Source organism: Vigna umbellata, chromosome 11, assembly GCF_029865625.1.
Source record: "Vigna umbellata cultivar VRB3 chromosome 11, Vumbellata_1.0, whole genome shotgun sequence".
Classification (NCBI taxonomy): Eukaryota; Viridiplantae; Streptophyta; class Magnoliopsida; order Fabales; family Fabaceae; genus Vigna; species Vigna umbellata.
Genome location: NC_142175.1, coordinates 11,950,835 through 12,022,923, shown reverse-complemented (window position 1 = coordinate 12,022,923; position 72,089 = coordinate 11,950,835). Strand labels below are relative to the sequence as shown.

Below are 72,089 nucleotides of genomic sequence, written 5' to 3'. Positions count from 1 at the left end.
AAACGTCCGTTAGAGGGGCCCCGACGTCTATAATATTATAGACGTCCGACCTCCTCCAGAACGGACGTCTAAAAGGCTGACAGGGTAGTTGAAGAGTTCATTGCGTTCAGCAACTAGACATTCGTTCTGAAGGGGGCCGGACGTCTATAATATTATAGACGTCGGGGCCCCTCTAACGGACATTTAAAAGGCTGAACGCATTAACTCTTCAACTACCCTGTCAGCATTATAGACGTCCGTTCTAGAGGGGGCCGAACGTCTATAATATTATAGACGTTGGGGCCCCTCTAACGGACGTTTAAGAGGCTGACAGGGAAGTTGAAGAGTTCATTGCTTCAGCCTTTTAAACGTCCGTTAGAGGGGGCCGGACGTCTATAATATTATAGACGTCCGGCCCCCTCCAGAACGGACGTCCAAAAGGTTGAAAGGGAAGTTGAAGAGTTCATTGCTTCAGCCTCTTAAATTATTTACGTTGGGGTTTTTGTGGACGGACGTCTATTGGGTGACGTTAAAGGCCAATTCTGCACTAGTGATTCAAAGAAACAGGTCTGTGTGGCACTATCCACCAGAGAGGCCGAGTATATTATTGCAGGAAGTTGTTGTGCTCAGTCTCTCTATATCAAGAGTCAACTAGAGACGATGACATACTTTTAAATCATATACCTTTGAAATGTGACAATACAAGTGCCATAAATTTAATAAAAAATACTTTACTTCATTCCAAACCCAAGCACATTGAAATAAGGCACCAGTTTATAAGAGATCACATTTTGAAAGGAGAAATCAAAATTGAATATGTGGACACCTTACATCAATGGGCTGATATTTTTACAAAGCCTTTGAATAAAGAGAGATTTTATACTATAAGGAATGAACTGGGAACACTTGATAAAAACTGCATAAAATAACATTGAGTATATATGTATCTGTTGTATGAGTGCAAACTATTTTATTCATTGTCATACATACTCTTTGCATATCATACTCAATTTAATAACTCTAATAATTTCAAATTTATACTCTATGTTTGTACTAACACTTAACAAAGTTGAGAAGAATGTGAAAGAATGAAAGAGAAAGGAAATAAAATCAAGAATAAATTCAATACATGAGAGTTTCAAAGGATTACATCGGTTCCCCAACAACAGTAGAGGTTTAGTTCACCATAGACATGGTGAAACTAGATGAAAAACAATGAAAGAATGAAAGATAGAACCCTAGAATTTGAAGAAAGGAGCTTCCGCATCCAAAATCCTCCTCCAAGGGGTGAAGAAAGTGTGATTTCGCCTCTTTCTGTCCAAAGATACCAACCCTAGGTCGACTAAACCCTTATATAAATTATAAACAAATTCCAGAAAATAGGCCCAAGCCCAATTAAATGGCGCTCAGCGGCACTTTTGGTGCTCAACGGTAAGTGCGGTTCTTCTAAATGGCGCTCAGCTGCAGTTTTAGCCCTCAGCGATGACTGCGGTGCTTCAGAATGTCGTTCAACGGTAAAAGTTCCGTTGAGCGGTGACTGCGGCTCTTCTTTTGTGCACTTTATTTCCTTTCCTGAGTCCAGCTCCTTACTACTTCAACTTCTTTCATCTAATTCATCTTAATTCCTGCCAAAACAAGGAAAACCAAGCATAAAACCCATCTAACTCTCTTATTTCCAAAACTTAAGCAAAAGCATGATTTCAAGCTAGTTTCTAAGTCATAAAGGTTTTTTTAATATCAAAATTAAGTATAAAAATAACGGTTTTTCAACCATTATCAAATAGAAAATGCAAAGTATTTCAGTTGTGGAAAAGTTTCCAGACATTTTTCAAAGCAGGTACTAGGATTACAACCTATAAGAGAGGTGAAGTTGACTATTGACTTGGTGTTGGAAGTAGGACCATTGCTAGTAGCTCTTTAGATGATGGATCCCAGTGTGATGATGAAGTTGAAGAAGTAGGAGGAGGAGTTGCTATAGAAGTAGTGGTTTAAGATCAATATGTCAAGCGAAAGTTTTTCCTAAGGAAATTGTAACTCTTAGGGTAGCTGGTCCTGTTAAGTGGAAATATTGTAGAGGAGAGGGAAAGTTATAAAGGTGTCACTAAAGTAAGGCCCTTCAAGCGTCTTATTGGTTTGACAAAATATGTGGGAGATTTCTCATGGGTGATCGTTTCCATGTCACACTTGACACAAAAGGATAATCCTTTTGAAGGCAACAAAGAAGTGTAAAGAGGGTTTTCTTCAAGATGTTGAAGAAGAGGGTGACTAACACTTCAGTGTTGATCATCCTTGAAATTGGAAAGTCTTTAAAGGTTTATTGTGACTCAACACACTAGATGTGGGAATGTATGTTGATCAGAGTGTTAGATCGAAATGGTGGTAGGTTATGTTTCTCAATAGTGGGAGTCACATGAGAAGAGTTATCTTACTCATGACCTGATGGTTGATGTTATACGAATTTCTTTAAAACATTATAAGTGTTATCTATAAGAAGTTCAGTTAAAGTATTCAGTAATCACCAAGACCCAAAGTATTGGGTTGAAAAAAAGAAGTTGGACAAGTAGGTGAATCAATTTATGGTTTTAAGTTGTGGTGTCACCCTTGAAGTTAAAAATGATAGTAGATGTTATAAGAAGAAAAAGAGTTCAAGTCATTGGTTTGATGATGATGGACTTAAAGTTGGTGAAAAAGTTCAAGAATCCAAGCTTAGTGTGGTTGTATAAATTTCATATTTGTATAGTTTTATCTCTTGGAATTAATATACTTTATGCATTGGATTATTTCTTTCGAATGTGATTCTAAAAGTTTTGGTTTTATTAGTTTTATTCTACTAATATGATATGTTACACTTTATACAATATATAAGCGGACAAACATTATCTTACGATTTAATTTTGTAAGGTTGAGTTAGGCGTTCACTTCTTAATACAACGTTCTTGTAAGAACAATAATGTTTAAAATATTAAGTTTTGAATCACATTAACTTATGGTTGGACATAAGAACTAATACGAATACAAAAATGATGATATTGAGTACATATTTGTGATCGAGACCCATGTTTCAATTTGTACCAAAGAAAACATTTCCTCAACATTTATTATTGCATCCCTAAAAATGATAGTGTTCCCCTGGTTCCAAATATTCAAAACTATTATATCACCCATATACATCTCTAAGGACTGTAATATCCAGGAAAATAAGAGTTTTAAAAATAAAGTAGTTTTGAGACTTCGGTTTTTGTTTAGAAATTAGTGTTCTTGAGTGTATATTTTTGTTAGATTATAATTGTTATGTTATTTCTTTATTTTTATATTTTTGCCTAGGGGCAAAAAGGTGTTTTACCTTTATTTAATTGGAGTAAAAATTAATTAAGGGGTGGTTTGGTGTTAAGAAACCCTAGAAACTCTAAATGAAAAAGAGAAAATAGAGGAAGAGAGGAGATTGGGGTTTTGGGAGAAGAAGAGAGAGAGCGATGGGAAACTCTTAGTGTAGAGGAAGATTGATGTTGGTTTAAGGATGTAGATAAATCCTTATGATTGGCCAAGGTATGGGTAAGCTTACCATTGTTTGTTTATTGTTGTATGTTATATGTGTTATTGATTATCTTGATTGGTAATCCTTGTTTTGATACATGTGTATATGATTATGATTATTTATGGTTATTGTTCGGTAAGAGTTTGTGTATGAATGGATATAGGGTTTATGTAATATTTGTGATGAATTCTCTCTATGAATGTATTATGTATGTTTTGTTGGGTTATCCCAACAAAGATTTTGAGTCTAAGGGAAAACAAAGTTATGATGCTTGGGGGTTTCCATGCAAATATATGTTGTAAGTGTTGGATTATTGAACTCCCTTCCTATGTGGAGAATAGGCCAAATAATGTGGAAGATGATGTCTAACTTTAAGTTTGTGGAGATGGGTAATATTAGTAGGGCATATTAGAGTCATTTGAAGAGAGGGAAAAGCCAAGTGAGAGATAAACGAAGAGAAGAAGTCATTCCCGCATAACATAAAACCTACACTGGTGTTTTCGTTGTTGTCAAGTCGTTCATCGTTCGATTGAGCAGATTTTTGGAGAGTGTGTTCCAAACATAGAGTTCTTTATTCTGACCATTCGGATCGTCAATCGCAGTTCTAGTTTGGCAGAATACAACCTTGCATCAGCAACTCTATTTTGGAGAATTTCATAAAATAGGCACTGGTGTTTTTGTAGGTGTGAAGTCTTTCACCGTTGGATCGGGCTGAGTTTTGGACAGTGGGTTGCAGACGTATGGTTCTTCATTCTTATCGTTTTGATCGTTAATCGAAGGTGTAGTTTGGGAGAAACCAGTCTCACATCAGCAGCTCTATTTTGGAGAATTTTCATCTTCTTGGTTCTCATTTGTTTGCATTATGCTTAGTTAGTTTTGTTGATTCAAAACCCTATTTGGTATTTTTATCAGAGACTCTTTTGCACCCTATTATTGGGGATATAACGTGTTAATGATTGAATTTGGATGATTCAAGTGATGTATTATATGTGTTTGAGTATGTTTACATGGGTATGTGATGCTTGATGCATGTATGATGTGTTAACTATGTTTCCACATGATCTAGAGTTTATGTATGTATGTTTGAATGTTTGTATGTTTGAATGCTTGAATCATGTCCAGGATGTGTTTCGATTCGGCAATACTCAATTATCATTAGTTATAATCGATTATCTACTAGTTGGTTTTGAGTATGGTTTCAGAAATAATTGATTATCTGGGATGATAATCGATTATCCCTTCATGCATGATGTTTCAGGATAAATTTCTCTAAGATAATCAATTATCTTAAGTGATAATTGATTATCGCAGTGCATTTTGGTGAAAAATGGTGAATTTGATGAAGAATGGGTGTGAACCAAGCTTGAGGAGTTGTGGAACATGATGATAATCAAAGATTGAGGTTAGTGGTTATGTTTAGGGTCAGTTTGACTTGTGGTTGAGAGTGGAGCATGAGTGAGTGTTGGGATGTACCTGAGTATGTGATTGATGAGCATGAGAGTGGAGGATAAGTATACTTGTTATACCTCGTAAATCCTGGTTCTATCTGTAGATAGCTGCTTCCTTTTGCCTTGTGTACATTGGAAGAAAATGATTTGTAGAGGAGATTATAAATGTCCTATAGGGGAGGGTACAAGTGGGCTATAGAAGTGGCTATAGTCGATGAGGTAGGGTACAAGAGTGATATGGACTATTTCCACTATGATATTATGGTACAATGATGCTCATGGTGTTGTTCATGACTGGGATAGTCATGATGGTGGTGTATCTATGATGATGATCATGGTACTTCAGATACTGTAGATTATGTTATGTTGATAGTGGTGTTACTATTATGGTTATAGAAAGTAGTTAGCATGGGTACTAATATGTGGATAGACCTATTGTTAGTGATGCTACTATTATGATATGTTAGTGATGATATCAGGGATAGAAATCAAGGATCGATGATCCAAGTTCAAGGATCTGGGATCAAGGATTGAGTAATTCAATATGATTGAATTGTTTATGTGAGATGATTTGGAGTCCTATTGTTATTACTATTATGTATGGAGTGTTTGATTATGGTTAATATAATCAATATGTTTGTGAGCCAAGACCTCTAAGGAAAAAGAATGACTATTGTTGCTTCATCAAAACCATGAGTAGGCGTCTTTCTCAACAAGCTCTTGTATCTATCCCATGCTTGCCCTAATGTCTCCGCCATGCCTTGCCTGAAATAAGAGATTTCCTGCTTCCCTTTGTTGATCTTTGACTGTGGGAAGTATTTGTTCAAGAATTTTGCAACCACATCTTCCCACTTAGTCAAGCTATTTTCAGGAAAAGAGTTCAACCACAATTTAGCATTGCCTCCCAATGAGAAAGGAAACAAGCTCAGTCTAATAGCATCATCTGGCACTCCATTCAGCTTCACATTATTGCAGATCTCATTAAAAGTGGCCAGATGCTCATATGGACTTTCATGAGATAGTCCATTGAATTGGTTGCAATTTACTAGATGGATCAATGCAGGCTTCATCTCCATACTTGTGGCATTGACCCTTGGCTTTGCAATGCTGTTAAAATGGTGAGGGCCAATAACTATTGCATAATCTGCCAAAGTACGCCTACCACCATTTTTGTCCATGCTTTCCTGATCAGATTGTGAGGCGTATGAAATATCCTTTAAAGAAGGTTCTTTAGATAATTTATTTCTTCTTGGCCTTCTACTAGTCTCAAGTCCTTCAAGAAGAGGTTCAACACTTTTGTTACTCCTAGTCCTAATTGTATCCTGCATAAACTAGACACAAAACCCTAGAAAACACTATTAGCACAAAAACAAAAACAAGCTACACAAAACACAAATTAAAAATAGGATAAACAATAAAAATAAAAATAAAGTCAAAGTTAATCAAGAATCACACAAATAGAATAGTTTAAACTGTGAGTCCCCGGCAACGGTGCCAAAAACTTGTTAACAACATTTTTGATCCCCGGCAATGGTGCCAAAAACTTGTTGATGGATCGACAAGTGTACCGAATCGCACATGTAATATAAAATGGTAAGACCAAGTATTGTGTCCCAAGAGACTCTCCGCATTAGACAGTCGTGTGATAACTTGATTAATTAAGACTTAAATAAAACAAGATCATTGGTTTCAATGCAAAAACAAAAAATTAAATATGAATCCAGTTTGATCAATAGTAGAATAGCAGAGTGATGAACGGATTTTGTTTTTAATATGAGATGAGTATGTTGTTGGGGTTAGATTACACCAAGTTCCCTCTCATGTATGTAAGAATTCTTCTTTATGCATTAATGTTAACGTCAGTCACTAAATCAATTAAGCCTGATCCCTCGGCAAAATAAGTTTGTCCTTAATCACTAGTTCATGCAATTCCTATCATTCCTAGCAATTAGATGTGAAGATCAAGAGCTTTAAGACGACCAAGACTCATACCCTCATCCTTGAGAAATATTACTCTTGGGAGTAATTCAACAAGAACCTGAATTGTAAGGAACCTCCCAACACTCATGCAATTCATAAATCATGCTATGAATGAGTTAAAAAAAGCATGTAAGAATCACAGATGAATTACTCTAACAATTAATGAAAAAGCATATGTTATTAAGAATCAATTCAAATACATGAGAGTTCACAAGGTTACATCATCCCCCAACAACAAATACAGTTTAGTTCACCATAAACATGGTGAAACTAGATGAACAATGGAGAAGAATGACATAGAAAAACCCTAAAAGTAGAAGGTGGAAGCTCCCGCATCAAAATCCACCTCCAGAGCATGAAAGATTGGGCTGTGGTGCTCCTCAAGCCAAAGATACAAAACCTAGGACGTTTGGGTCCTTTAAATACAGCGAAAACAGAACAGAAACAAGGTCCGGCCCATGTCGTTGGCGCTCAAGCGCCCTAAATGGGGCGCCCGGGCGTTGAACGGTACTTTTTGGCGCTTAAGCGCCCAAAAGTGGCGCCTAAGAGGTGTGCTTTGCAATTCTGGCACTCAAGCACCCCTAAGGGGCGCCCGGGCGCGGTGTAGGAAGAAAACTGGCACTCTAGTTGACTTTTCTGCACTCTGGTTAACTTTTCTGCACTCTAGTTGACTTTTATGCACTTTGGTTGATTTTTATGCACTCTAGTTGACTTTTCTGCATTCTGACTCCTTCATACTTTGACTCCTCTTCCAAATCACTTCATTAACCTACTAAAACAAGGGAATTTTGTCATAAAATCATTAAGTTCAACCTCACCTCTCTTATTCACACAACTTAACAGAAAATCATGATTTCAAGCAAGTTTCTAAGCAGAAAATGGTGCATTTAGTATCAAAATTACATCACAGATAACGATATTTTCAACCGTTATCAGACATCTAGAGAACTTTTCCCTTCTCCTAAGTCTATGTTACAACCTTCACCTCAAAGGTCTGACCAGGAAACTGAAAATATGGCTGAAGAGCAGAATGGTAGACGTACCCTGGTAGATTATGCAACAGTCATTAGCCCTCACCATTTTAATATCATTGCAAGGCCGAGGGTTGATGCTGCTAACATGGAGATGAAGGCTTGTTGAGAAAGACGCCTACTCATGGTTTTGATGAACCTACAATATTCATTCTATTCCTTGGAGGTCTAACCTCACAAACTAAATTGATTGTAGATGCCTCAGCTAGAGGTAATATCAAGTGAAAGACTCTAGATGAAGCCTATGATTTGATTGAAAATATGGCTACAAATGATAATGAGATGCATAATGAAAGAACTCAACTTCAACAAAAAGGAGTTCTACAACTACAATCTCAAGATGCTCTATTGGCACATAATAAGATTATGACTCAACAACTGGAGGCTCTGATGAAGAAAATCTCTCAGTTGCCAAAGGAGTTGTAGAATGTTTCTCAAGTTCAACAATAACTTTGTGAGTTGTGTGGTGGAGATCATATCAATGGTCAATGTGTTATGCAAGCTATTACCCAAGAAGAAGTCAATTTTATGGGTAATGAAGGCCGCCAAGGGAACTACAACCAAGGGTGGAAACCTCACCCAAGCATGGGTCAAGGACAAGCTGGGCAATTCAATAGACCACAACAGCAACAGTGGCAACCACAACCCTCCTTATTTGCAGGACTACAAAGCTAGAGGAGAACTCCAATAGTTCATGCAAGTATCAATCTCTAATCACAAAAGCACTGAAACTACCATTAGAAATTTGGAGATACAGGTTCGACAATTAGCTAAGAAGTTGGAGGAGATGCCTAACAAGAGTTTTGGGGCTAATACTAAAGTTAACCCTAAGGAGGAGTTCAATGCTATTATGACTAGAAGTGGCACGATGTTAGATGAGAGAAAAGTTGAGAGAAAAGAAAAAGTTGAGTTGAGTGAAAAAGAATAGATGAATAAAGAGAGAAAAGAAGAGACTGCGAGAAAAGAAGTTGAGAAAGATGAGAGGAAAACGAAAGGAGAAAAGGATGAGAGAAAAAAAAGAGAAAATAATTGAGAAGCCCCTTCCTTATCCAAAAAGCTTTTCAAAGACTGTAAAAGAGAAACAATTTGGACGTTTCATGGAGATCTTCAAGCAATTGGAGATTATTATGCCCTTAACTGAAGCACTGCAGCAAATTCCTACTTATGCTAAGCCCATGAAGCAACTCCGCAATAAGAAGAAGAAATATCTAGATGAGGAAACAATTGAAGTGTAGGAAAATTGCAGTGTTATTATGCAGAAACTCTCCCTCCAAAATTTAAAGATCTGGGGAGTTTCACCATTCCTTGTACCATTGGAAACCATGATATAGGGAAGGCTCTTATTGATTTAGGGGCTAGCATCAACCTGATGCCCTTATCTATGCTTAAAAATATTGGTGGTCTTGAAGTCAAGCCAACAAGAATGATGCTTCAGTTGGCAGATAGGTCCGTCAAATACCCTTATGGTGTGGTAGAAGACGTGTTGGTGAAGATTGATAAATTCCAATTCCCAGTGGACTTTGTAGTGATGGAGATTGAGGGAAATGCAGAGGTTGATTTTGGACAACCATTCATGAAGACAACTAAGGTTGTCATTCATGTAGATGATGGATTATTAACACTGAAGGACCAAGAAAGAGAGGGAACTTTCAATGTTTTTGAAGTTGGGCAGCCAATTCAAGAAAACCATACTAGTCTTAAAACAACAGTTGAAGTTCTCTCTATGACTAGTTTACCTAATAAAGCTGCCAAGTTGTCCAAAAAGGGCTTTAGTTGTTTCTCTATAAAAATGGAAGGAGGGGACGAAGAGAACAAAGAAAGACTGGTTCACCAACACCTTGATGTGAAAAGTGATGAACCTAAACCTAGCACACTAGTGAAATTCAAGAACAGGTTATGGGTTATTAAGGATATTAAAGCAAAGGGAGTTTTTGAAATTAAGGCTCCTTATTCTAGGAGAGTAAAGTTGGTGATTAGGAATCTGCTTAGATTTTGTTGGTGTCATGAAAGAAAGAAAAATGCCAACATCAAAGATCCAAATTGAGCTTAATGATGTCAGGCTCGTGACGTTAAACAAGCGCTTATTGGGAGGAAACCCAATTTCTGAATTTTTCTTTTTAATTTGTGAGGTTTGGATTTGATTTTGCATTACAGGAATAACAACATCTACTACACCAGCTACTGAGGGATGCTAGGAGGACTAAGATGATAGCATCTACTGATAGATGCTAGGATGAGTCAGACGAGAGCACCTACTGATGGGTGCTACTAGAATGATGGCATCTACTCATGGATGTATGTGATTAAGCATCTACTGATGGATCTGATGAGAAGGATTTGCATCTACTGATGGATGCTGAAAGATTCAGATGAAAGCATTTACTGATGGATGCTGCTGGATCAGGATTTTTATGTTTATTTTGTTGCTTATGTACTTGGTTTAATGAATTGTGCTACAATGGTTTGGTATGATGTGATAAATTGTTGTTTGTGATGAGTAATATTCTTGTGTTTGCTCTATTGTTCTATGATGCATGTTGAGTTAATGATTGGTGAGGCTTTTAAGCAAAGATGGTGGTTGCTCATAGTTTTGTTAAAAACAGATGCATGATTTCAATTGTGATTAATGTGTTGGGCAGGATGTTATTAAATTGTGGAACTTGATTTAGCCTATGAGAGATTGGGCTCCAGATTTTTTGATTGATTGAATGTTATTGCTTTGGAATAATGATTGATTTTGCCTAATTTTATATGATTGAACCACTTGCTTGCTTGTTACACATGATCAAGGTCTTGTTTTCTTCTCCCTTAGAGCCAATGTCAATAGGTGAACCCAACAAAGAACAATGTTTTTCTCTAACTTTTGAACCTTGAGCCTAAATTTGAATTTTGAATGAAACCCTTTTTGAAATCCTTACCTTGAGTTAAGTAGAGTATGTTTATATGGTAATGGAGAATGGTTCAAGTTTGGGGTTGTGAGAAACCGAAAAGAACTTTGTGGAACTCATTAAAGAGCATTGAGCAAAAGCAAAAAGCAAAAGAAAAGAAAAGAAAAGGTTAAGCTCAGTGCAAGTAAAGTTGGGAATAAGTTAAAAATTGGTTTCTCACATAAAAGAAGAAAGAGAGTTGATTGTTAATGAGAATAAATGAATTGTGCACTCTTTTAACTTAAGGATTTTGTTGTCTAGAAAAACCAATTTTCTTCTTAGCCTGGCCATGTTACAAGCCTTGAAAAGTCCTTGTGATGATAACTTGCTTGTGAGTGTGTTTGATATGTGGTTAAATGAAATGCAAAGTTGATTCATGTGACATTGTGATGGTAGAGTGTAAGAGTATCACCTCACTATATACCTTTGAGTTTGAGTGAAACACTTTTGAGTGCTTGAGTGAAACACTATCTTTGGTGAGGAATTGTTCCATGCATTATAGGATAACATTCTTGCTTGGTTGTTGGTCTTTCATGAGTTTGCATCTATTATATATATTATGAATATGTAAGCACCATAGTTGAGCTTGATTGACTAAAGCATCAATGCATCTTGATTGAGATTTTTCTATGATGAGTAGACATGAGTGATTTACTTGTCCTAGAGGAAAATGCTTTTTGGTGTGCTAGACCATTGTAGTATGATTATTTTGTTTAAGCCAAGTTACATTTTGCTTGAGGACAAGCAAAGTTTCAAGTTTGGAGTTGTGATAACGGTTGAAAATACCGTTATCTGTGAAATAATTTTGATACAAAACACACTCTTTTTTTGACTTAGAAACTTGCTTGAACTCATGTTTGTGCTTTAGTTTTGCGAATAAGTGTGTAGAGGTTATACTTTATGATTTTATCACTAAATTCCCTTTATTTTGTAGATAATAATGTGCTTGGAAGAATCTCCAACAATATATAGAGCTATACAGAGCTTAATCAGCCATAAAAGCAAGCAAAACAACAAAAAAAAGTGAGTTTTGGAATGCTACCACTAGGGCTAAGCGCCCCTGAGCGGGGCTGAGCGCCAACTTTGTTGTCGTACACCGCTTGGGCACACTCTGAGGGGCGTTGAGCGCCAGTTTTCTCGTAGTTTCGCCCGGTTGCCCTAAGTAGGGTCGCTGAGCAGTGGCAACGTTGACCCATGGCCGATTTCTACCCTATTTAAGGATTTGCTCAACCTAGAGAGAGTATCTCTTGACAGAATTGACACAAATTCAGATTTTCTCCAACTCTCTAAAGGCAGAAATGGATGCGAAAGCTCTCCTCTTCAGTTTTTAGGGTTTTACTATCTTTTTCATTCCATTGTTCGTCTAGTTTCTGCATGATGATGGGGAACTAAACAGTCTTTGTTGTTGGGGGATGATGTAACATTGTGAACTCTCATGTATTTGAATTGATTCCAATATTTTTATGCTTCTTTCATTAATTGTTAGGGTTATTCTTCTTTGCTCAATGCTTGTTATGTTTAACTCATTCATGGCATGATTATTGGTTTTCGTGATATGGACACATACGGGGAAACCTAGATCTGAAGAATTGCTCAGTATTTCCTAGACATAGGGATATGAGTTTTGGTTATCTTAAGCTGTTGTGCATTTGTAATGCAGAATTAATTACTAGGGAGACAAGACATTGTAAACTAGTAATTAAGGATAGGCTTTCTTCACTGAGACATCGGGATTTAAGTAATTTAGAAAGTGATATTAACATTAATGAAGAAGATGAATTCATATATGCATGTGAGGAAACTTCGTGAAATCTAAACCCCAACAACATATTCATCTCATATTTTCAATATCATTGATTCACCTTTGTGTTTTTCTTTCAATTGGTCAAAATTGTATTCATGTTTATTTTTATAGCATTTTCACTCAAAACCACTAAATTGTTCTTCAAAAGTCTTAATTAGTTGGGTAATCACACGACTGTCTAGTGTCGTGAGTCTCTTGGGAAACGATACTTGGTCTTACCATTTATTATTACTTGATACGATTCGGTACACTTGTCGATATCTTAACAATGGAGCATAGACAGAAACATAGTACAAAGAGAATGAAATAGTTAGTTGTCAAAGAGCAATGTTCACATTTGAAAAGATCAAGCTAAATTATATATGTTTAAAAATACATGGAAAGGAAATGGACTGATAAAAGTTGAATATCATGAAGATGATAATAACTAGCACATGATGTTAACAAGTCAAACATAAAAATAATGTGTAGTTTAAGTAATAACCTGGATTGAACATGGTATCATAAGGAGGAAAGGATCTTGTGGCTACAACTGCAGGTTCCAACCTAGTTATTTGTAGAGCTAGCAGAAGAAAACAACATAATGTTACTTTATTTTTTCTATTTTCAAAATAGCAAATGATGAATATGATGATGATGATGATGTGAATCTTGCTTCTCCCTTCACAAAAAGAGGCAAGGCATGATTATTGATTTGGTGTGAATTATGAAATATAAGAAGGGGAGAAAGGGTAGCTAACAATTGTAATTCCCAAAAATATCAGAATAAATTCCAAAGTTTATCAGATGAGTCTTGTAGAGGGCTGAGAGATTTTTCTTGAGAACCAAGTGATTTTGCTTAACTAGAACAAGTTTCACCTTCTTTTGACACCTCACTAGGTGCTCTAAGAGTAGTCTGTTTTCCACTCCCTTTCACCCATAATCCAAGCCAAGCTCACAAAAATGAGTGTTCTCTCTATTGTTTAATGCACTCAGATTAGGCAAAATGGATTTTTCAGCACTTGAAATATAGTGCAGAATTCTCTCGGCCAAAGTTATTTTGACTTCATGTGCATCCACTCAAATCCATTTGTCTGAACTGTTTTAGGGCATCTTCACTCCACTAACAAATTTCTTTTGGATGATATACACTCAATCTCACCATCACTCAACTATTTGGCTTCTATCTCAAAATTTGGCTATAGGAGTTACCAATTTTCACACTTTTGCATTTTGGATAGCACACTTGAATTCTAAAATTCAGGTTCCTCTCCATTTCCTAAGATGCTACATTGGTAGGGAAGGGTTCTGCAACTTGAGTGCTCCAATTGGACTTCACAACACCCTTGAAATCAGCCAAAACAATCACCAAACAGATTAGTTAACTGCACCAGATTTTTCACCAGAAATTGGTTTTAAAATTGACACTTAGGAAATCAAAGATCTTTAAAGCAATGAAAAAGGGTGTAGAAATGAAGGAGGCACACAATTAGATCCTAGGAATGGTTCTAGAACAGATTAGGAAAGCAAGAAAATTGAAATGAAGATTAAAACCAAGTCCTTTTGAAACTGTTTGATGAAATGCCTCAATGAAAATCTATTTTGGTGTTTTTGATTTTTGACTGCTCTAAATTGGATTGCACGGTTCTAAAACCTTTCTAACACCTTGCATTAATTCTTTTGATAATTTATTTTCACTTTAAAGCACTGAACCAGGTCTTGGTACAATCCAAATTGTATTTGCACGACAAAATAACAAATTAGTTTCTGTTTTTCAGCTCTGCACCAAAAGAATTGACCCAAGATTGGTGGTTTTAAAAGTGAATTCGTGCACAAGTGATTCTAACACTCTGGTAATACATTCAGCAACTTTAATTCATCAATTTAAACTTGTTTGAACTCTAATTGGGCTTAAAACCAAACTATTTAGCATATTCACCCTTGTACTTCCCAATTTCACTAAAAAATGAGGTTTGAATATCCTATTTTGCACATAGATGAATCTGGCTTCAATTTCAATGTTCTAACAAGTTTAAAACATCTTTTAGGACTTGTTTAAACTGCCAAACAGCATAAAGTCTTTTTCGAGTTTAGTTTGTTGTCCTAGATTCATTTTAGTTGATTACAGATTAGTTTGATTCCTTTGCTAAAAATTGGTGTTAAGAGCAACTGAATTAGTGAAATTCTGTTTTGGAAGCATTTAGCCTCTGCTGGCAGTTTGCACAAGTCATATTTGGTAAAACAAAGTTACTCAAATCATCAAATTCAAAGTCTAAACTTGTTTATGCAAATTGGCCATTTAAACCACCATTTTTCAGCACTTTTTGGGTTTAAGATGCCGATTTTTGGTATTGAAAGTTTGTTGTGATTAATGCATCAATTTTTGTCTCAATTTGGTAGCAAAAGCTTGGTTCAATTGATTAAAAAGACGTGCATTATTCAAGAATATAGAATAATCAAGTGACAGAAAGCATATAGAACCTTGAAATCCATATTAGAGGCCATGAAAATCAAAAGCTCAAAATCTGGAATTCTTTGGGGCATTTCATCAAACACCTTTAAAAATATCAAACAGTTTGCATCTAGAATGAATTTTGAGCTGTGATTTCAGTTTTTCTTGCTTTCTTAATCTGTTCTAGAGCCTTTATTAAGTTCCTTTTGAGTGGTTGTTGTTATTCCGTCTCTGTTCCATTTGAATTCCTCATTCTTGGCTTCTAAGTTATCAACATTCAAAGAAATTGGTTTGCTGAATTCTGGTGCAATATGATAAATCTGTTTGGTGATGTTTGATTTGTTTTTTGGAGGTTTATGAAATTTGGTGCACTATGTAGGTTTGCTATTCCAACCTTTATTTCTTTGAAACTTGATTTTGGTGGTATGATGGTGTGTTTTACTACATATTTGGCAATAGCAAAGGTTTATTTTCGGTTTATGTTTTTTCTATGCTATTGGAAAACTTGAATAAGTTTAAATTGGTGTTTGAAAGTTGGTAGTATTGTTCATTTGGTCATAATTTGTCTTATATGAAGACTTTCTTTCTAAACCATCACTTTTTGAGTTAAAATGGAAGTGGGGTAGTGATTTTGAGTTGCAAGCTATTTATAATTCATTTTAGAGTTTAAACACAATTAAATCATCAAACAAAGTTTCTTGAACATTCAGTTGTGTGTTTAAATCACTTCCATACGTTTTTTAGTATCAAACCATCAAACTATAGGGACTTTCTCTAGTACAGAATTTATTTTCCAGCTATTGTTTGATTATTTTGTTTGCCCAAATTCAATTCTGGATTATGAAATTAATGGAATGAAATGTAATGCATAAACCTAAATACACTTTTATTTGATGTGTTAGGGTGAGTTTTTAAAGGACTTATAATTGTGGCCAGAAGGGTAGAAAGAGAGTGTACGGAGAAGACTTGAGCAGGAAAGGAAAGCAAAGGCGAAGGTATGGTGACCTAAACTGAAATTGCATGATTGTATGTGCTATGTTCTATTATTTTCATTCTTGTCTCATGAATTTTATCTTGTTCTAAAATGTTGTGAATGTTGAGTTTCAATGTTAAGTTATGCTGATTGGAGTTTTATGATATTGTATACATTGAGTTTTGTCAAACTTGTGAATGGTTTGAAACTAATTGACAAATATGTAAGAGGTTTTAGACTTAGAACCTAGTATGCAAACATGAAAACCTGAAAAGGTAAACTAGAAATGCACTACAATGGTCAAAATGTGCAAATAATACTAAACTAGCCTAAGAAACAACAGATAAATTGTCCTAACAAGTTTAGAATGGTAAAACCTATCTAATTAGAAACTCATACTACAAAAACAACCTAAAACTCAATTTGGCTATAGGAGTTGCCAATTTTCACATTTTTCCTTGTTGGACAACCCCTTTGAATTCACAAATTGTGCTCCTTCTCCACTTCCTAAGATGCCACCTTAGTTGGAAAAGGTTTCTAAAACTGGACTGCACCACAAAGTCTTCACAACACTACAATTTCACACAAAAATTAGCACCAAAGCAGATAAAAAACTACACCAGAAATTGTCACTGGACAACACCAAAACATGACTTGAATTGGACAATTTTAAGATGCCAAAAAGCTTAAAAGCAATACAAATAATTGCCAATTTACCTAAACTAGAATACTTTTAAGTAATGTAAACATCCTAACAAGTCTAAAGTATTGAAATCAAGTTAGGAAAGTAGTGAAATGCAAAGAATACCCTAAAACTCAAAGTTTTAGTATTTAGGTTCTAAAAAGTGTACTTAAAAAGTGAGAATTTGCCAATTTACCTAAAGTAGACTAATTTTACTTAATGTAAACATCCTAACAAGTATAAAGTATTGAAATCAAGGTAGAAAAGTAGTGAAATGCAAAGAATAACCTAAAACTCAAAGTTTGAGTATTTAGGTTCTAAAAAGTGTACTTAAAAGGTGAGAAATTGCCAATTTACCTAAACTAGCATACTTTTAAGTAATGTAAACATCCTAACAAGTCTAAAGTATTGAAATCAAGTTAGGAAAGTAGTGAAATGCAAAGAATAACCTAAAACTCAAAGTTTGAGTATTTAGGTTCTAAAAGTATACTTAAAAGGTGAGAATTTACCAATTTACTTAAAGTAGACTAATTTTACTTAATGTAAACATCCTAACAAGTATAAAGTATTGAAATCAAGGTAGGAAAGTAGTGAAATGCAAAGAATAACCTAAAACTCAAAGTTTGAGTATGTAGGTTGTAAAAAGTGTACTAAAAGGTGATAAATTCCCAATTTACCTAAACTAGACTACTTTTAAGTAATGTAAACATCCTAACAAGTCTAAAGTATGTACTTAGGGTGCCTGCTATACTACCTACCACTGCTGTCCCGAATCCATCATCCGTGGGGCCTTTTCCTACCCCTACAGTACACCCTCCTCCTACCCCTGTAGTACACCCTCCTCCTACCCCTGTAGTACACCCTCCTCCTACACATGCAGTAGACATTCTTCCTCCTCCTGTGATTATTACCCCTACTCCTCCCACTGTGATTATTACCCCCACTGCTCCCCCTCACACTACTTCTATACCTTCCTCATCTTGTATACCGCCTTCTGAGACTGCCACACCATCTGCTGATCCAGATTCAGCTGGTGATGATGATGATTGAGCCATATGGTAAAGGGTAAGACTTTAATCTCTTTTTTAACCATTTTGATGTTTAAAGTTTGTCTTACTTCAAATGACTTTTATTTCTTTATATGCAGGTTTATTCCATCGAGGGTTGTTTTCCAGGCCATCACACGATCAATTAAGCAACAATATTTGAGTCCATGGCCTACTTGGGGAGTAATACCTATAGATGACAAAAAGCCATTCTAGGAGCGTTTTAAGGTGAACAACCAATTAAACTAATTGTCATTCTTATTTTAATATGTTCATTAATCAATTTTTGTTTTGTTTATTGTTACAGATGAAGGTGTAGTGGAAACCTGAACATGAAACTCAAATTCAAAGAAATTTCCACATGAAAGCATATCATCGGTTGTGAGAGATGTTTAGGGATGCCCGCAATGTAGGGGAGTGCCCTTACTGGCTGGGCGAGCACATTTGGAACTCTTTACTCGCTCATTAGAATTCAGCAAAGTTTCGCAATAAGTGTGCTACAACCCATAGGAATAAAGCTTTTGAAAATGGTGGCACCCTACATACTGGTGGGTCAATAACGGTTCATGAGCATGTCATTCGTATGGTAAACTTTCAATACTTTTCTATTTCTTTCATATATAACTTATGTATTTTCTATTTCATGTACACTTCTAACTCTAAATTATGTTATAGGAACAAGCTCTGGGACAGGCGGTCCATGTTGATGAGGTCTTTGCACATACTCATGTTTTGAAGGGCACTAATCAATTCGTTGATGAAAGATCTTGGAAGACTCATGTAAGCAAATAATAATGCTACTAATATTAATTGCTCATTATGTTATTGTATCATTCCCTAACATTGCTTTTAATGTTTGAACGGGAAGAATTTTCTACTAGACTTTCACAGGTTAGATCCGAACATAGGTCATCTCCTACACCAGATGATGCGAATAATGAGGACGACGACATCTGTAGGACACAGTGCTGGGTCGATGTCGTTGGTGGGAAGAAAAAGGGACGAGTGTACGGTGCAGGACAACTTGGTGCAAACTATACAACATCAAGAGGAGGTACTCTGAAGCACTAACCTTCTTCTTCCACCACTACTACTGACGAGACCATCGAGCACTTGACACAACTACTACAACAACGTGACCAGGAAAATCATGATTTGAGAGAAAATTGCAGGGACTTGAGAATCGAGTTTACAAACTTCAAGTCCATGGTCATGAGAGCGCTGCCTGATACTTCAGACATTCATTCCACTGTCCCTCCAACCCAGCCACGACCCTCCCCGTCACTCGTCGTCCCTCAGCAGCCCACATCAGTCCAGCCCACATCAGTTCAGCCCACACTAGTCCAACCATCTATAGAGCAGTAGGATGATGAAGATCATTCTGATAATGACTATGTAGATTATTAGTTTTACTTTATTATTGAACATAGTTCTTAGAACATTTGGATGTTAGAACATTATGATTCATGTCTAGATGATATTATTTTATGTTTCATGTTTCATTTATAAATAGAAGTTCTTAAATTTGAAGAATACAAATGATGTTATAAAGTTGTTTTTGTCATTAATGATTGCATGATTTTGGGATGCATATTATGGAGGTCTGTCTGTGGTTTGAAAATATTATACAGGTCTGTCTGTGTTGTGAACATTTTATGCAGATTTGTTTGGTTGGATAAGAAATACAAATATGATTTAGTTTTGCCTGGATCATACCGAAGGATTTACCGAAGGCTTTTGCCCTTCGGTAATAACCGAAGGCTTTTTCCATTCGGTAATAACCGGAGGCTTTTGCCATTCGGCAATAACCGGAGGCTTTTGCCATTCAGTAATAACCGGAGGCTTTTGCCGTTCGGTAATAACCGGAGGCTTTTGCCCTTCGGTAAGGAAAAAACCGTCAATAAATGTTAGCGACAAGGGATTTACCGACGGTAATCTGGTCGTCGGTAAAAGGTCATTACCTACAGTTTCTGGCTGTTTCTGAGGGATTCTGGCCTTTGGTAATACCCTTCTTTTTTGTAGTGCGGAACTGCATTGTTAAAGTTTGATATGTGATGACAGAGTTTGAATTAAGCATATTCATGGGTATACCGAATATTTGATGTTTAACATGTGTTGTTAGACTTTGAGTTTGTCCAATATAGGATTTTGAAATTGTGTTTTTTTATGGCTTAAATATTGATGCTTAGATTGAATTTGAGTTGTTCTTAAATTGGATCAGTGGTCTTGTAAGTATGATTAGTGTCATCCTAGGTTGAATCAAGGTGTTTTGTATGTGAATGAGTTGTTTAAGTTGTTAAGTCGTGATGTTTTGAGTGGAAAATCAAGTTGGGGTTGGTTTTGTTGGGCTGGGTTAATTTTTGTTGGGTTGTATGTAGTTTTCGCCCGGTTAATCTGATTCTTTTCCAAGTTATGCATGTTATCCTGAGTATGGATAAATATGGCTAAGTTGTTTGTTGTTTGTTGAGCTGATTGTTAGTTATGTCTTTTTTCCGTGACTTGTCAAGTGAAATTTTGTTTCTTTTCGCCTAACGCTTTGGTAAGTCGGGGAAAAGGGAGGTACGAGTTCGGTTTCCTTTCACACCAGGATTTGGTAAGTCAGGAGAAAGGAAGTTTTGTTTCGCAATAAGGCTTTGTCTTGAGCTGAGTGTAGTACTTTGTTCGTGAGTCTTTGGTAAGTAGGTAGAGGTTTTACTCATAAGACTTTTGGGAAGTAGGAGAAATAGGTATTAGCAGTGATACTTTGGTAAGTAGTGATAGGATGACTGAGACCTTGCTGCTTTGGTAAGTAGGTGGTGTGGCGATAAGTTATGAGAGAATTGATATATTGTTTGGATATTACTTGGTAGTAATATGATTCGGTGTTTAATGAATATGGTTTTGGCCCCATGGATTGGTTTAAATGATTTGAGTAGTGTGGGTGAGGAAGCAATGTTTGTGCAATGATCATATAACTTGTGTTGTTATACGGGAGCAAATGTTGTTACAGATGATGTAGAAGATTCTTAAAGAGAAAAGTTTTAAAAATGTACTGAAATGATAATTTAATTTAAATTATAATTTTCGAACAACATCTAAAATTTTGGAATTGGAATAAAGTTTTGTTTTATATGGTTTTAACTTCTTTTTATGATGAGTAAATAAAATCTTATATTTGTTCATTGTTTAGGGATGATATTAGAAGTTTTTTCCTTTAAGAAATATATGTTTTATAGATTACAAGTAACATGTTGAAAGGGATGTTACAAAAATGAAATAAATTTTAAATTAAATAATAAATGAACTAATTTGTCTCTTTTTGAATGAAATAAATCTTTGAAATAATTATTTTCAATTTTCCAAGTTCTTAATATTAACATATGATAGCAAGAAGAAAATTAAAACTTATATTTTGGTATATATGGAAGCATATACAAATATGTGCCGATAAAATCTAATCGTAATTAGATAAGTCGAAATTATGTTGAGATAAAAATGTTGAAATCTTGTAATAAAAAGTTGTCTTGTTTCTGAGGCAATATGTGAATGGTGTGTCGTTTTGGTGGGCTATTGGAAATTTCATGACCACATACAATGGTCGAATCCAAGAACTCTTGGCTTCTTATACATGATGCATTATTTTATTTTATATTGATACATCACATGCATCTATTTAATGCCCTTTTGGATCATTCGGCAGAAAGTGTTATTACTGAATTGAAACGAAATGAGGTGCCTTGGTCCACAATCTCATTCAAACATATAGCATTTTACTTGTTAATATTTATCTTTTTACCTTTTTATACCTGTGGGGAGATACCGTGTTTATATGAACTAATCAATTATTTAAATCCACTAATCCATTAAGTTAACTTCTAGTAGCTTAATATCAACAATTTTTAATTATTTATTTATAAAAAAATAATCAAACTCACATTAAGCTATTTCAAATTTAATTAATTGTTTAAATTATATATGGGTTTAATTAATTATGACGTTTTTTTGAATTAAATACTACAATTAAATGGTTTAAAACTAGAAAAATAACTATTTTTTATATGCAATTTATGATAAGTAGAGCTCCACAGTTATGTTTATATTTCCATAGTATTAGCTTTTTAAAGTCAAGAAACAAGATGGATGTATCAAAGTCATTTTAGTAGTAGATACAGTATTTTGAACGGAACTATTTTTTTTTTTGAAATTACATTTACCAAAGCTAACTTATAAATTGTTTTAATTTTTGTTTTGAATATAATAATTTATTTCTGTCATTGTAGTAGCTTATGTTTTCAGAAAAAAAAAAAAAAAGTAATGCTTCTATTTGCTACATAAAAGGCATGCTCTCATGTAGGAAGGATTTAAGGAAGTCGAAAGAAATAAACTTAATCTTTTCACTTGTCCCTTAATGAATTGCTGAACATGGAAAAGAATGAAAACTTTCAAACTATGTTTTGTGGATTTTAAATTATTATAATCAAACTTCATTCATCAGGTAATGTTCTTTATAATTATGATCTTGTTTATTAAATCATGAAAACATTGCATATTTCAGAGAGATATGAAGAAACGATTCTATTAACGTTTTAGGATTCGGAGAAGTTTACTCTAGATAAACTTATTGGCATCATAAGTTCATGAGTGGTTCTTAGCACAAAACCCCCAAAAAAAAAAACAAAAAAGAAAATCTATAGCACTCAACACTCAAAAAAGTTAAAAAGTTTCACGAAAAAAACCCAAACATGCATGGTCTTATATTGCATTGTCTAGTGGCATTTCTAAAAAGAATCACAACTACACACTACGGTTAAACAACCAATACCGTATGGATACCTAAATGCGACAAATTATCTTGCATATATAGACAATTCAAAGATGTCACTTGGCATTACACTTAAAGAGAGTGAGTGCCTATGACATAGGATAAGATATAGGTTTGTGTTGTAATACAAAAAAAAAAAATTACACAATAAAAAATCTAGTATTATCGGTAAGAATTTGTTGGTATAATTCACCGAAAACTCATAATTTTTTACATAAAAGTAATGACGCAAAATTCGTCAATAATTTACTCGTTTTTAAAACTTTATCGACATATTTATAAATTTTTTCAATAATTTCCAATGGCGTATACTTTACAGTTAACTTAAACTTACTGATGGAATTTTGATTTATCAGTAAGTTGAGAGGGACATTATCAATGAATTTTTCTGTCGATAGTTAATACAGGCATCTAGTGCCAAGATGTTTATTTTCTGCATCCAGACAAAACATGTCAATACCCATTGAACTAATAATGTTGAGAGACTTAAATTCTATTACCTAAGACTTAAATATTACTACCTAAGACAACTTATATATGTTTTATATAAGTATGAACACAATTACTCTAGTTTAAGTAGAAAAAAACCAATTGCATGTGATGAGTGCCTAAAATTGGTAAAGTAGCCTCTTTTTACACGATCATCATGAAAGAATTGTACATATTAACATTTTAAACCCATCAAAAATGGCATTTCAAGTTCATAACGTGTGTTATTCATTAAATGTTTTCCCTCTTTTCCAAATGCATACACTAGTGGCTTTTTTTGAGTTCCAATAAGGTCAAACTCACCTTCTAATAGAGTCCTGAAAAAGTTCCTTATGATTTAAATCTTTTAATCTTAAGTACATGCCTAACTACCAAAAGTTGTAAATCACTATCTCCAAAGATTTATGTACAATGGTTTTGACATTCGCTTTCAAGCATGTGATATTGCAATTTCAACTGAAGTTGCACAGATTATCATTGCCTAATACGTTGCTTAAACCAGATAATGAGCAATTGCAATGTTAATTCAGAGTGCACATAGGGAAGCGAATGTCGATTCAAAAAGAACTTTATAGAGATAGGGATTTACATCATCTTTTGGTAGTTGGTAATCTAGTGAACATTTAAAATATTTAAATCGTAAATTAATCTTTCTAGACTCTATTGGAAGAATTTGAGAGATTGAGTTGATTGGAACTCAACAAGAGGTTAACTACTTTATTTATTTGGAAACGAAATAAACATTTAATCAAGTACACACTATGAACTTGAAATGTCATTCTTATTGCATTTAAGATGTTAGGATATCCAATTCTTTCAAGATGTTCATGCAAAGAGACTAGTCTACCAATCTCAGACACTTTATCACATGCAATTGACTTTTCTACTTTAAACTAAAACAATATAGTTCATAGTTGTATAATAGATTGAAGTATGAATTATATTGATGACCATGTAAAGATGAACACACGAAAGTGAAACAACCAAATCAACAGTTAAAAAAAAGTATCATACTTGATATTAGCATACATAAATCTATCATACTCATATATATTCACAAAAATTCCTAAGTCATCAAAAAATATGTTTATGCAATGAGAATGCTTGGACAAGTTTATATACCTAAACCTAAGTATGTTATTTTGTAGGAATTTAATCACTTCAAATCCCGAAAGTCTTAATCAAAGCCAAAACTAGCAGCAAGCATAGTGTATCAATACATAGTTTAAGGAAAGACAATTGTAAAATCTAAAGAGATGGAAAAGGGTGAGTGTCGTTTGTCCCAAAGAATGTAATGATGGAAAAATTAAACTAAAGAATTCTAACTAGAGAAGAAACTAGAATGACCTTGTATGAAAAATACTAAAACAAGACAAAACATATTTAATATATTAAAATGAGAAAATGCTATGAAGTGATAATTATCTACCTAGAATTAACTAACAAACCTATAAAATGACGAGTATATTTTTTGAGGTAATGAATTGAGGTTTTTCACTAAAACTGATGTATTTAGTAACTGAATTGTGACTGGGGTTTCTCCCTAATGAAAACACCTAATAGAAACTAGTGTTTTTACTACTCGAACTATGCATCTAAAACTTCTAATGAAAATAAACTAATTGAACAGTGATAAGGATTTTCTCCTGGAACTAGTGTATTTACTAAAATTGTGATTAGGGTTTAAAAACCAAATTCTACTCTAACAACAAGTTTAATGGATGCAAAAGTAGGTAAAATGACACCACCTGTAATCACTTTAAACAAACTAAGAACCTCACTCGGAGTTGGTTTTTGAAGGCCATATAATATGGGGAACGCAATTTGAGAAACTGAAACTTTGGAAAGACGAATTTAAGGACAATTTGGTTGAAAAGGAGTTGGAAATGGTGGATTTTCGAAAACACGAGTTTGGACCTTGCTTCTTCGTGAGATGGACAAGGAAAGAAACACCTCTAAATAATAACATTTCATTTTAATTTTTCAACTCAATTACCGATGACCCCCATATTCATTGGCCAAAATTCATCAGTAGACAATTATGACAACCTTATCAATGGATAATTGATCTACAATTACCCCACTCATTATTCAAAGAAAATTTCCTTCACTAAATCAAATATCAAAATTCATTGCTAATATCTTTCAATAATTGCATATTATCAATAGATCTTGATCCTTCAATAATATTTTTCAATAAATTTAGGTATTTCTACTAGTAATTGGAAAATATAATTATGTAACAACTAACTAATATCAGTTAATATCATGTTGCTAATTACAATTTCAGCCATGGTTAAAACCTGAAGTTTGAAATCTTTCTAGAATTCTTTTTCCTTGCTAGTGATCTTAAATTTAAGGAGTGATATTAATAGCTCAAACTTTCCATAACATCATATTTCACATTAATTTTGGAACCAAAGTTTACAGAATTGATGTTAACTGAGAGCTGAGAAAGTATTATTAATTAATTATGGTCCGGTCCAGACTCCCATGCAAAGGTGGTAATAGTTTGCAGAAAATAATAACTTTGTAATTAATAAATTTTCTTTTTGCCTATTGTATATATGGAGAGATACTGCGTATTGTGTTGAAATCAATTGCGTGAAATTAATTGATAGATTAGGTTAGTCTCTGGCAAAATGATTAAACATATCATGGAGACAGTAGTTTCTTTTATCTATTATTGAAAATGAAAATTATTCTAAATTCAATTTATTTATGATATATTGAATTACTTTATTAACTGAAGAAAGCCATCTCCAGTCAAAGAAAATAAGTTAGATAATTTTGAAAATATTTTTTTTTGTGATTTTCCATTTAGGTGGCCATCTATATTTCATTTAGTTAAACTTGTCCAAAATGAAGAATCATAATAAACTAAACGACAGATATAGAGTATTACAAGAAGGAGAGCCACTCATTTTTATTTTTATTTTTCACCTCTTGTACAGTGGTTAATGCATTATTGCATTCGAATGGAACTCATGGAGGGGAAGCTCTATTCTGGTAGTTAGGGTGGTCCTCAATTTTATTGACACGTGAGAAAGTGATGAATAAATATTATAAAAACATATATTATAGAAAAGATAAAAATACAATTTAATGTTACCCTATGAAGGGTGATCCTCACATGGAGGAGATGTTTTGTTGGTGTGATGAGGTGGGTCCAAAGAGGGAAAGATAACAAAAATTAATTTAAATTGGATGCCTCATGTTGAGTTTTAGTAGTTGGAAATAATACAACAGGGTTGGTCCATGCATGCATGATTGTGCATGGCCAATTATTTTTATAAAACAAATTTAAATATTACGAAAGCATTTAATGCTGCTTTGTCATTTTGTAGTGGGCAAGGGAGTGTCGTATGATATAAGGGTGAGGAAGGAGTGTTTTCTTCCAGGCCACAGTTTTCTTGCAACTCTTGGTCTTGCAGCACTTTGGTCTGTCTTGCACCTCTTTGGTCTCTGGCAGAATGGTTGCACCACTTGTAACTGTTGCATGCCTCTTTCTTCCTCTGCTTCTGTTAATCTTTTTCCAAAACTGGAGAAAGGGAAAGAATTCACGGTTTCCACCTGGTCCAAGAGGGCTTCCCATAGTAGGGAACCTTCTTCATGTCGACAGTACCACTCTTCATCTGCAGCTGTGGGAACTGTCAAAGAAATACGGACCCATTGTTTCCCTTAGATTTGGATCAAGGAAAGCCATTGCCGTTTGCACATCCGAATTGGCCAGAGAGGTGTTGAAAGACCGTGACCTCGAGTGCTGTGGAAGACCTAAACTGCTTGGCCAACAAACTTTGTTCTTCAAAGGCTACGATGTTATATTCTCTCCTTACGGTGAGTTCTGGAGAGAGATCAGAAAGATCTGCGTGCTGAATGTCCTTAGCCAGAAACAGGTCGCAACATTTTCACCCATAAGACACAGTGAGTTGAAGGATATGATGAAAAGAATCTCGAGGAACGCTTCATCCGGAAAGCTTTATAACTTTACCGAAGCGACTATTTCTCTTACAAGCACTATCATATGTAGAATACTTTTTGGGAGAAGCTACGAAGATAACGAAGCCGATGGGAGTAGATTCTATTCCCTACTCAAAGGCTGCCAAGAGATGATGGTTGCCTTCTTTTTCTCTGATTTCATTCCTTCCTTGGGTTGGATCGATACTGTCACAGGAAAGAAGGCTCGTCTTCGTGCTATTTTTCAGGAGGTTGATAGCTTCTTCCAGGACGCCATTGATGAACACCTTGATCCCAAGAGAGTAGTCACTCCAGAGAACACAGATATCACGGATATCATTCTTCAACTTCAGAAGCAGCGTACCAGTTCCATCGAACTCACAGACGACGTCGTCAAGGCCATCCTCATGGTTTGTTTGCACCTTCTTCCTTTTATTCTCAATTATTGTTTCCTTAATAACATCATTGCGTACTTTTACCATCGCTATCTATCAGCTTACCTAACTCCACTCATTCACCAAATATAACTAACTAAATAACTAACTTGTCTTGTGTGTTCAGGACTTGCTTCTAGCATCAACAGATTCAAGTTCGGCCTCCTTGGTGTGGAACATGACTGCCCTATTAAAGAATCCAAGAGTGATGAAGAAACTTCAAGCTGAAATCAGGGGTAAGGCAGGTGGAAAGGAATTTCTGGACGACGAAGATGTTCAGAATCTGCCGTATCTGAGGGCGGTGATAAAAGAGACATTCAGATACTATCCACCAGGGCCAATTCTGGTGCAGAGAGAAACAAACGAGGATTGTGTGATAGGAGGTTACGAAATTCCTGCAAAGACAACATTGTACGTGAATGCTTGGGCGATTCATAAGGACGAAAACAACTGGAAAAACCCATTTGAGTATTATCCGGAGAGGTTCATGGATAGCAGCGTAACTTTCAGAGGAACAGATTATGAGTTTCTTCCGTTCGGTTCTGGTCGTAGAGTTTGTCCTGGGATGCCTATGGCGATTGCGTCGTTGGATCTGATTCTTGCGAATCTTCTGAATGCATTCGATTGGGAACTGCCAGCAGGAATGAAACCAGAAGACTTGGATGTTTTGACAGATCCAGGACTCACAGTGCACAAGAGGAATCCTCTTCATATTCTTCCCAAACGTGTAATCTAAAACTATCATTCTTAGTTCCTACGTACGTAGTATTGTTTGCTGTCTGCCCAATCCTACCACCTCAACCACAACGACGTAGGTAAATAAGGGCCCTCTCCACTGTCTCTCTGTCTTTTCTTTCTTTCTTTCTTTCTCTATTGTACTCTTCTTTTGTATTACTATTCTTAATTATATCTTAATTAATGTCATTTTATCATCCAATCCAATTATTACAACAAATTACATCGTCACTCTACGAGAGAGACCCTCACGTGTTAATTTACAACTTTTGTGGACGTTGGGACACTATGAAAAGGTCTCTTATATATTTCTTATTTTAGACAGAAGCACCCAAACAAAGCACTTTTCACTACCATCTTATCATATGCTCCAATTAACTTTTCATACTCTCTTGAGGCAAAAAGCGTTCCCAATAATATGCCTCAGGTGTTGTTGGTACGATACACATATCAACCCAAAACCTCGATGTCCTACCACGCCAAGGTAAGCAACCCTAATTATTATGTCATTCTTTCTTTTTCTGATTTTCATATTAATATAAAATTATTTTTTTATCAATGCTCCATTCTTCTTGAAAAATGAAACCTACACTCTCATAAAATAATATAGCTACACTTTCATGGGTGGTGTACACTCATTTCATGCTTTTACGTATCATTTTTTTATTTTTTAACCACAACATATTGATAAAACAACTTCCATGTTTTGATTAAATTAATATAGTTATTAATTAAATTCATGTCTGAATTAATATATTAATTATAACATATTTAAATATTATATAATTGTTAAAAAAATTGTGAAATTGTAATAATCAACTAATCTTGCAATAACATGAAAAACTCAATTATTAATCTCTCTCTCTCTCTCTCTCTCTCTCTCTCTCTCTCTATATATATATATATATATATATATATATATATATATATATGTATGTATATATATATATATATATATATATATATCAATTTTTTTTATTAAATGTAAGTTGAAATATTATGTTATTTATATTTAATCATAATATGTTAGACATATAATATTTTTATTTTTTTAAGATTACAATTGAATCAGTATAATGTTTTAATTAAATTAATTTAACTATTGATTAAAATCTTCTTTCGAATTAATATATCAATTATATATATAAAATAGTTCATATAAATTATATGGTTTACGCAACTTAATAGTTTATATAAATAATATGGTTTCAACCGAGTTTGAGAAACTATGTTATCAATTTTAGAGATGAGTTCATATAAATAATAAGTAACTAATTTGGAAACCAATTTAAACACTATTATCAATAATTTTTAATTTGTAAATTGATATTAAAATTAATTATTATAATTCTTAATTATGTTTTGTCACCAAATTAATTTTTTAATAATGTATTTAAACCCTAAATTTTAATCTATCATAATATAACTTAATTTTAAAGCTTAATTTAATATTAAATTAACTTAAATTGTAAAACAAAATTCATAACAACAAAATAATTTAAAACATTAAAATACACGGTAATCTCGAAGACATCAGCCGCAATGAAAAAAAGAGGGAGAACTGGATGGCTACAAGGTGTGAACACCAGCGATAAAAACAAAAACAAAAAATAAAGGTATATGAACCAACCAACTATCTTCATTTTTGAGCTTTTGATGATGATAGTCCTTAGTCTATTATCATCATAAAGTTGGATTATTTTAGAAAGTTATCACCATGGAAGGACTTCTTATTATCAAACTTGACCTTTTGTTTTTCTTTATTATGAATGATCTTCTGATTATGGTAAGAATGATCAAAAACTTAAAACTTTATTTTTTATCTTTATTATACATGATGCTCTTATTAACGTTAGAATGATGATTACTTATTCTAGTTTTGTTTTAATATTTTTATTATTGTTTTATTAAAGTTGAATTATTATTATTTTATTATTTATTCTAATTTTAATTATTTTTAAACTTTCTTATTTTATTATGTATCTTAGAGCAGAAGGTGTCACACTGAGTGGTGGATGTTTTGAGATTATGAATGAAAGGAAAAAAAACACAGAGAAATATGACATGCAACAAAGTGGTAATAACAACAATATGGAAAGTTGAAAATCTTATCTTTAATTATTGGTGGATATAAGCATTTAATTGCCGGTCCAACTCTCCAACATACCTTACGAACTACGGAAAAGAAGAAGAAAAATTGTAATTGTGACTAAAATTGAGGGATAAGAAAGAGAGAACAGGTGGACATAAGATGATTATGAGTGTGTAAGATGATTGTATTATTTATACTTATTTGAAAAAAGTACAATGAATTATAGAAAAATATATGTAACTTTTCTTTTTATTGATAATAATATATTAAAAAAAATAATGAGATTATTCCAACTTATAAAAATAAAACAAAAGAAAATGTTACAAAATCTATGCTTTTATAATTATATTGGAAAATATTTGATGTTGGCTACGCTCATCTGGTCGAGCTTTATGGATTGAATTCTATAAATGGGGTTCTGTGCCCGAGTTTTGTAGATTGGGCTCTTGTGGTAAGATTTTTGTGGCTGGGTCACGTGGCCCAACTCTTGAGGTTGGACTCTAGTGTAATCGAATTTGTATGGTCAAACTCATATGGTCAAGCTTGGGTTGGCCAATATGCTATAGTAGTTTCTTTATTTGTTATGCAGATCTTTTCAAGCAACGCATGAACGTTGCTTCTCCTCTAGTCAAGTCCTCCATTTGCAAGACTCGGGATCCTTGAGCTCCATGAACAATTTCGCCAACCCGCAAGTCTCAGAATTCTTCTACAAGTCATGGACCTTGGGTTAGCTTCCCTTTGATTTTCCACTTTATAAATGAAGATGTTGTGGTCATTCCAAAGACACCCTGAACATTTGACGAGCTCTCTTTCTTTTGGATAGTGTATCTACAAGGGCCGGACGCCGTACGGAAGGATCCATGTGAGAGGACGCCCAAGCTAATTGGGCGGATCTCCATACGGACGAGGCGGACGCCCATATCACATGGGCGGACACGACGAGCAAAACCGGGCACCGTACGGAAGCGCTCACATGGGCGGATCCCACGACCACGTGGGCGGATCCCACATGGGCGGATCCCACATGGGCGGATCCCACGACCACGTGGGCGGATCCCACATGGGCGGATCCCGCGTGGGCGGATCCCACATGGGCGGATCCCCGCGGACACGGCCAGCAAAACCGGATGCCATACCAAAGAGCCCACATGGGCGGACCCCACACGGGCGGATCTCTGTGCGCGCGAGGCTGACGCCCATTTCACATGGGCGGACGTCCACGCCCGCCGAAACACTAATCAACATAATTTAAGGGAAAGTAATCTGGTTTAAAGGTAAGTAGAAATTAGAAGCTATCGGGCCGTTTTGGGCCGTGATTAACTTTTCACTAATCCCAGGCCCATAGCGAAAACTATAAATACAGGTCCACGGTAAGTGGTAGATAGGTTACATTGAATGCACATTTATTGCTACTACTGAAAATAGCCACTGCTCTGAAACTGACTTTGGCATCGGAGAATCTTTTGTAGGTCTCCACCCCTCCGGATCAAGAGGAGAGCCAAAGCGCCAGGAGAAGATCAGTCACGAAGACGAGACCGCGGGAAGACTTGGAAGACTTGGAACCGCACCGCCCTACACATCCGAAACATTTGGCGCCCACCGTGGGGCCGTGTGATTTAAAAAAAAAAAAAAAAAAAAAACCCAATGGTGACCACGAGAAACATGAGCTTAGACGATCCCGCTGAGATGATGCGCGTGCTACAACAAAAAATGGACGAGATGCAGCAACGTCATGAAGAAGAGATGGCGGCCGTGAAGGCCGACTGCGAAGCCCGGATAGCTCGGGAGATCGGGCAGATGAACGGGGGAGAACGAACGAGGGATAAAGGAAAGGGGGTGGAAGGAGAACGCCCGCCCCCGGACACCGAGGGCGATCGGACTTGGAGGCCTTCCGAGTCGGAGGCAGAAGAAAGCAAGGCTAAGTCGGTGCATGCGGAAAGCGCTGCCGAGGACGGACGGATGGTTGTCAAGCCGGAGCCTTCATCCACCCTATTGCTCCCGTTTACCCAGAGCATAATGAATGTCCAAATCTCGGAGCAATTCATGGCTCCGCAGTTCAAAATGTATAACGGAACGACGGACCCTGCTTCCCATATCCAGACGTTCTCGAACGCGATGGCGTTCCGAACAGGCAATGACGCCATCTGGTGCCGAGCGTTCTCGCTCTCATTGGAGGACGAGGCGTTGGAATGGTTCAACACCCTCCCCCCTAATTCGATAGAAAACTTCGCCGGGTTGAAACAGCTGTTCGTCAAACAATTTGCGGCCAGCAGCACTCAAGACCTGACCGTGTTCGAATTAATGACCCTCAAGCAGGAGAAGGACGAGACCTTGCGGACGTTCATGGACAGATATCAGAAGACCGTCCGGCGCGTGAAAAGCCTGACACCGGAGCTCGCCCTTCACTACATCCTGCCGGCTCTTAAGCCGGGGCCGTTCAAGGATAGTGTCTGCAGGCGAGCACCCAAAACAATGGAGGAGCTGAGGGAAAGAGCAGCTGATGAAATAAGGGTAGAGGAGATGAAGCTCTCCTATAAGAAAGAAACTCAAGAAGCCAGGGGAGAGAGGGCGGACGGTAATAAGCCCGCCAATTCTACGGGAAAAACGTTCGGCCTTAGGCCCCGGGAGCAGAAGAAAGGACCTCGCTTCCAACAATATACGCCCTTGAACGCCTCAAGGGAGAAAATTCTCCGAGAGGCCCTAAGTGCAGAACTGATAGTGGAGCACGAGGGACTCCCAACTTTGAAGGGCGCTGACCGGAGCAAACATTGCTCCTACCACAAAAACATGGGTCACAGCACCGAAGAATGCCGGACCCTCAAGGACAAAATAGAAGAACTCGTCCGGGCGGGAAAACTTAAGAAGTATGTCCGAGACGAGCGCCCGTCGCAGTCAACCGAACGGTCCGCCCAGAGACCGGCCTACCGAAAGGATAAGCCGCGGAATCCCCGAGCGGAACGACCCCGCTCCGAAAGGCGCCCGAGCCGAAGTCGAAGCCGCAGCCGGGAACGCCCCTTGAGAGGACACATTAATACCATTTCCGGAGGATTCGCGGGAGGAGGATCATCTTCTTCCGCCCGTAAACGCCACGTTCGGGCCCTCCAATCCGTCCATCTGGTTGACAAGCCGCGTCGCTCCATGCCGCCCATTACCTTCTCGGACGAGGACTTTCACGCCCCTGATCCCGACCAGGACGACCCAATGGTCATAACGGCAGAGATAGCACGGTATGGGATAAGCAAAGTCCTGGTTGACCAAGGAAGTTCGGTCAACATCCTTTACTGGAAGACCTTCCTGCAAATGGATATCTCAGAAGATCTGATTGTCCCCTACGATGGGCAGATAGTAGGGTTTGCAGGAGAAAGAGTTGACACAAGGGGATATGTGGAGTTGAGGACGAGGTTGGGGACCGGACGATCTAGCGAGGAGAAGAGGGTCCGATATCTGCTGGTAGAGGCGAGCACCTCATATAACGTGCTGCTCGGAAGGCCGTGCTTAAACGCTTTTGGAGCAATCGTCTCTACCCCCCACCTCACAATGAAATACCCCTCCGAGAAGGGAATTATTTGTACGGTCCGGGCAGACCAGAAGACGGCGCGAGAATGTTACGCAGCAGGGTTGAAGTTGCACGTCCGTCCCGCAAAAAGGCGGGCGACCGGCTCGGAGGTGGCCATGGCCGACCTTGATCCTAGGACGAATACCGAGGACCGGCTGGAACCTATGGGAGAAACCCAACCTATCCTGATAGGAAAGGAACCTGCCCAAACCACTCGCATCGCCAGGGAGCTGAACCTCGAGATGGAAAAGGAGTTGAGAGCGCTCTTGTGGAGGAACCGTGATCTCTTTGCATGGACGGCAGCGGATATGCCAGGCATTCATCCTGCGGTGATGTGCCACAAGCTCTCGCTTTTCCAGAATGCACGACCTATAGCCCAGAAAAAGCGAAGAATGGGCGAGGAGAAGCGCAAGGCGGTCGAAGAGGAGGTAGAGAAGTTGAAGAGAGCCGGATTCGTCCGGGCTGTCACCTACACCACATGGCTAGCTAACGTGGTCATGGTGAAGAAGGCTAGCGGGAAGTGGCGCATGTGTACCGACTACACGGATCTGAACAAGGCCTGCCCAAAGGATTCGCACCCCCTGCCCAGCATAGACGCCCTGGTGGACGGCGCCTCCGGACACCGAGTGCTGAGTTTCCTGGATGCATACTCCGGGTATAATCAGATACCCATGTACGGACCAGACATCGAGAAGACAGCATTCATCACAGAGAAGGCTAACTTCTGCTATGAGGTTATGCCGTTCGGCCTGAAGAATGCGGGGGCGACATACCAGCGCCTAATGGATCGAATCTTCCGGGACCAGATAGGCCGGTGCATGGACGTATATGTGGACGACATGGTGGTCCGATCGGCAGATGGAGAGGGACACATCCAAGACCTTGAGGAGGTTTTTCGCCAAGTAAGGAAATTCGGCATGCGCTTGAACCCCGCAAAGTGTACGTTCGGGGTAGCCGCCGGAAAGTTCTTGGGTTTTATGCTGACATCAAGGGGGATTGAGGCTAACCCAGACAAGTGTGACGCGGTACTGAAAATGCAGAGTCCGGCCACCCTTAAGGAAGTCCAGAGACTGGTCGGACGCCTCACTGCCTTGTCCCGATTTATCCCCAAGCTAGCAGAGCGGATGAGGCCGGTCCTGCGTAAGATGAAGAAAGGGGCCGGCCCGTCATGGGACGACGAATGCGAGCGAGCGTTCCAAGACGTCAAAGCCATCCTAAGTAACCCACCGGTCATGAACCGCCCGGTTCCGGGTGGAGATTTGCATATCTTCTTGGGAGTATCTGAAACGGCCGTCAGCGCCGTATTGATGCAAGAGCGGCCTCAAGCGAGATTAATTTACTTCGTGAGTCGAACGCTCCTAGATGCAGAAACCCGGTATCAGCGGGTAGAGAAGGTGGCCTTGGCTTTATTGCACGCATCCCGAAGGCTTCGCCCTTACTTTCAAAGTTATCAAGTGATAGTCCGGACGGACTTCCCAATCTCCAAAATCCTCAGAAAGCCGGACCTAGCCGGACGGATGGTGGCATGGGCAGTAGAGCTCTCAGAGTTCGGCTTGCGCTATGAACCAAGGGGATCGGTTAAAGGCCAACATTTGGCAGATTTCGCGGCCGAATTACCCCCATCCGGCCTAGAAGACTGGAATCTGTACGTGGACGGAGCGTCCGGACGTTCGATAAGCGGGGCCGGCATCGTTCTTGAAGGCCCCAACGGATTCTTACTGGAGCATTCCTTGATATTCAAATTCAAAGTATCCAACAACCAGGCCGAGTATGAGGCCCTGATAGCCGGCCTCGAGTTGGCAAAAGACATGGGGGCGCGGAGGATAACCTGCCGGACGGACTCTGAGTTGGTGGTAGGCCAAATGAACGGCAACTTCCAAGTCAGAGAGGAGCGCCTTTTACGATACTACCAACGAGCGGCGGAACTCGCAAGGGCGTTCGATAAAGTTGACATACAACACATTCCCAGAGAACAAAACACGAGGGCGGACGTACTGTCTAAACTCAGTTCGGGAAAGGAAAAGGGACAGTTGACTACTGTCGTGCGGCAGGTTCTACTTCAGCCTTCGGTAGAATGCTCGGCGGTATCCAATGGAGGGCAGGACTGGCGTGCAGAAATCAGGGAGATCATGACCCGCCAGGACGAGGGGCGGACGGTAGGTCCGGGCGAAGCCAAGAAAATCGCCCGTTACCTTATTGTGGGGGATGACTTATACCGAAGAGGATTCTCCTCCCCCCTCCTTAAGTGCTTGGGGAACGAAGAGGCATGCTATGTCATGGACGAGCTACACAACGGCGTTTGTGGTTTCCACACAGGCTGGAGAACGTTAAAAGCTCGGTTACTGAGAGCCGGTTATTATTGGCCTACCATGGAGGCGGACACAAAAGCGTTCGTCCAGCGCTGCGTTCGCTGTCAGGAACATTCCAACAACACCCATCTTCCGCCACATGCCTTACGTTCAATATCCTCCCCATGGCCATTCGCCCAATGGGGAATGGACATCGTAGGACCATTCCCAGTAGGGCAAGCGCAGAGGAAGTTCCTCTTGGTGGCGGTGGATTACTTCACCAAGTGGGTAGAGGCCGAGCCCTTGGCGACCATCACGGCCGCCCAGGTCCAGAAATTCTGTTGGAAGTTGATATGTCGCTTCGGCCTCCCCCGATCCATCATCACAGACAACGGCCGGCAGTTTATAGATAAAAAACTCGCCGAATTCTTCAAAGGATTGGGAATCAAGCACATTACCAGCTCCGTGGAGCATCCCCAGACGAACGGTCAAGCCGAAGCAATGAACAAGACCATAGTTTCGGAACTCAAGCGGCGTTTGGGAGAAAGGAAGGGAGCGTGGGTGGACGAACTGCCCGAGGTCCTATGGGCCTATAGATGCACACCTCATGGAACCACAGGCGAAACCCCTTTCAACTTAACTTATGGTACTGATGCTATGTTGCCGGTTGAGCTGGGCGAACCGTCCTTGAGGCGAGAAGTCGAGGACCTGAACCTCAACGACCAAGAGTTGAGAATCGAGTTGGACTCCCTGGACGAACGGCGTGATCGAGCGGCGCTGAGGGCCGAAGCATGCAAGCGCATGGTGGAAAGAAAATACAACTCCAAGGTCCGGCCAAGAAGCTTCCAGGAGGGGGACCTAGTATGGAGAAAAGCGGGAGACGCCCGCCGAAACCCAACTCATGGAAAGCTGGCCGCCAAGTGGGAAGGGCCGTTCCGAGTAATGGAGGCCCTGGGAAACGGAGCGTATAGGCTGGAGCGCATGGACGGACGTCCCATCCCTAACACTTGGAACGCCACGCATCTAAAGTTTTATTTCAGTTAACTTCCACGGCTTGATGTAATGTACCCCCATGGTTAATGAATCAAGTTCTATTTTCTCCTATGAAACTCACTTTGTTTTGTAGACATCTAATTCAGAACGAGCGTTCCAAAGAGAACGACTCTCAGCTTGGTTGGGCGACGAAGCGAAGAGACGTCCGCCCTACCAAACCCAAGCTGGCGAACGAGCGTTCCAAAGAGAACGACTCTCAGCTTGGTTGGGCGACGAAGCGAAGAGACGTCCGCCCTACCAAACCCAAGCTGGCGAACGAGCGTTCCAAAGAGAACGACTCTCAGCTTGGTTGGGCGACGAAGCGAAGAGACGTCCGCCCTACCAAACCCAAGCTGGCGAACGAGCGTTCCAAAGAGAACGACTCTCAGCTTGGTTGGGCGACGAAGCGAAGAAACGTCCGCCCTACCAAACCCAAGCTGGCGAACGAGCGTTCCAAAGAGAACGACTCTCAGCTTGGTTGGGCGACGAAGCGAAGAAACGTCCGCCCTACCGAACCCAAGCTGGCGAACGAGCGTTCCAAAGAGAACGACTCTCAGCCTGGTTGGGCGACGAAGCGAAGAGACGTCCTCCCTACCAAACCCAAGCTGCCGAACGAGCGTTCCAAAGAGAACGACTCTCAGCTTGGTTGGGCGACGAAGCGAAGAGACGTCCGCCCTACCAAACCCAAGCTGGCGAACGAGCGTTCCAAAGAGAACGACTCTCAGCTTGGTTGGGCGACGAAGCGAAGAGACGTCCGCCCTACCAAACCCAAGCTGGCGAACGAGCGTTCCAAAGAGAACGACCCTCAGCTTGGTTGGGCGACGAAGGCGAATCCAAAGAGAACGACTCAGCTTGATCGGGTGGGCCATGAAGCGAAAGTTAAACATCTAAAAGCTAAACGTCGACACCCGCCCGGGAAAAGGAGGCGTCATTCCCCCCGGCCGGACCGGTACTAAAGCAAGTCCTTTGTAGGAATAAAAGGCGCACAAAATATACGAAACAGGAAAAACCAACTGTGTATTAATCAGGGACGCTGAAACGCGCCGATTTACAAAAGGACCGCCCGGCCAACTTCTGGACAATCCGAGATGTTGGGCGGATGATCACGAGATACACCAAAAAATTAAAAGAAAAAGAATTCTAAACGTTTTTCCCGGATGCCGCCTCTACAGTTGGCCCGTCGTCTTCAACCGCATTCAAATCCATAAGGACGCCGTCGAAAACGTCCTTCTCTATATCCACGCCCAAAGAAAACGGATCCTGGATGCCCGCCAGCAGAGTTACCTGACGAAGGGCTTTGTTGAACCCTTCCTCATGTTCAAACATAATGGTCGACTCCAACTCGACAACCTGCTCCTTGGCCTTAGTAACTTCAAGAGTGAGCTCCTCGTTGGTCTTAGCATGATCCGTTTCGACCTCTTTTAGGCGGGCTACCTCCGCCTTCAGCTGGCGACCTTCCTCCGCCAAGCGCTCCTGTTCGGCCTGGGCGGTTGACAAACTTTCGGCGGCCTCCCTCTTGGCCTCCTCGAGATCGGCTTCTAACTGTTCGATCTTCTTATCGTATTCATCCTGGTTAAGGACCATCTGCTCCAAGGTCAACTGAAGGGAGGCTGCATTCTTCTTCTCCTTGTCGAGCTCGGCCCGAACCTCCGCCACGCCGGGGCGGTCAGCAAACTTTCTTAAGTACCAGGCCAGAGCGGATGTCCGGGTAGACATCTCTAGCATGGCGTTGGTTAGCTCCAGCTCGGACAAGGGTTCAATAAGCGCCCGCTGAGAGGAGCTCATATGGAATTTTGCCCGGTCGCTCATGCTGAACTCCGGGCTGAAAACACCGCCAGGAATGGGGACGGCCAATACCCTCTCCCGCTCTTTCTCTTTGCCTTTGTCCTTACGGGCTTTCTTCGAAGCTGACCGAGACGAAGAGCCCTCCTTGTCTTGACGTCCCTCAGCAGTAGGATCTTTTCTCTTTCGAGTAGGATCCGCGGAAGTCATGGCCGCCCCAGACGTTGGACCTACTTGGGCGGCCGCCATCTCCGGTTGATGCTCCCGGATTCTAATCTTCACGCCAGGACCCCCGGCCTTACCAGTGGGGGGAACCCGTCCAGTCGGAGCGCCGGCAGGAGGAGGGCGCGGCACTGCGGGAGCACCGGTTGGCCGGGCCGTCGACGAGCTGGCACCGGACTTCTTCCTGACGGTCAGGAAGTTGGATTTGCGGGGGCCCGGAGTCGTCATTAGTTCTGCAAAAAACAAAGAAATTCAGAAAAATTAACGTCAGTATGCGAAAAACGAGCACACCTAATGTGACAAGACCATACCGAACGCCTTTGGTCCACAATCCTCAAGACTAAGGCATTCAACCAGGTGGCGGGCGGAGATCCGGCGAGGGAGGGTGTTAATGGTGCGCACGGCCTCTCGGTCGGGTGCTGTCAAATCCCCGATTGAAGTCGCCCGTATTCGTCGAGGGTCACTCGTCGAATAGAATGGGAACAGCGGCCTCCCTTCACTATCGGAAAACTCGTGGAGGCCGGCCTTGTCAACGATTATTTTAAAGTAATGTTGCTTGAAATTTTTAAAGGAATCGGAGAAGGGGCGGAAAAGGGTCCTGTCCCGCACCGAATTAAAAGATACCCAACCGCCAGAAGAAGAAGGGCAGACTTCAAAATAGTGAAAGAATACTGGAATGGTGGGAGTGACACCCACTGCTGAACACATCGCCACAAACGCCTGTACAGCCGCCCACGAATTGGGATGCAGCTGCGTCAGAGCCACATTAGCTTCCCGAAGAACGGCCATTTGAAAATTAGTAAAGGGCACCCGGACGAAAAGATGTGTGAAGAAGGTCACGTACATGAAGAAGAAATCATAAGGACTAGACCGCCCATCATGAAAGACCCTTTCGTTCAACAGAGTCACCCCGGCACGAATTAACCTCGAATCCTCCATATCCCGTACGATATGGGTATGGCGGATCCGCCATTCCAAATCCTTGCTGTAAGCATAGCAGGAAGCATATCGGCTGGGAACGACGGGAGCCAACTCCGATATCACCGTCCCTTCACCATCCGGCTCGAAGGGTGACCCGACTATACGAATACCGCCTTTGAGCAAGAACAGAGGCACACCATTAAATATCCGGTCGTTCATCGAGACCGGTGACCCAGGGTCCCCTCCGGAAGACCCAACCGCCTCCTCCAAAAAACGAGAAGAAGCCGAACTTAGAGAATCGCCGCTGTCGCCCTGCGCCGACCCCTCCCGGACTCCGCCCGACGACCCAGAACCTGACTCAATGGACATAGATGCCATTTATTACCTGAGGGAAAAAGAATCTCGAACTCCTGAGTAAAGAAGATAAGTGAAAATGACCCCGTTTAAACACCCTATTTATAGGGAAAAATTAGTAACCGCTGGATGTATCATGGCCGTTAGATTTGGCACAACCAACGCTCCGGATTTGGCGACGCTTCAGCTCTCTTCACTGGGGACGCGCCACGTGTTTTCCCGCCTAAAATCCAAATTCAAAAAGCCCACTGGATAAAGCCCAATTACGGGTTCCCGATCCCCACGCGCCGTATTCAAAATCCTACGTTCACTACGTGTACTAGGACTTGGGGGGCTTGTGTACCAGAGAGTGTCGGGCGCCGCACGAAGGACGCCCGAAATACCGGGCGCCGTACGAAGGGCGCCGAAGTACCAGGCGCCGTACGAGGGGCGCCGAAGTGCCAGGCGCCGTACGAAAGACGCCCGAAATACCGGGCGCCGTACGGAAGGACCGTCCGGTTGTCCAATACGGAAGGACCGACCGGTTGTCTAATGATCACCTACCCAAAGATATACCGGAGTCCACTCCGGAGGCTACGGCGACTTACGACAATGCCTGTACGCAATCGTAGAAGGCACACCGGAGGCTCATGCGTTGAAGAGCCGGCCAAAGGTTGAACCTAGACCCGGTATAAACTCTCCTAACCCTCTTGTAGCAGGGAGGAACACCTACCAACCGGGCCGAACCTCTTTATAAGAAAAACTTTGAAGAACTCACAAGGAATCCTACCATCACAGAGCAGCCCGGCACGACAGCCACTGCATCAAATCTTGTCTGTTAGGTGACCCAAAGTCCCACGTTCACTACGAGCACTAGGACTTGGGGGGCTTGTGTATCTACAAGGGCCGGACGCCGTACGGAAGGATCCATGTGAGAGGACGCCCAAGCTAATTGGGCGGATCTCCATACGGACGAGGCGGACGCCCATATCACATGGGCGGACACGACGAGCAAAACCGGGCACCGTACGGAAGCGCTCACATGGGCGGATCCCACGACCACGTGGGCGGATCCCACATGGGCGGATCCCGCGTGAGCGGATCCCACATGGGCGGATCCCACGACCACGTGGGCGGATCCCACATGGGCGGATCCCGCGTGGGCGGATCCCACATGGGCGGATCCCCGCGGACACGGCCAGCAAAACCGGATGCCATACCAAAGAGCCCACATGGGCGGACCCCACACGGGCGGATCTCTGTGCGCGCGAGGCTGACGCCCATTTCACATGGGCGGACGTCCACGCCCGCCGAAACACTAATCAACATAATTTAAGGGAAAGTAATCTGGTTTAAAGGTAAGTAGAAATTAGAAGCTATCGGGCCGTTTTGGGCCGTGATTAACTTTTCACTAATCCCAGGCCCATAGCGAAAACTATAAATACAGGTCCACGGTAAGTGGTAGATAGGTTACATTGAATGCACATTTATTGCTACTACTGAAAATAGCCACTGCTCTGAAACTGACTTTGGCATCGGAGAATCTTTTGTAGGTCTCCACCCCTCCGGATCAAGAGGAGAGCCAAAGCGCCAGGAGAAGATCAGTCACGAAGACGAGACCGCGGGAAGACTTGGAAGACTTGGAACCGCACCGCCCTACACATCCGAAACATGTAACGCTAATTGAGCTCTCCATCACATAAAAATATTTCAAGAGCCTACCCTCTCGTTTTCTTCTTTCTTTCTTCCCTTGCTCTTTATATCTTGGGTTTCACTCTTCTCAAAAAGAGATTATGCTAGTTTTGTGATCCTTAAAATTTTTCAAGAAATTTCTGGTATATACTCGGAAACTTATGCAACACACTGCGGATAAGTCCCTAAAAACAATGGATCTACATGCCTTAGAAAATTATTGTTCGTGATTATTATCAATTTTTAAAACAATCTTAAGGACATATGATTGACATCAACAACCCAATTCTGGAGAATCAAAACAACATTCCCGGAACTCAAACAATCTTCACGAAACAATTTCTTCATATGTCAAAAATCGAGGTCCTCTCTGGACAAAACTTTAGGCATTGGCAAAAATGTGGGTCTACCCTTCTAGACATGTATGAAGTTGTCACTGTGCTTTTATCTCCAAAATCCGATATATATCAGTCTCCCTTCAAATTCAAAACAAGTTGAATATTAGATTCATGCAAACAAGAGTGCGGACATACTTTACTTAGTACACTTTCTAATGATTTATTCGATATGAACATCTTTGTTGATAAGGGGAGCAATATGAGTGTTGAACCCAATCTTTGATGTTTTGATTTTTGATGATGACAACACATTAACTGTAAAAACACACATATGTTCTAATGACACAACAGAAATGTGTATTTGTGTTTGATATGTTTTTATATGTTTAATACATAAGTTATCATGTTGATTGGTTTGCATACTATTGTGATCATAAATGTGTTTATATCTTCTGTATGCATGCTAAATGTTTTTAATGAGATAAAACATCAAGCACAAAGCAATTCTGTATGATACAATCGATTATAGTGATATAGTAATCAATTGAATCTATCAGATAGCTTTTGTTTTGAACTGTGGCAAAACAACAAGTTTTGAATCGATTACAGTAAGTGTTAAATCGATTAAAACTTGTGTCTTTGCATACATCATTTTGAAATGTACTATGATGAGTTTTGATGAGAAAAAGTTTTCAAAATTTGTTTAAGTGTTTAGCTTATCGATTACACTATGTATGTAATCAATTAACTCTATTATGTTTTGAAAACTGTTTTAAAGCTAAGTCATAACTGTTTTAACGGTCATATTTTTAAATATGTTGACTAGCATTTATTGCAAATCGATTGCATTAATTGTGCATTCAATTAAATATGTTTGAATTGTAATTTTGTTACATATGTCATTTATGTAACCGATTACATTATTAACGTAATCGATTAGTCTGCGTCTATCATGAGATAACTATATATTGATGCATTGCTCATTGTACTGTAACAACAAGAATAAAGAATTGAACATTTGAAATTTTCATATCTGATATCTTTGATTAGAGAAAAGTGTTACAGGTGATTGAGAAGCTCTAAAAACCAAGTTTCAAAGATTTGGAAGAAACTTGAAGGATTCTTGAGAGAAGAACTGTGGACATAATTGGCTAATCATACTCTACACTACTTAGGTGTTTCTACATTGATTAGAAACTTGTTTTTGCAATCTCGGATTGTGGTTCCCTGTTTGTGCATGACAGGAAGAAGAACAAGGGGTTCTTGACTTTGAGAGGTGGTCTCAAAGGGTTTTGCAGTAAGGGCGTGTGGTTCTCTATGCAGGTGTTTTCTGTAAAACCTTTGGTATAAATGTCAAATCATTATAGTGAAAGATTCTTCAATCTAAGGTTGATTGGAAGGATAACTTAATGTAGGCATTGAAGTCGAACCAGGATAAAAACCTTGTATTTGTTCTTCTCTCCTTATTTCTTTTTTTTCTGAATTGCATAAACGTATTACTTAGATTACAAGAAAGATTCAAGATCATTCAAAGTTTGCAAAAAAAGATTTTAAAAAATTCGTTTTTAGTAATCACTAATTCACCCCTCTTGGTGTTAAGAAAGAAGACATTTATTTTCTAATAATAGTAAATAAATCCTAAAAAAAAATCTACATGCTTAAAAAAATATGTTTCGTGATTGTGAATTTCTATCACAGAAAATACTACCATTTGACTTTCCACTTAACAAAACTAAAAAGGAATACTTCACAAACCTAATAAATGTGATTATGTAATATCCAATCTAGAACCAAAAGAAAAGTACATGTAATTTGTTTTATGGTTTAAGATCACGTTTATATTGTTTTAATTAATTTTAGGTAGTACATACCTAAATTTTATTATTTTTTAAATTAAAATATTTTTTATTGTTTTATAAGAATTATACATATTAAATATTTGTGAGTAGTTTGATAGAATCATAAATACTCACATAATAAGTCCGATAAATCTTATTGATATTCATATTAAAAATGAATTTAAATTTAATATATTTTCACAAAAACTTACCTTCACCACATATATAATGTGGTATGTAATATTTATGAGGAATCTCAATTATTCTAATAACTTATTAAAATATGAGTATATCTTAATATATCTTCTATAATGGTATACGAAGATCATCAAGAACTATACAATATATGTTTCTAGAAGTATTCATCAAAAATTATGATTTACACATTAAAATCACGTCAAGGTTCTTACAATAACGCAAACCAAAATAGAAGATGATAGATTGTTAATTATGTTCGTCAAACGTTCTTGCAACCAACTTATATATTGAACATAGTCTTGGCACAAAGACAAAGATGATTCTTCTTGTGTTGGGTAATTCCTGGCAACACTTCAAGATCAATGTCTTTCCTTACCATCCCTTGAGGCAATTCCCAATCAAAGGAATGAAGAAGATTAGCAACGACAAGTTCTAATGTCACAACAGACATAGCTATACCAGGGCAAATTCTACGACCTGATCCAAACGGAATCAGTTCGAAATCTTGTCCATGAAAATCTATAGCTCTGTCTAAGAATCTTTCAGGACAAAACTCTTGAGGATTTTTCCAAGCTTCAGGATCTCTTTGAATAGCCCAAACATTCACAAACACAATTGTTTTAGCTGGAATTCGGTAGCCATTAATAATGCACTCTTCTGTTGATTCTCTTGGTACAAGTAGTGGGCCTGGTGGGTGCAATCTAAGTGTCTCTTTTATCGTAGCCTTCAAGTAAGAAAGTTTCTGAGTGTCATCTTCATCCAAGAAATCTTTTTTACCTCCCACGTTTCTGATTTCCTCTTGAAGTTTCTTCATTACTCTTGGGTTTTTTACAAGGGCAGTCATAATCCAAACTAATGTGGCTGCTGTGGTATCTGTCCCTGCTGCAAGTATGTTCTAAAAAGCAAAATCAATAGTTAGGAACTAGTGGAAGAAGATGAACTATCTTCTTTCAAGATTTAATTATTCTCAAGTATTGGAAAAATTACAAGTTTGTAATGGATTTTCTTGTGGGGTAATGTGGAAATTAGCTTTGGGCAAAATTGGAGAGAATTTGTTGTCTAAAGAAAGGAGTTTTGGCGTAAAAATCACAAGGTTGATTTTTGGAATCAAAGGGACTAGAAACAACATCTTGAGTTAAATTTAAATTTTGGCTCTCCTCAATTTTTTATCAACAATGAAAAGGTATTTCATTGAGCAAAGAAAAGGTTTTTCACTTAAAGGATACAAGTTATACCTTCAAAGACATTACAAATCACTCTTAACCAATGTCTGTCACATCCCACAATCTATAACCTTAAGGTACGATTACACAGTTTGTACTGCTAGGTAGCATCTACGCACCAAACCAAAGTAGTTCACCGTTACCTATCAGTAGCAAATACTGGTATATTGTTTGCTTTATCTTTAGCAAATACTGGTATATCAGTATATCAATAGCAAATATTGGTTTATCAATATATCAGTACCAAATACTGGTATCTTACTCCCCAAAATCAAAACCCACGAAGGCACAACTATACAGTTTCTTAATCACACACAATTTTACTGCTAAGTAGCAGCTGCATCAAAGTAGTTTACTGCTAAATACCATATCTGGTACATGCCAACAGATCACAATTACATTTTAAATAGACTCTTAAAAATTATTAAAGTGTAATGCAAATTCTAGAAAAATGTAGAAGCTCCTTAGATAGAAGAATTGAAATGTAATACAAGTTCTAGAATATTGTAGAAAAGCCTAAGATAGGACGAAAAATCAAGAATATTCTACATAGGTAAAAATCTAGAACATTCCACATAAATTATGACTAGTATGTTCTAGAATAATATATGGGTTTATAAATACCCATGTACTCTACCATTTGATGCATAACATCTACTAAAGACAACTACAACACTTCTACCAACTACTACTTCCATATTTCACACTCTCCACATTTTCTCTACAAATTTCATTATCTCTACATTTGCTCCATCCCATCACCTACTCCTTTCACAACCTTAAAATATTAACAGTGGTACTAGAGCTACGTTCGGTCATCTACTGACGTAGATAAAATTTTCAACTACCTTAAACAAAACTATAAATCCATCTTCTATTACTGATGAGTCATTCTTTTCTACTACTAACTTAGCTTTTTGCACCATATTGTGTTAGTGAAGTGTGATTAATTCTCCATTTTTATCTCATTTTCACTATTCGGGCTTAATTTTAAGAATAATTCTTATTTTAATTAATTTGAATTATTTGGGCTTAACTATTTCAATCATTTTGTGAAGGACAGTCACTCTTGAAAGGTTGAGAAAGGATCTGCTGAAGATGGTCGAACGGTCTGTGAAGTAGTGTACAAAACGATAGAGAATTCGCCCAACCGTAAAGTCTGCTGAAGCCTTGACCGAACGGTCTTTTGAAGGCTTGTCCGAATTGTCCGTGAATGAATAATGAACGATCTTGGAAGCTGACCGAACGGCCTGTTGTAAGCCTGCACTGGATGGCCGAGCACCGAGCGGTCTGTGGAAGCTTGCACTTATGGCCGAGCACTACAAACCGAGCGGTTTGACGAAGTCGTGACTGAAGTCTGCCAAAGTCACTGCCGAATGAACTAAGAAAGCCTTGCTAGAAGCCTTCACCGAACGGTCAGCTACCAGCTGAGCACTCTTGAAAATAATGACCGAACGGTGTGAACCTTTCACGATCGATCGGTCACATGCAGTAACTAGAGGAACTCAGCAGCAGTGCTGGAAGCACATTTTGGGACTTCAAGAGGGTGGCCACGTCAGTGTTAGAGTTTAATTTCGTTTTGGAATGTCATTGGGTCAAACTTTAGGACTTTGGGCCAAATTTTAGGTCATTTTGTAGGACAAGCCCATGAGGAGGGCATTTTGGTCATTTGGGTAATATAAAATCGTAAAAGCAGATTTCACAAGGGTCTCCGAGCCGCCACTCACGTTTATGTTCTTTGGGGAGCATTTTCTTCCTCCTTCCCCTTTGGGGAGGTTTAGGTTTTGCCTTCATTCCATTTTCATGTATTAAACTCCTTTTACATTGCAATTTAAGAGTTGAATTTGTTCCTGCATTTACTGTTCACTTTCTTTCTCGTCTCTACTAGTCGCAGTTTTACTGTTCATCATCATCTTCACTATTGTGCCGCATTTCTGGTTTCGCGTTTCACTGTTCACTTTTAATGTTACATTTCGTTGTTGTGCTGCATTTCTGGTTTCACTTTTACTGTTCACTTTTACGGTTGCATTTCGCTGCTGTGCTGCATTTGCTGTTTCAATCTCAGTTTGTGTTTATTGATGCTTCTACTGTTGCACTTCGTTTCCATACCCGTTTTGACATTCAGATTTTGAACCATTTAGTTTATGCTTTTAATTTACGCTTTCAGCTTTTGAATCCATCTGATTTCATTTTCTAATTTACGATTGAGTTTCGTTTCTGCTGTACTACGTTTGAATTTTTCACGTTTACTATTTCTGCTTTTACTGCATACCGCTCGGTCTTTGATTTGCACCGTTCGGTCTCTAACTTGCTTTGTTGTTAGAGACCGTTCGGTCAACCTTAACACCATTTGGCTTGTTTCAAGTGTTCATTTTCATTTCCATGAGCTAGTTTTAGATTCATACCGTTCGGTCTCCATGTAGAACCGTTCGGCCCTTCCTGTATTGTCTAGTTTTACTTTTACTGTTCGGTATTCATGCTTTCGTTTCCATGTTAGGACCGTTCAGTCATCTATAGGACCGTTCGGTCAACTTTAGTTTCCAACTGTAGGACCGTACGATATTTATGTTTTACATATTTCTTTCATTGCTTTTAATTATGTTTGGTTGTCTTTAATTTCCAGTTTTAAATTAGTTTAATTTTCCTTGCAAAAAACACTTTCAAACCCCCCTCCCCCACTTCGTGTTTGACCTAATTCTCGAACCACATTTGGTCCTTGAGAGACGACCTAAGAGTCACTTCCTAGTACTATACTTCATTCTTATTTGCACATCAAATTTGTATGGGCCGCGACAGCCCCATCAAATTTTGGCGCCGTTGCTGGGGACCAACGGTTCGGTCTTAGGTCTTTTGTTGTGTTAGTGTGTTGTGTTTTGTCTTGTGTTGTGAGTGTTTTGTTCTGTTTTGTGTGTGTTGTCAGGTGTGTTGCATTTAGATAGCTTTAGTAGCATATTTTCATTGCATTCTTCCTTTCCCCATTCTTTCTTCATGTCTACCTATTTTGATTATGAACATACTGCTTCTTCTGCCTGTGCCTATAATTATGATTCTCCTTCTGCATGTTACTCTGATTATGGCTCTCATGCTGATTTCTATGTTGAGGACAATATGAATCATTTTCCTACTCGTGAGAGTGCTCATTGGGAGTCGGTTCCATATATTAAGGATGATGTTCTTTGTGTTCTCAACAGTGGACTGATACGTTTGCTGCCTAAGTTTCACAGTTTTGTAGGTGAATGCCCACATAAACATTTGGAGGAGTTTCACATCATTTGCTCTTCAATGAAACCTCCACATGTCCCGAATGATCACATGTTCTTAAGGGAATTTCCGCACTCATTACAAGGAGCAACAAGGGATTGGCTTTATGGTCTTATTCTAGGATCTATCGATTTATGGGAAGATTTTAAGCGACAATTCTTGGATGAATTCTTCCCTGCTCAACATTATTTTGATCAGCATGGTTATAACAACGATCCTGGACGGGCATATGGCTACTCAGCTCACTAAGGAACAGTCTCAAGTTTTAGAGAAATTACATTTTCAAGCTGTTCAGATTCCAGATGATGTTAGTGCCATTGACCTAGGGGATGGGAACCAGAGTCATGTGCTCACTGTGCCACCTACTTTCCCACCGTCCTATGTCCCTACTCTTGAATCTGAGGAGACTAATGAAGATTTTGAGGACCGAGCAGTTATAAGCAGCAATTTTGAGCTACGTAGACCACCTTCATCTTCCACCACTCAACCAATCTCTAAGGAAGTGGAGGTAAACATACCTCAATTTGATTATGTTGTTGATGATTATGCTGTTGAGGGGTATGTTGATGATTATATTGTTGATGAGCATGCTTTTCATTTCCACTCTTTGTATGATGAGAAACAATTTTTGCCATCCTATCTGAATACTTCTTATCATGCATTGAACATGAATTTGAGCATGTGCTTAATATTGCTTCAAAAAATTGAAATTGATTTATGTTCTAAGAGTATACCTAATGTTCAGCCTGTTACACTGGGATTGGGTGTTATACCCCTAAATGTCATTTCTGTGGAACCACATTGCACTAACCCTATTGCAGGAGGTACACATGAAGTTGACCAACAAACACCCACAGTGGAAGACAAAGGTGCTCACATATACAAAAGCTTGAGTATCAACAGGCACTAACAAAACCCGCTCATCAACAATCACTTCTTAGATCCAGCTGTGGAAGACATTTCCCTGCTCGATCAAATCTGGCGGATGAAATCGTTCCTCAAAACTTCCTTGCTAGATCCTGTGGTGGAAGACATCTCCCTGATAGTCCAAAATTGGCAACTGCCACCCTGACTCAGGGGGGTTTTCTTTTCCCTTCTCCCCCTTTCCCTACTTTTATTGCACTTGTTCATGTTCTGTTCATTGTTCTGATTTCTGATCTTATGCTTATGACACATTGAGGACACTATGTAGTTTAAGTGTGGTCTATTGGGGGAGATTTTGATTTTTCTTTGTTAGTTTTTGTTTTCTTTGCTAAATTTTTTCTATTTTAGGTTGGTTTTGTCTTGCCTTGTGTACAGTTTTGTATGATTCTCTTCATTTCTAGATTTTGTTTAAGTTGTAGACTCGTCTTTCACTTCACTTGATTGATACTTATGGTTTAAAATTCTTGCTTTTCTTTGCTTGGGAAGATGATTATGATGTTTGAAAGGTTGATTTGATTGTGACAAATACCTTGTGTAAGATTTGAGCCACTTTATGTTATTTCTTGTGTGATGTATCTCTTAATTGCTTGCACATATCCCTTGGCTTGACTCTTTTTTATGATTATTGATTGATATGCATGTTTGGAAGTGATAAAGGCAATTTTGTTCTTGAACCTCTCTAGCCAAAGAAGCCTCCCTTGTTTTAATCCTTTGATAACCCTTTCTGTGCCTATACTTTCCCCATTTCTTTCTTTTGAAGCTCATACACTAGCCTGAGTGAAAAACCATGATTACCTTAACCTTAGGGAATTTTGGAGATTTGGAAGTGTTTTAGGAAAAGTGTGGTCTTCTTGGGGATTCTTATGAATTGGCCAGTTGGTTCCTCTTGTTAGTTGTTTTGTAAATATGTGTGTATCTTGTCTCTTACAATTGTGTCCTAAAGAGAGAGAAAAGAAAAAGAGACAAGATGAAACAAAAAAGAAAAAGAAAAAAATAGGAAAAAATGAGAAAAATAATTTTTTTTTTAATAATGGAGTCAAGAGGATTGAATTAGAGGTTTTGGGTGTGATTTCATTGCATTTTCACTTGTTCCCCATTGCTCCTCTATTCTTTTTGGTTTGTAGCTACTTATCCATATGTTATCCTCCCTTGTCCTTGGCCCCATTTCATCTATAAAAGACCTTTTGATTTGAACATTCATATGTTTTGAGTGTTGATATTAGAGGCTTGCCAAGTCTGTTTGTTGCTTGCTTTCTTGAGTGCATTGAGTTGACATTGTTTACCCTAGACACTTAAGAGAAACACTAATAGTGCATCTCTGAGGTTCTATTGCTTTTGGATTCACCTCTAGAGCTGATTGATTATTTTGCCATGTTTTGGAATTGCTTGGATGAATTCTGAGTATCTGCATTCTCTGATTATCTGTGTGAAGGATGTTGTCTACTATAACTAAAGACAACTACAACACTTCTTCCAACTACTACTTCCATATTTCACCATCTCCACATTTTCTCTACATTTCACTATCTCTACATTTCCTCTATCCCATGACTACTCCTTTCACAACCTCAAAATACTAACAAAAATATCACGTCTTATGACTAGTTCTGTCATATTCTATAAGCCCAAAGTGCCTCAGTATATCAACAAAAAATGAATGTGCCAACCCTGTATCTGCTGCATAAAAAGTTGGGCATTAGATAGCCATTCCATATTTTTAGAATTCAGTCTTTCCTGCATACTTATACTGGGTTTTTCCTCCGCTGGTTTAGCATCTCATGTGAAGAACCCTCACCCAACCAAGCCATATATATGCTCTTTTACCCCTGTTCCTCATACTACACGAATATAAGTCCTAGTTATGTTTACCATCTCAGATAACCTTATCACCCACTGTTACTTATATTTAATTTTGTACTAGTCTCGATCGTTAAGGATTATTAAATGAGTTGTTTATTTGTTTAGGAATTTTGTTTATTTTTAAATGAAAGAGTCACTAATTTAATGTAGTAGTTATTAGATAATAATAGATAATAAATGGAGCCTTAATAATTAAGCATGTAATTAGTTTAAGGGCTTATTTTGCTCACAAGATACACAATAATCAGTTGAACAATTTTAGAATTTTAGTTTTTGTCCTTCTCTTTGTATTTGTCGTCTCTTCATATTCTTCTAATTTTGTATTGTTGCAATTTTATTCAGTAACGAAGAACTAAATTCATGACAATCAATTTACGAAATTAATATCGAACAATACAAAATGAATTTTGCAGCAATAGTTCATCGATTTGAGTTCTATCTTCTTTTCCTTAATTAAAATGCGTTGATATTTAGAAAAATTCTTTTTTTTTCATATATAAGAAATAGAGTATTAATTAATTAGCTAAAAAGGTAATAAATTATAGAAAATAGGAATTAATAGACCATACCATGAGAACCCCTTTGATGTGATCAAAAGTGATATCAATTGGAAGCGAACGATCATTCTTCAGTTGAAGCAACAAATCAACCATAGCCTGTTCTTCCGCATATTCTCTATTTGGATCCATGTGTTCATCAATCACATCTTGGTAGAACCTATCGAACTCATTGAAGTTTCGTTCAAGACGTGCGTTCAATCCACTGAGTTTATCAACCCAACCCATCAATGGAATATAATCGGAAACAAAGAAGGTACCCATCATGGCTTGAAGCTCATTCAGCAACACATGGAACCTACTCTTTTCACTTCCTTCATCCTCGTACCTTCTCCCAAAAGCAATTCTACAAACCACAGTACTTGAGAAAGAAAGTAACAGTTCACTCAAGTTTGTAACACCCGAAGAAGATGCATGCCCAGATATTTTTTTGATCATTTGCTTCACCTCAAACTTTCTTATGTACGAAAAGGTAGAGACACGCTTGGAGCTAAAGAGATGAACAACACAAATTTTTCTGATTTCTCTCCAATTTTCAGTGTTTGAGGAGAATGCAATCTCTGACTCATTGTAGGAGAGTTTCTGCTGGCCATGTAGTTTAGGTCTTGAACTGAGCTGAAGGTCATGGATTTTTAGTACCTCTTTTGCTAGTTTAGGGGAGGAGACTACAATAGCTTGTCTGAACCCTAATTGAAGGGAAAATATAGGTCCATATTTCTTTGAGAGTTGCCATAACTGCAGATAAAGAATGGAGTTATCTAACTGATGCAAGTTTCCTATGATTGGAAGGCGTTTAGGACCTGGAGGGCTGGTTGTGTTCTTGAAGGTTCTTAGATTATGGATGAAGAACAAGAACAGCACAGGGAGAATAATAAGACAGACAAACAGTGGTAACAACATTGGGAAAAGCTTAGGTATAGATCTTATCTTCGATCTGTGGATATATAAGGTTCTCATATTGGGAAAAGCTTAGGCATATAGATCTTATCTTCAAAACCGCGAATTTGTTAATGTATGTGTTTATATTTTGAAATACAAATTTATATTTAAGATGTTCGAGTTTTTATTTCATATTTGTATGCGTAAGATTATTACATAAATTTTACTCATTTATGAAGTTACATTTAATTAAATTGAATCAAATGTTGACTATTTCAGTAAAGATATATAAATACAATTATCAAAACTTGGGTAAATTTAGTTTATGCTTAATAGTCGTGTTAATAATACATCCTTCCTTGCATATATTTGTTACTTTCTAAAAACAGTTAAGGCTATAAATTTTAAGGTCATATCACTATTTCTTTGAATTTATAGAATTAAATTTTAAATCAAATTAACTAAGAAGGACACTGACAGAGTAAAATAATTTGTCTCATTATTAAGATAGGAAAATTTAAGTTTAATTATGTGAAATTTTCGGCACATCATCACACCTAAACGTCTAGTATGAGTTAAAAAAAAATCTATTAGTAAATGATTCAATATATATATTCAAATCTTGACTAAAATAGATTATAAATATCACATTAAAATAATGTATCCTAAATTTAACTCAATTTTATCAAAACAGTTCAATAAAAAAATATTTAATATAAATTGATTTTCTCTCTAAATATCAAATCTTTAATATTTTTCAAACAATTTTAACTAATCAAACAAACAACCCAAATAAAAGTATTTCCTGATAATAATAATAATTCTATTTAGGTTTAATTTAGTTTAGATCTATCATACAAATCCATTGAAGAAATATACTTACGTGTAACGTAAGACTTATATAACAATGCACATCATTTTCCACTAGTTTCGGGTGCTAGTAATTCCTTATTACTGGTTGATGTCTCTCTGAAGTCAAACAGGTCATATCATTCATACATTGACAAGCAATAAGATAGCTCAGAGACTGGTTTAGTTTATCCCAATAAATTTTTGAGAATGGCCAAAGGTAGCCTAGAAGGTACGGATTTAAAATTTTGATATTTATTTTGACATGATTCAAAATTTGTTAGATTCGGATAAAGGAAAACCTATTATTTTATGTTAATTTACATATTCATTTTAAAAAACATTATAAGTTTATTAATCATATTTTAATTCGTAACATTCATAAAAAGTTAAAGAAAGTTAACAATTATATTATATTTAATTATGTTCTAATTTTACCAATATACTTTTAACACGTGGAATAAGACTATGTATTCATCCCGACATTGTCTCTTTCCATATAATAGAAACGGAGGAACTTTGTCTTTATAATTTCTCTAAATATAATAGTCTTCTACTTGTTTTAATGGCAAGTATCAATTACATAAGAAGACAATCAAGAAATGACAGCTTTTATCAACCAAGATTATAGGCAGGTGTTAAAAAATTTAGACGTACACTCTTGTTTCAGTTCTCCTCAACTTTCAGTTCAATATGTTGCTTCAAAGTTTAGACAGACACATGGTTTTCAGTGCTGCAATTTGTTACTTTGTCTGTTTTTCATGGAAATTGATGTCATGGAATTAGAATCCAAGAGCAACCAATTGCTAAAGAACTGGAAAGCTATGAAGATTCAATGGAATATGAACTATAGTGAGAGATGAGTAAGGAACATGGGGAGATTCAAGAATAAGGCATATTGGAAAAGCCAGAAACAAAGGACAAAATTTGCATTTAGAAAGAGAACAAATATGAATGAACTCTCAAAATCAGAACAATGGCAGTGACCAATAATGCTTACTTTGAATGATACTGAATCCAGGAGTGCATATCGCATTGGAATGCTCATCAATCTTTTGATGTTTCGTGGAGAAAGATGACTTATATCCACAATTTTAATGAGAATTTTTCATAAAAAATTATATTTATATTGTTTTGCCACACTTTTTACAACAGTATTGTTTCTATCTCTGTTTATCAGAGTGACATTTTTGTTCTCTCATGCTTCTTTCTCCTTTACTCTCTTTCTTTATACATATTTTGTGATATATATATATATATATATATATATATATATATATATATATATATATATATATATATATATATATTATGTGTGTGGTATTTATATGTTCTTTTATAGTTTTTGTTAAAATATTAAAAAAAATTTAATTCTTAAAGAGACCAACTTAACAAGTTCATACTCTGAAATAAGTTTGTTACCATCAACACATAGAGTCAATTTTAAGTAACTAAAAAAGAAAAAATATTTTCTATTATCATTAAATAGTTATATCATGTTTAATATAATATATAATTGTTTGTATCTTGTATTTAATTTTTTAACATTATTGTTTTATATATCGAGACTAAATCAAACTAACATTTTCTAGAATTCTACACGAAGCTCCAATTTATTTTATTAAAAGCATTACATTATATCTGCTTTTTAGATTACACAAAACCCCTTCAAACACACACACACATAATATATATATATATATATATATATATATATATATATATATATATTAGATTAAGTTCTTTGTCCCTGATTTCAAATAACAGGTTGCCCTGTTAATAAAAGAAATTATCTATACATATACCCTTTTGACTCCACAATTTACTGAATGATAACCTCCCAAATTTTCATCAAGACGTCTTTCTTAATAATCTCAACCTTGAATTGCAGTTTCCAAATGTAAATTGATAAGCTTATTCAATAAAAATACTTTGAAAGGGTGGTATCAGACACCTGTAAATGTGTAGTAAGTACTAACCATATACTTTGATCTCCAACCTTAATCTTATACCGTATTGTTAATTGTTTACACTACACCAGCCCTCAAACAGAAAACGTGTTTATCTTCAGGAGTAATTTAGAATAGAATTAACTAATAATCACCTGAAATCGACCCCTTCCAAGTGCAGGTTTGAGTAAATTTGCTATGTCAAGGCCATATCCTTTATTTCCTCTCCCAACTGTTCCTGCCCGAACAAGTATATGAACGTCATCAATGAAGAGAATGAATCACATGCATTTCGAGAATAATCAGTGAGAGCTAAAACAATCCTCTTCTAGCACGTCAAGCACGTGTTCATCAAACTCTTATACATTCTTTTATATTACAGTATTCACTTGACTTTATTACGTCTTTTATCAACTTTGTAACATGTTCCTCTAGCTCTCCTCTTTCTTTTGCTCCAGCCATTAACAGGGCTATATCCAAGGACATCACACGCTTTGTCTGCAGAACACAAAGCAAAGAGTAAAATCACATGCATAAAGCACCCAGAAATACAGAGTAATAAAAAGAAAAGCTTTAGAAACATCAATCACGCATCAATACACGTACCAATAAATATGGAGAAACATCAATCACGCATCAATCACACGCTTCAAACCAAAACTTTCTGCATAGTTTGATCAAATTAACTGAATATGCATGCTCAAATCTGATTATATTATCTTCAAACAAGAGTATCAGTGTATGGTATATGCTTGAACAGTAATTGCAGAAATTGGGGATTTAAAACCAATAATACACTTTATCATGCAAACAAAAAATGCAAATATTTTTCAAGAAAAAATTGATATCACCCACCCGTAGTGGACAAATTCTAGGCCAGCACCAGCGAGACCTCGAGAAATTGCATTCTAAAATTTGACAATGGACAAACATTTAGTTTCATAACCATCAAAGTTTTAACACAATCAACAATCACTTTATTTAAAGGTGGGTGTTAAAAAAATGTTATACAGAACAATCTAACCTGTAATAATTTGGCTGATATTCGGGTATCATGGCCAATAGAAACTCTCAAATGCTGGGAAGAGTCAGCTTTTTTCTTCTCCATTAACCATGCAGCAAAAGCAGCTCCTATTGCCTCAGCAACAGGTTGAGTGAGGTTAACTTTCTCTCCCTCGACACCATCAATAGCCACACCACGTATGTCACTGTTAAGTTAATTTCATTTATAAGTTTATATGAGTAAGTGTGCAGGATGTAAGCCCAATAAATCCTAGTGCATTTTTTTTAATCAAAAGGAAAGAATGTTATTGCATCACCATACAGGTTACCATCCAAACCAGGTTAGCACTACAACCTCAAGCATTTGTTATACAATTAATAGAAAAAATAAAAACAAAAGTGGGGGACCAAACCAAAAGCCACTAAAGGAATCCGAAATGTGTATGAAATTCAGAGACAATACATAAAAGTACTTCATCTCACCCCAATATCTTAATCATCGACCTCGCAAAAGAACTCGTTTCCCCTAAGATTGCAGAACCAAGAGATCCAAGAGGTGTCAGCTCCATCCGAACCGCTAACATCAGACTCTTCACTCTCCGTTTCAGATTCCTCCGCTGCACCCAATGCAGATGAAATTAGAAAGAAATATTATGATGTTAGGTCATTACTCTTAGGCATTGATTGAGTTTTCGAGCAGTGGCCTCATTTGTGTGAAGAGAAGAATGTGGTGAAGCAAATCGGAAGAGGTGAAAGAGGAAAAGGTACCTTAGAGGTTGGAATTTTTGGAGGTGGCGTTGATTGGGCAAGAAGTGGAGGGCGAGAATCGTTCGAGGTGCTTGTCGAGAACGTCGTTGATTCGCTTCCGATCCTCCTACTTGGAAGCAGAAACAGTGACGGCAACACCTCCTCGTTCTTTATACATCCCTAATCTTAATTACTTACAGCACAACACAGTCCTAATTATCAGTATAAACCTAATTTATAAAAATATATTCACCCACGGCAGACCACGTGACGACGACACACCACAACAAGGTTTCACCCACCACAGAAAGAAGGAGGGAGAAGAAGGAGGGAGAAGAAGGAAGGAGAAGAAGGAGGGAGAACCAAAAAGAATCTGGACTAGAGAAGAAGAATCTGGACAAGAGAAGAAGAGAAGGTGCTGTCAGACGGAAAAAGAAATCGAAAAATAATCGATAATAATATTAGGGTTAAATACGTTTTTCGTTTTTTCGTGTCTTAAGTAACAGTGAATTTTGATTTTAGTGTCTACTCAAAACTTTGATGACTTTTAGTTCTCATAGTATTCAAACATGTAATATTAGTCCTTAAAAATGGACGGCATCAATTTTTTGTTGATCTGTCAAACATCAGCGAGGTCACGTCTTCTGCCAGCTTCCATCTTAAGTATCTGTCACGTTGATTGTTTAATTTGTGGAATGAGATTAAGTGATTGACATATGTGTGGGTGATTGAAATCAGATTACGAAAGTTGGGTTCTTCTTCGTCATCTCGGTTGAAGGTTCACCACATCCTTCTCTTCACACAAACGGAAAAACATATTTTATACTGTACAATACCTATTCTAAGGTCATCAGGTATAAAAAAAGGATTTTCTATACCTATTTTTATTGTAACCGATATAAAATCATTTTTTATACCTATTTTTATTATAATCGGTGTAAAAAAGTTTCTCATATTTACAAAATTGCGATCGCTTCACTATCTATACCTGATAGATTTTAACAGGTATAAAAGTTGCTATAAAAAGTGTATTTTCCACTAGTGAGTAATCTATAATTCACTAGTGCAAAAACAGTGTATAAAGTCATGGGTTCAACATCAAATCACGGAATAGTCAACGTTAAAAGTAACCAGTGACATTTTTGTAAATAAATGCAATTATTAAACGTCGTTTAGAAATTCGACGTCAATATATTATATTGAGTAAATTTTGCGAAAATGTTTGGCGTGAAGGTGAAAATGTATTTACGTATGACGTCGAATTCCCTAAAATTAAACGTCAAAAGGATATAAAATGTCGAATGTACCAGCGTTAGATGTTAAAAGGTTGGTGAATTCAATAAAAATTTGAGCAGGAGATTGAAAATTCTTTCATTTTATATTAGCGCGCGATACCCTCTTCTTTACTCAAAGTTTTCTAGAACAAAGTTTGATGACCATCACATGTAATCTTTCTTTCATTTGTTACAAATGCATGTTAATTAACTACTTTATGTATGATCTTCGTTTGTTTTGACCGATTATTTTCGTCTTCTTGTCCTTCATAGGCGCATTCTGCTTTCTCTCTTACTGGTGGCAACACTTTATTTCAACGAACCCACCTTTTGAAGGTTATAGTTTTCGTTTTCGATTTGAAGAACTTATTTGTTGAACTTGTTTGTTGTTTTTTTTTTGTTGAACTTGTTTGTTGTAACATCCCAAAATATAGTAATTACCATAATTTAGAATTAATTACAATTAACAGTAAATAAGCAGTCTTTACAATTAACCAAGTTCAAAAGCCAAACGGCTTAAGGTTGCAGAGTTTCAATATACAACTCAAAACAACGAGCGCTAAATAACGAACGGTTTTAGATACAAATAACGTACGCTCAAAATAGGATTCAGGGATAATTAGGACGAACGGCTTTACTAAATATTTAGCCGAACGTCCTACTAAGCTAACAATTCATAATTCTAATCTATCGAGCGCTCTAAGGCTCGGCCTTCACTTCTACTCCAACTAGATTCGCCTCTTCCAAATTTTCTTCTTCCAGTATTTCTTCAAGGGACGTACCACCATCTGCTCACATCCACAACGGATGATCATTGCAAGACAGGACGAACGTACATGGACAATTGACAACACAATGAAAACGAAAGGGTAAGCTTATAATATTTAATTCATACATCCAACATATACATTCAACATTTTAAATGCACACGCACAACATACAATTAAACATGTAGTAATTTATAAGTATATAATAGACGACTGTCCGGACTGTATGAACCATGTAGCTACAGGCGTCCTTGCACCCGAGTGATGTAGTAACTGGGATACCCTCAACAGCTGCCACTCGAGGTTAATCCTTCGCCCCTGCTAAGTGAGGGATACGAAAGACCTCCTGCCATTCCCACACATGACTACTCCCTTCTACGTGAAGATGAGCATCACGGAATATCAGGATGGACCAAGCCAGCATTAGCTAACCATAGTCATACTTTACCAATTCAATCTTTCAATATATATATATATGAGACGTTCCTCCCTGGAACGCTCGTCCAAAATCCAACATCATAAATTCAGTTCTCATAGTGTTCACACTTTAATTTACCATATTCCATCATCTTTTACATCATTAGATTCAGGAGTCAAAAATGACGAACGTTCAGTCCAATGAAGGGTGAGGACGAACGTCCAAATGAAGTTACTGGATAATCAGTAAAAATATATAACGAACGAACTTTCTGTTTGACCAATTAAATGAACTGACTCAACTTTGAAGTGTACTGGTACTTAGAAAAATATTTGGGATAAAAACTCGCACCAGATTTAATGCACAATGGAGGATCAAGAACACTTAGAATTATTTTTGAAGAGACTTGCATATGAAAACCACTGCCAGGAATTTAACGAACGTAAAGAAAATTGAATATTTAATACTTTGGACGAACGCTGTTTTATCAAATGATTATTCAATTAGAACGAACGCTTTGTCTGAGAAATTGCGCAAATTAGAACGAACACTCGTTATAAGACCGAGCGCTATTTTAGGACGAACGCTCGACATAAGGCCGAACGCATTTAAGGACGAACGCTCGACATAAGGCCAAACGCTATCAAAGACGAACGCTCGACTTAAGGCCGAACGCTATCGAAAACGAACGCTCGACTTAAGGTCGAACGCTATCAAAGACGAACGCTCGACTTAAGGCCGAACGCTATCGAAAACGAACCCTCGACTTAAGGTCGAACGCTATCAAAGACGAACGCTCGACAGAAGGCCGAACGCTATAAGGGCGAACGCTTCGGTTAAAGACCGAGCGTTACGTATTTATAAAGTTTCAAATATTTATAAACAGCTGAGCTGAACGAACGCTCAGACATCCAAATGGGGACGCTCGTTCTCGAGCAGAATTCTTTCCAAATGAAAGAATTCCATTCTAAGTTATTTTAAGGGAAACCGAACGGTCTAAGTCCGTACGATGACGAGCGTCATTTATCAAAGGGGATGATTTAAGTTTCAGATTTCTCAAACTTAACAAATTTCCAGATTTCAACATTTTAACATATACTTTATACTTCAAAGGATTGTCAAGTCTATGAACTTTATAACTTTCACTTCCAGATTAATTCACATTCAACAATCAACATATTAATAACTCATACATTACAATATTCATCCATCATTCATACGTATCAAACCAACATACAGTTCAACAACCCAGAAATCATATCCGATATCAGAGAACGTTCATAACAGCTCAAACTTCATACATACAACTCAGATCATACAACATGCAGTATAAATTAAACATATAAGCTTCCCTTACCTGGATAGCAGTGTTCGTTCTAAAAGTATCACTTGGACTTGCCCAACTTATGGTTTTCTACCCTCCAAGATCTTTCTTATTCTCTTCAACTAAGTCTAACCAAAGAAACGTAAACGATATCAACTTAAGCCCTTGCATGTAACTGAATCTGGGTTCGAAGGAATTCCAGAAACGAGCTTATGAGTTGGAAATCTTACCGTCAACAGAATCTGAAGTTGTTCGGACCAAAATGAAGTTCACGGCGTAAGGAACGTTCCTACGGTTCTGAATGTTAAACGGAGAAGAGATGAATGAGTAACAGTAGAGAGAAGTTTTAAGGTTTCTAGAGAGAGGTTGGAGAAGATGAAGGATCTGAGTTCTGAGGAAGAGGATGAGTGGTGCAGGTAAGAGAGAGAATTCTAGGAAATCCAGTTTTGTGAAATTCACGTTCGTTTGAGCGAACGTACCCCAAGCTGACACGTGCCCACTAAATTCTGAACTGGAAGCTTCTTCTGCAACACGTGGCGTGTGTGCATGTGAAGCCATGTGCGTTTTCAGAGAATGATGGGCGTGGTTTCAGTGTATGTCAGAGAGTTTATCAGATTTGGAAATGGGTTTTAAAATGAGATAAGCATGGATTGAGGGGTGCATTAATGGTGATGTGACAGGTAATTTACAGAGTAATTTTCAGGGTCTCACATTCTCCCTAACTACAAAAATTTTCGTCCTCGGAAATTTATAACTTACCCGTGAATAGGTGTGGATACAAGTCTCTCATCGCACTCTCTACTTCCCAAGTTGAGTCACCAGTCTTAGCGTCCCACACTATCTTTACTAAACGAACGTCCTTCCCTTTGTGTAACTTTGTGCGAACGTTCTCAACGCGAACTGGTTGCAACTCCAGCGTTCGATCCGGTTGTAGGTGAATGTCTTCCAGTTCTAATACATGAGAGGGGTTGGCTATATACTTTCTGAGTTGAGACACATGGAAGACCGGATGTAGATTTGATAGTTGAGGTGGCAATGCTAATTCATAAGCTACTGGTCCAATTTTCCTCAAAATCTGGTACGGTCCTATGAACTTTGGCGACAGCTTCTTTGGACGAACGACTCTGCCTACTCCAGTAATTGGGTTGAGTCTCAAGAATACGTGATCCCCTGCAGCAAACTCCAATGGCCTCCTTCTTCTATCCGCATAAGATTTTTGCCTACTCAGGGACGTCTTCAATCTCTCCTGGATCAACTTCACTTTGTCAGTCGTTTGCTGGATGAGTTCAGGTCCAGTCAGCACGTTCTCTCCTTCCTGGAACCAGCAAAGTGGCGTTCGGCATTTCCTTCCATAGAGAGCTTCAAACGGCGCCATACCAATGCTAGCTTGAAAACTGTTGTTGTACGTGAACTCCACTAGCGGCAGTACTTCATCCCAGGCGCCCAAGTGATCTAGGACGCACGTCCTCAGTAAATCTTCCAGCGTCTGGATGGTACGTTCGGACTGACCGTCCGTTTGAGGATGATACGCTGAACTCATCTGCAGTTTGCTTCCCAACTCGCCTTGTAACGATCGCCAAAACCGAGATGTGAATCTCGGGTCTCGGTCAGAAATTATGCTTGAAGGCACTCCATGAAGACGAACGATCTCCTTGATGTACAACTTAGCCAAATTTGTCATTGACATCTTCAAGTTCACTGCTAGGAAGTGGGCGCTCTTTGTTAATCTGTCCACGATTACCCAGATTGAATCATGATTTCGAACCGTACGTGGTAGATGGGTCACGAAATCCATAGAAATGCTGTCCCACTTCCACTCTGGAATTTCCAATGGTTGAAGCAAGCCGCCTGGTCGTTGGTGTTCAGCCTTTGCACGTTGACAGGTCAAGCAAGATGCCACAAAACGAGCGACATCACTCTTCATTCCAGGCCACCAGAACGAGCGTCTAAGATCTTGGTACATCTTAGTCATACCAGGGTGTATGCTGAGACGACTATGATGTCCTTCCTCCAAGATAATCCTCTTCAGCTCGCCATCATTGGGAATGCACGTCCGTCCCATGTAACGTAACATGCCGTCCGTTCCGGCGTTGAAATGCTTGGCTTGATCCGTACCGAGCGCGCTTAAAATCTTCATCAATTCTTCATCCTCTCGTTGTTTCATCCGGATTCGGTCGAACACATCACTTGATATCCTCAAGGTGCAGCATTTAATACTCTTCGGCTCCAACTCGAACTGCAACCTTAGGTCTCTAAAACTCTCCACTAAACTTAGCTCTTTAACCATCATTACCGAGACGTGAAACGTCTTCCTACTCAGAGCATCCGCCACAACGTTCGCTTTACCAGGGTGATAAAGCAATTCGAACTCATAATCCTTTAGGAATTCGAGCCACCTCCGCTGTCTCATATTCAACTCCTTTTGATCAAATAAATATTTGAGACTCTTGTGATCACTAAAGACTTGAAATGTCGATCCGTAAAGATAATGCCTCCAAATCTTCAGTGCAAAAACGACCGCTGCCAATTCCAGGTCGTGCGTTGGATAGTTGCGTTCATGAATCTTCAACTGACGAGACGCGTATGCTACCGCTCGTCTCTCTTGCATAAGCACACAGCCCAACCCTTGATGGGACGCGTCACAGTACACTTCAAAGGGTTTGGTCGTGTCTGGAATTATCAAAACTGGAGCGCTCGTCAGTTTTTCCTTCAGCTCCTGGAAACGCTCCTCACACAGATTAGTCCAGGCGAACGGCTGATCCTTTCTAGTCAATTGGGTAAGCGGAGCCACTATCTTGGCGAATCCCTCTATGAAGCGTCTGTAGTAGCCAGCAAGTCCAACGAAACTTCTCACTTCTGTGACCGAACGCGGGCTCTTCCAATCCAACACTGCTCTCACCTTAGAAGGATCCACTGAAATACCTTCAGCCGAGACCACATGGCCCAAAAACTGTACCTCATTCATCCAAAATTCACATTTGGACAGTTTTGCATACAACTCCTTTTCTCTCAACACGCTCAGCACTGCCCTCAAGTGTTCTTCATGCTCGGCTTGTGTCTTAGAGTAGATGAGAATATCATCTATGAAAACGACCACAAACTTGTCCAAATAAGGTCTGAAGATGCGGTTCATATAATCCATGAACACTGCAGGAGCGTTCGTCACTCCAAATGGCATCACTACATACTCGTAGTGTCCATAACGAGACCTAAACGCTGTCTTCTGAATGTCGTCCTCTTTCACCCTAATCTGATGATATCCCGAACGCAAGTCTATCTTTGAAAATACCGTTGCCCCATGCAGTTGATCCAACAAATCATCAATCCTTGGCAACGGGTACTTGTTTTTGATGGTCAGCTTGTTCAATTGTCTGTAATCTATGCACAAGCGAGAGCTGCCATCCTTCTTTTTCACCAAGAGCACAGGCGCTCCCCATGGTGATACGCTCGGTCTAATAAACTGCTTCTCCATCAACTCTTCGATCTGCTTTTTAAGTTCAACCAACTCTGCAGGCGCCATCCGGTATGGTTGAACTGAGATAGGTGCGGCTGTCGTCACCAAATCAATGGTGAATTCAACTTCCCGAACAGGAGGTAACCCAGGTATTTCCTCTGGAAAAACGTCCTGAAACTCCTCCAAAATAGACGTTCGTTCCTTACTGCCAATAACGAACGTTCGTTCTTTTCTGCCAATAACGGACGTTCGTTCTTTTCTGCCAATAACGGACGTTCGCTCTTGCCTCAACTTTCCCAGCTCTTGGTCTTCATGCGTCATGATGAGGAAACAAGCAGCGCCCTCCATAATATCTTCTTTCAACTGAGCGAGCGTCACACCCAAATCCTCTTCGTCTTCTTCAGGAAAAATTAACTCTTTAGCTCCACAATCTATGAGAATGCGATTGGTATTCAGCCAATCCATTCCCAAAATTACCTCTAAATCTTTGAGAGGCAAACAGATGAGATTCACTTTGTATCTATGCCCTTCTAACTCAATAGGACATCTAACGCACATGGTAGAAGTCCTAACTTCACCAGCTGCTGGTGTTGACACCACCAGGTCAAACTGCATCTCACTCGCTGCTAACCCCAGTTTTTCAACGCACGCCTTCGAGATGAAGGAGTGTGTTGCCCCCGAATCATACAACACACAGCAAGGTATTCCATGAAGTAAGCAGGTACCAGTGACGAGCGTACCTGAGCTCGCTGCCTCCGCTCCAGTGATCGCATACACTCGACCCACTGCTTGAGCTCGTCCCCCTCTCGGCTGATTCCTTCCAGCATTTGGTGGCCTCATTACTGCTCGACCTCCAGAGTTGCACTCGTTCGCTACATGTCCATTCCTTCCGCAACGAGTGCAATGTTTTCCACCCACCAACTGAGGGCATGACGAACGGTAATGCGGCCCTCCACACTGAAAACAAGTAATACCACCTTGCTGCCCATACTGTCCGGCAGGAACCAATGCTTGCGATCCGCTTGCGTTCGTGAGTTGATTTGGACGAGCGTAAGGGAATCTCCTCTGACTGGTATTATTCCTTGCTACGATTGGTCCCCTTACACCCTGATGTTGCTTCTTGTGCTTTTCCGCCTCGGCCATGTTCTTCTCCAACACCTTGGCCCTCTCCACCATGGCAGAAAACGTTCGTATGCACAAGCTTGAAATCAATACCTTCAAGTCACTCCGCAGTCCGTTTTCAAACTTCCGGCACTGCCACTCTTCATTTGTGGCCATTGTGTTGAAACGAACCAAGTGTTTGAACTTGTTCGTATATTCAGAAACAGACATCCCTCCTTGGACCAATTGAAGAAACTCTACTTCTTTTGCAAACCGAACGCTATCTGGAAAGTATTCTTCATAAAATTTATTCCTAAACACTTCCCAAGTGATGGGAGTTTGGGCGTCCGTCAAGAGAGCTTTTGCGCTCGTCCACCAGTGGCTAGCTTCACCAGTTAATAAATATTCCGTAAATGCCAAACGGTTGTCGTCTGGGCACCTTTTGGCATCATAAATCCTCTCCATGTCCCTTAGCCATTGATCCGCTGCATCCGGAAGTCCCTTTCCATTGAACTTGGCAGGATGATGTTGTAGAAAACTTTCCAAACTCCATTCCGTAGTGGGCTGGGTGGCATTGGAAGAGGACGCTCCTGGCGTGCCTCTGGTAGCAGCAAGAATGTCCATCAATTGCCTCTGCGTGGCTTCCGAACTGGCGCGAGCGGCCTCCATAATCTGCATGGCGTTCTGATTTTGCTGCATCAGAGTGGCGTTCTGTTCCATCAGAGTATTATTCTGCTGTTGCAACCTATCTATCACGGATTCCAACAGCCTAGCGTTGTTGGACGCGTCAGTATCATTCGGCGGTGGGGGAGGAGGAAGTCTAGGCGCCATAGGTTCTCTGGTTCATCAGAAAACGAGCGTTAGAATTGTTCAAGAGTTAAAAACAATAACTCACTAAACATATAATAAGCACACAGCAAAAACACAGTGCACCCATATCCTACAGTGTCCTTTTTATAGAACAAAACTGCTCTGATACCACTAATGTAACATCCCAAAATATAGTAATTACCATAATTTAGAATTAATTACAATTAACAGTAAATAAGCAGTCTTTACAATTAACCAAGTTCAAAAGCCAAACGGCTTAAGGTTGCAGAGTTTCAATATACAACTCAAAACAACGAGCGCTAAATAACGAACGGTTTTAGATACAAATAACGTACGCTCAAAATAGGGTTCAGGGATAATTAGGACGAACGGCTTTACTAAATATTTAGCCGAACGTCCTACTAAGCTAACAATTCATAATTCTAATCTATCGAGCGCTCTAAGGCTCGGCCTTCACTTCTACTCCAACTAGATTCGCCTCTTCCAAATTTTCTTCTTCCAGTATTTCTTCAAGGGACGTACCACCATCTGCTCACATCCACAACGGATGATCATTGCAAGACAGGACGAACGTACATGGACAATTGACAACACAATGAAAACGAAAGGGTAAGCTTATAATATTTAATTCATACATCCAACATATACATTCAACATTTTAAATGCACACGCACAACATACAATTAAACATAATCCAACATAGTAATTTATAAGTATATAATAGACGACTGTCCGGACTGTATGAACCATGTAGCTACAGGCGTCCTTGCACCCGAGTGATGTAGTAACTGGGATACCCTCAACAGCTGCCACTCGAGGTTAATCCTTCGCCCCTGCTAAGTGAGGGATACGAAAGACCTCCTGCCATTCCCACACATGACTACTCCCTTCTACGTGAAGATGAGCATCACGGAATATCAGGATGGACCAAGCCAGCATTAGCTAACCATAGTCATACTTTACCAATTCAATCTTTCAATATATATATATATGAGACGTTCCTCCCTGGAACGCTCGTCCAAAATCCAACATCATAAATTCAGTTCTCATAGTGTTCACACTTTAATTTACCATATTCCATCATCTTTTACATCATTAGATTCAGGAGTCAAAAATGACGAACGTTCAGTCCAATGAAGGGTGAGGACGAACGTCCAAATGAAGTTACTGGATAATCAGTAAAAATATATAACGAACGAACTTTCTGTTTGACCAATTAAATGAACTGACTCAACTTTGAAGTGTACTGGTACTTAGAAAAATATTTGGGATAAAAACTCGCACCAGATTTAATGCACAATGGAGGATCAAGAACACTTAGAATTATTTTTGAAGAGACTTGCATATGAAAACCACTGCCAGGAATTTAACGAACGTAAAGAAAATTGAATATTTAATACTTTGGACGAACGCTGTTTTATCAAATGATTATTCAATTAGAACGAACGCTTTGTCTGAGACATTGCGCAAATTAGAACGAACACTCGTTATAAGACCGAGCGCTATTTTAGGACGAACGCTCGACATAAGGCCGAACGCATTTAAGGACGAACGCTCGACATAAGGCCGAACGCTATCAAAGACGAACGCTCGACTTAAGGCCGAACGCTATCGAAAACGAACGCTCGACTTAAGGTCGAACGCTATCAAAGACGAACGCTCGACTTAAGGCCGAACGCTATCGAAAACGAACGCTCGACTTAAGGTCGAACGCTATCAAAGACGAACGCTCGACAGAAGGCCGAACGCTATAAGGGCGAACGCTTCGGTTAGAGACCGAGCGTTACGTATTTATAAAGTTTCAAATATTTATAAACAGCTGAGCTGAACGAACGCTCAGACATCCAAATGGGGACGCTCGTTCTCGAGCAGAATTCTTTCCAAATGAAAGAATTTCCATTCTAAGTTATTTTAAGGGAAACCGAACGGTCTAAGTCCGTACGATGACGAGCGTCATTTATCAAAGGGGATGATTTAAGTTTCAGATTTCTCAAACTTAACAAATTTCCAGATTTCAACATTTTAACATATACTTTATACTTCAAAGGATTGTCAAGTCTATGAACTTTATAACTTTCACTTCCAGATTAATTCACATTCAACAATCAACATATTAATAACTCATACATTACAATATTCATCCATCATTCATACGTATCAAACCAACATACAGTTCAACAACCCAGAAATCATATCCGATATCAGAGAACGTTCATAACAGCTCAAACTTCATACATACAACTCAGATCATACAACATGCAGTATAAATTAAACATATAAGCTTCCCTTACCTGGATAGCAGTGTTCGTTCTAAAAGTATCACTTGGACTTGCCCAACTTATGGTTTTCTACCCTCCAAGATCTTTCTTATTCTCTTCAACTAAGTCTAACCAAAGAAACGTAAACGATATCAACTTAAGCCCTTGCATGTAACTGAATCTGGGTTCGAAGGAATTCCAGAAACGAGCTTATGAGTTGGAAATCTTACCGTCAACAGAATCTGAAGTTGTTCGGACCAAAATGAAGTTCACGGCGTAAGGAACGTTCCTACGGTTCTGAATGTTAAACGGAGAAGAGATGAATGAGTAACAGTAGAGAGAAGTTTTAAGGTTTCTAGAGAGAGGTTGGAGAAGATGAAGGATCTGAGTTCTGAGGAAGAGGATGAGTGGTGCAGGTAAGAGAGAGAATTCTAGGAAATCCAGTTTTGTGAAATTCACGTTCGTTTGAGCGAACGTACCCCAAGCTGACACGTGCCCACTAAATTCTGAACTGGAAGCTTCTTCTGCAACACGTGGCGTGTGTGCATGTGAAGCCATGTGCGTTTTCAGAGAATGATGGGCGTGGTTTCAGTGTATGTCAGAGAGTTTATCAGATTTGGAAATGGGTTTTAAAATGAGATAAGCATGGATTGAGGGGTGCATTAATGGTGATGTGACAGGTAATTTACAGAGTAATTTTCAGGGTCTCACATTCTCCCTAACTACAAAAATTTTCGTCCTCGGAAATTTATAACTTACCCGTGAATAGGTGTGGATACAAGTCTCTCATCGCACTCTCTACTTCCCAAGTTGAGTCACCAGTCTTAGCGTCCCACACTATCTTTACTAAACGAACGTCCTTCCCTTTGTGTAACTTTGTGCGAACGTTCTCAACGCGAACTGGTTGCAACTCCAGCGTTCGATCCGGTTGTAGGTGAATGTCTTCCAGTTCTAATACATGAGAGGGGTTGGCTATATACTTTCTGAGTTGAGACACATGGAAGACCGGATGTAGATTTGATAGTTGAGGGTGGCAATGCTAATTCATAAGCTACTGGTCCAATTTTCCTCAAAATCTGGTACGGTCCTATGAACTTTGGCGACAGCTTCTTTGGACGAACGACTCTGCCTACTCCAGTAATTGGGTTGAGTCTCAAGAATACGTGATCCCCTGCAGCAAACTCCAATGGCCTCCTTCTTCTATCCGCATAAGATTTTTGCCTACTCAGGGACGTCTTCAATCTCTCCTGGATCAACTTCACTTTGTCAGTCGTTTGCTGGATGAGTTCAGGTCCAGTCAGCACGTTCTCTCCTTCCTGGAACCAGCAAAGTGGCGTTCGGCATTTCCTTCCATAGAGAGCTTCAAACGGCGCCATACCAATGCTAGCTTGAAAACTGTTGTTGTACGTGAACTCCACTAGCGGCAGTACTTCATCCCAGGCGCCCAAGTGATCTAGGACGCACGTCCTCAGTAAATCTTCCAGCGTCTGGATGGTACGTTCGGACTGACCGTCCGTTTGAGGATGATACGCTGAACTCATCTGCAGTTTGCTTCCCAACTCGCCTTGTAACGATCGCCAAAACCGAGATGTGAATCTCGGGTCTCGGTCAGAAATTATGCTTGAAGGCACTCCATGAAGACGAACGATCTCCTTGATGTACAACTTAGCCAAATTTGTCATTGACATCTTCAAGTTCACTGCTAGGAAGTGGGCGCTCTTTGTTAATCTGTCCACGATTACCCAGATTGAATCATGATTTCGAACCGTACGTGGTAGATGGGTCACGAAATCCATAGAAATGCTGTCCCACTTCCACTCTGGAATTTCCAATGGTTGAAGCAAGCCGCCTGGTCGTTGGTGTTCAGCCTTTGCACGTTGACAGGTCAAGCAAGATGCCACAAAACGAGCGACATCACTCTTCATTCCAGGCCACCAGAACGAGCGTCTAAGATCTTGGTACATCTTAGTCATACCAGGGTGTATGCTGAGACGACTATGATGTCCTTCCTCCAAGATAATCCTCTTCAGCTCGCCATCATTGGGAATGCACGTCCGTCCCATGTAACGTAACATGCCGTCCGTTCCGGCGTTGAAATGCTTGGCTTGATCCGTACCGAGCGCGCTTAAAATCTTCATCAATTCTTCATCCTCTCGTTGTTTCATCCGGATTCGGTCGAACACATCACTTGATATCCTCAAGGTGCAGCATTTAATACTCTTCGGCTCCAACTCGAACTGCAACCTTAGGTCTCTAAAACTCTCCACTAAACTTAGCTCTTTAACCATCATTACCGAGACGTGAAACGTCTTCCTACTCAGAGCATCCGCCACAACGTTCGCTTTACCAGGGTGATAAAGCAATTCGAACTCATAATCCTTTAGGAATTCGAGCCACCTCCGCTGTCTCATATTCAACTCCTTTTGATCAAATAAATATTTGAGACTCTTGTGATCACTGAAGACTTGAAATGTCGATCCGTAAAGATAATGCCTCCAAATCTTCAGTGCAAAAACGACCGCTGCCAATTCCAGGTCGTGCGTTGGATAGTTGCGTTCATGAATCTTCAACTGACGAGACGCGTATGCTACCGCTCGTCTCTCTTGCATAAGCACACAGCCCAACCCTTGATGGGACGCGTCACAGTACACTTCAAAGGGTTTGGTCGTGTCTGGAATTATCAAAACTGGAGCGCTCGTCAGTTTTTCCTTCAGCTCCTGGAAACGCTCCTCACACAGATCAGTCCAGGCGAACGGCTGATCCTTTCTAGTCAATTGGGTAAGCGGAGCCACTATCTTGGCGAATCCCTCTATGAAGCGTCTGTAGTAGCCAGCAAGTCCAACGAAACTTCTCACTTCTGTGACCGA

General features: G+C 38.9%; 4 protein-coding genes across 6 annotated transcripts; 2 read left to right on the top strand and 2 right to left on the bottom strand.

Moving 5' to 3' along the window:
* Positions 1-26,514: 26,514 nt before the first annotated feature.
* Positions 26,515-28,454, top strand: LOC124834305 (cytochrome P450 83B1-like). The gene is made up of 2 exons (XM_047308970.2): positions 26,515-27,493; positions 27,645-28,454. Exons 1-2 carry the CDS (start codon positions 26,600-26,602, stop codon positions 28,251-28,253), a joined length of 1,503 nt encoding a protein of 500 aa, XP_047164926.1. The 5' UTR covers positions 26,515-26,599; the 3' UTR covers positions 28,254-28,454.
* Positions 28,455-32,006: 3,552 nt separating this feature from the next.
* On the top strand, positions 32,007-37,232 carry LOC148190986 (uncharacterized). The gene has a single exon (XM_088101235.1). The coding sequence runs from the start codon at positions 32,007-32,009 to the stop codon at positions 37,230-37,232; it is 5,226 nt and encodes a 1,741-aa protein (XP_087957361.1).
* A 7,473-nt stretch (positions 37,233-44,705) lies between these two features.
* LOC148190985 (cytochrome P450 83B1-like) lies at positions 44,706-53,289 on the bottom strand. The gene is made up of 2 exons (XM_088101533.1): positions 52,382-53,289; positions 44,706-45,439 (listed from the first exon to the last, which is right to left on the bottom strand). Exons 1-2 carry the CDS (start codon positions 53,267-53,269, stop codon positions 44,825-44,827), a joined length of 1,503 nt encoding a protein of 500 aa, XP_087957659.1. The 5' UTR covers positions 53,270-53,289; the 3' UTR covers positions 44,706-44,824.
* A 3,025-nt stretch (positions 53,290-56,314) lies between these two features.
* On the bottom strand, positions 56,315-58,234 carry LOC124830787 (uncharacterized). Of its 3 annotated transcripts, none has more exons than XM_088101696.1 (6): positions 57,817-58,234; positions 57,532-57,665; positions 57,071-57,254; positions 56,902-56,954; positions 56,653-56,752; positions 56,315-56,544 (listed from the first exon to the last, which is right to left on the bottom strand). In XM_088101696.1, exons 2-5 carry the CDS (start codon positions 57,630-57,632, stop codon positions 56,683-56,685), a joined length of 408 nt encoding a protein of 135 aa, XP_087957822.1. In that variant the 5' UTR covers positions 57,633-57,665; positions 57,817-58,234; the 3' UTR covers positions 56,315-56,544; positions 56,653-56,682. The 3 variants fall into 3 exon arrangements, with proteins under 3 accessions (XP_087957822.1, XP_087957823.1, XP_087957824.1); XM_088101697.1 differs by having other exon boundaries at positions 56,653-56,710; positions 57,817-58,231; XM_088101698.1 differs by lacking the exon at positions 56,653-56,752 and having other exon boundaries at positions 57,817-58,232.
* Between the last annotated feature and the right edge of the window lie 13,855 nt (positions 58,235-72,089).

What these genes read in the sequence shown, in the direction of transcription:
- LOC148190986 (XM_088101235.1), top strand. Translation starts at nt 32,007, where the DNA reads ATGAGCTTAGACGATCCCGCTGAGATGATGCGCGTGCTACAACAAAAA.
- LOC124830787 (XM_088101696.1), bottom strand. Translation starts at nt 57,632, where the DNA reads ATGTTAGCGGTTCGGATGGAGCTGACACCTCTTGGATCTCTTGGTTCT. An exon ending in TCGATGATTAAGATATTGGG is followed by an intron (nt 57,255 to 57,531) that starts GTGAGATGAAGT and finishes TTAACTTAACAG; the next exon opens with TGACATACGTGGTGTGGCTA. An exon ending in TATCAGCCAAATTATTACAG is followed by an intron (nt 56,955 to 57,070) that starts GTTAGATTGTTC and finishes GTCAAATTTTAG; the next exon opens with AATGCAATTTCTCGAGGTCT.
- LOC124834305 (XM_047308970.2), top strand. Translation starts at nt 26,600, where the DNA reads ATGGTTGCACCACTTGTAACTGTTGCATGCCTCTTTCTTCCTCTGCTT. An exon ending in TCGTCAAGGCCATCCTCATG is followed by an intron (nt 27,494 to 27,644) that starts GTTTGTTTGCAC and finishes TTGTGTGTTCAG; the next exon opens with GACTTGCTTCTAGCATCAAC.
- LOC148190985 (XM_088101533.1), bottom strand. Translation starts at nt 53,269, where the DNA reads ATGTTGTTACCACTGTTTGTCTGTCTTATTATTCTCCCTGTGCTGTTC. An exon ending in ACATCAAAGGGGTTCTCATG is followed by an intron (nt 45,440 to 52,381) that starts GTATGGTCTATT and finishes TTTGCTTTTTAG; the next exon opens with AACATACTTGCAGCAGGGAC.